Source organism: Pinus tabuliformis, chromosome 1_2 (genome assembly GCF_031772625.1).
Source record: "Pinus tabuliformis cultivar Carrire ecotype Pingquan chromosome 1_2, CPIR1, whole genome shotgun sequence".
NCBI classification, from domain to species: domain Eukaryota; kingdom Viridiplantae; phylum Streptophyta; class Pinopsida; order Pinales; family Pinaceae; genus Pinus; species Pinus tabuliformis.
In genome coordinates, this window is record NC_142298.1 from 624,763,741 (window position 1) to 624,835,829 (window position 72,089).

At 39.0% G+C, this 72,089-nt stretch overlaps 4 protein-coding genes and 1 long non-coding RNA gene across 5 annotated transcripts; 2 read left to right on the forward strand and 3 right to left on the reverse strand.

The window, feature by feature from the left end:
* The first annotated feature begins 6,884 nt into the window (after window positions 1–6,884).
* Window positions 6,885–31,255, forward strand: LOC149207172 (uncharacterized). Its single transcript, XR_016251986.1, has 3 exons — window positions 6,885–7,020; window positions 7,178–7,305; window positions 31,032–31,255. It is a non-coding gene; the product is annotated as an uncharacterized LOC149207172 (long non-coding RNA).
* Window positions 26,654–27,534, reverse strand: LOC149207173 (uncharacterized). The gene has a single exon (XM_089396381.1). It carries the CDS (start codon window positions 27,532–27,534, stop codon window positions 26,962–26,964), a length of 573 nt encoding a protein of 190 aa, XP_089252507.1. The 3' UTR covers window positions 26,654–26,961.
* Window positions 31,256–34,652: 3,397 nt separating the features above from the next.
* On the reverse strand, window positions 34,653–36,651 carry LOC149207174 (phospholipase D alpha 1-like). Its single transcript, XM_089397951.1, has 2 exons — window positions 36,365–36,651; window positions 34,653–35,957 (listed from the first exon to the last, which is right to left on the reverse strand). The coding sequence occupies exons 1-2, from the start codon at window positions 36,455–36,457 to the stop codon at window positions 34,653–34,655; spliced, it is 1,398 nt and encodes a 465-aa protein (XP_089254077.1). The 5' UTR covers window positions 36,458–36,651.
* A 3,958-nt stretch (window positions 36,652–40,609) lies between these two features.
* LOC149207175 (phospholipase D alpha 1-like) lies at window positions 40,610–42,897 on the forward strand. The gene is made up of 4 exons (XM_089397952.1): window positions 40,610–40,628; window positions 40,781–40,880; window positions 41,288–42,574; window positions 42,685–42,897. Coding segments are annotated over exons 1-4 (1,602 nt in total). The 5' UTR covers window positions 40,610–40,626.
* A 157-nt stretch (window positions 42,898–43,054) lies between these two features.
* LOC149207176 (uncharacterized) lies at window positions 43,055–45,808 on the reverse strand. The gene has a single exon (XM_089395667.1). The coding sequence runs from the start codon at window positions 45,767–45,769 to the stop codon at window positions 43,370–43,372; it is 2,400 nt and encodes a 799-aa protein (XP_089251793.1). The 5' UTR covers window positions 45,770–45,808; the 3' UTR covers window positions 43,055–43,369.
* Window positions 45,809–72,089: the final 26,281 nt, after the last annotated feature.

The window sequence follows — 72,089 nt, forward strand, 5'->3', positions numbered from 1 at the left end:
GGAGGAATTAACAAACCCATGTTAGTAAATAATTCTCCATAGGTGTCATCTTTATTAATAAAAATAAAAATTTCTTGCCTTTCTACTGGGTTCCACTTCTGTGATTTTTGGCATATATTTTTAGATTATGTGAGTTTTCTACAAGTTTTCCACTAAAATTGTATGCAGATCTAAAGATAGTTGATGAACATTGCAAGGTTTGGATATTTTCTTTATTTTTACTTTTTTTGTTAGGTTGTCTTGTCACCGAAAATAAAAAGGATACTCTGATACATTCATCTAGAATTTTCCTCCTAACAAATGGTGACTCCAATAGCTCTTTATCGTCAACAAATGGTGACTCCACTATGCTAAAACTTCATATCCCTGGTGACCTTGTTTCCTTTTCTACATTTTTTCTCCTTTTATATTTTCCAGTGGTATTTTGCAAAAAAAAATTGTTTATGTGTTTATGTTTCTATTTCACAGGTTATAGGTACTAGTGACACAGGAGATGGTAGGATCTAATCAAACCCTTAGAGTGGGAGCTCAAGATCCTTAACGTATATTTTTAGGGTTTATATGCAGTGGCCCAACATAGGAAATAGGCCACAACCTACACTGTAATGCAAGAATAGGTCAATTTTCCAATCTCTCCAGAAATTTGTTGTTTTTTTCTGTTTTTTACTTCGTTTTGACTTTAGGTGTCTGATAGGGGGTTTTTGTACTCTTCCCTTCCGTAAGCATTAGGCCTTGATCTCTTCAATTTACACACTTTTAGGATGAAGGAAAAAATCCCTTCTAGGTCTTGAAGTACACCTTTACCAAATAAAGAGGGGTTTTTCTGATTTGGTAATCTACTATTCATAGCTACATACCATAGTTATTCCAACAAATTAAACCTTCTGTTTCAGCCTCTTTTTAGATTCAAAAACTTCAATTGTGCCCCACTTAGGCCCTTTGTTGCATTATCATTCAAAGTTATTCTTAGTTCCATCTTTGTAAGTTGGTTTTTTTACTACTATTTTAGCTAGGATTTCAGTTTTCCTTTGTTGATTTTTTTGCATAAAGTAGGCATCTTGACCATAGATCCCAACCCCTTCGCCTGTAGATTTACTTGTCTCTATTTTGTTTCACTCTTTTTGTCAATTTTGTGTTATTTTTAGCCTCCTTCAGTGGGAAGTAGAGTATTGTTCAAATTTGTTTACCTTTTGTTCATTTTAGTTAAGTTCTGAGTTCAACAATTTAATTTTCAACAACAAATTTTACATTTTATGTAAACCAGTTCCATTACACATATTTGCACACACACTTCACACCTTAAGTGAACATGAGCTTGGTTATCACCTCCAATCCAAGACTATAAAAAATAACCACTTGATCTAACCAACATAGATTTAAGCCCACTTGGGCACCAGGAAAAACAATCTAATAGTTAGGTTAGGGTTGGTGGGGTAGGCATCCCATAACGCCCACCAATCGCTTTACATTTGAGACATAGTGTTTGTCCTCTTAGGGTTGTTGAAATCCTCCATAATCCAACAATCCAAAGTAGGTGTTGAGCAGAAACCCATTAGAGGGCATAAGGCCTAAACCAAGGATAATGGTGGTTCCCCTTGAAGCTCCCTCTTCTTGGTCGGGAATCTGAGTACATGGCTAACACCCAGAATCTGAGATTCACTCACGCCCATTGGATAGAGGTACTAACCATAGTTTCCTTTATTAGGATAAAACACCTTATAGGTGGTGGTTGTGGGAAACAGCCATACCTTTACCTTACCTTTCACTCAACGCTCTACTTACGACCATTAGACCCTGCAAGTAAGAAATTGTTTGGAAGACCATCAAAACATAAATTATGATTTGTTTAAGGTGTAACTATCCTTTAGGTTAGGAGTCATTTTTCTTTTTATATGACGAGTTTTCTTGAATTAGAGTAGTAGTACATTGTAGTTAGCTTACACTTTGCACCACTGCACATAGTGTTTTCTTGCTCTTCTTTGTTCTTTTTCATCTTTTTCCTCTAGACTTCAGTTTTGTCTTTGTCTTAACATCATTACGCCCCCTAGGCATTTGTCATGGAGATTATTCGATCTCCATCCCTAGTTTTTGTTAGGACATCCATTAAGATGTGCTAGACGAATCAAGGTCTCTCTCCCTAGTCCACCTTCAGACTCTAGTACTTTTGATTCATCCAGTTCTTCCTCTGAGTCCAATTCCTTTCAACCCTAAGTCGCTATCATGTTTGGTTTCAACATTGGAATTAATACTGGTCCCAACATGGGAACAACAACGGTGAAAATACTAGTGGAAACACTGGTAATACTCAGGGTCCCCCTCTTGGAGGTAACACTGGAACCTCACAAGGAATGATTATCAATCAACCATTGTTTCCCCATATGGCCAGTTTGAATCTCTCTGATTTGAACCAACTCATTAATGATCCTCTTCAACATGATCCTAATTGGCCACCCATTCAAACCAAGCTCCCATCCGACACTCCCAAAATTCGAAGGGAACACTGGGGAGGATCCCACTAACCACATTTGATCTTTTCACATGTGGTGTTTCTCTAATTCCATAATGAAGGATTCAGTTCACCTGCACCTCATTCAACGCACCCTCACCGGCTCTACCATGAAGTGGTATGTAGACCAACCCCATGCCTACCATAAGGTGTTTGCAATCATTTCCAACACATCTTAATCCTACTTTTAGTTACCTATCTGTTACGATACAGGCACCAAACCTTTGACTTCCTTTCATAAACCTCTCAAACCCACCTTTTTTATCATGTCCAGGAATGGCACAGATGGTGAAGCTTATGTAAAGCTCCAGAATTCGAAGATTGGGTTTTCCTAGATTGGTTCCTGAGATCCCTCCTCACACCAATTGATAAAGATGTTGCATACACTTTTCCTCAAACAAAAGAAGAAGCTATTCAAAAGGCTTGTAATTTGATTTGACCTACGTCCAATCGGGTTATGTCTATATCATTCTCCCCAAGCTCCCTCTACCTAATGTTGCTTCCACACAGGGGGCATCTCATAGCGCAAATAACGTGATCAGATCAATCTCTCACAAGCATCCTTCCCCATATCCGCAAGGACCTATGGGACCTGTCTATCCTAAGGGAATAGGCAATATCACATACACTTGTCCTCTCGTGATCCTTCACATGTTCATTCATACTAAGACGCAAGTACTTTTTACACATTTCCCTTAGTGATTTTATAATTCAAATTAAATTATTTAAATCAAGTTAATTTAATAAAATTATATAAACTTAAATAAATATGTTTAATTTAGATTTTTTAAATATTTACATAAATTAATTTTTAAATTTTTAAGTTTATTTAATATCTATAAATATTTATAAATTAAAAATCAAAATAAATTTAAACTAATTTATATATTTATAAAAAAAATATTTTTGTATTTTTATAATTTAACAATTTAATTAAAATATTGCATAATTCAAAAAAAATTATTTTAATATTTTTCAATAAAATGTTAGTAAATGTTAATTTGTGTTTGAAGTTAGGTTTATAAAAATGAATATTTGAATTGGTACATATTGTTTTTCGTATAACTCTATTATAATTCGCTCATGTTATATCAATAGGTTATAAGTTTTATATTTATAAAATAAATAAATAAATATATATATATATATATATATATATATATATATATATATATATATATATATATATAATATTTTTGTATATTTTATTTAAAATATTTATAATAAAGTGAAATATTTTGATTGTATATTTTAATTAAAATATAAAAACATATTAATTTTTTCTGGAGAAAAAATTTGTAATTTTTATTATGACAATAAGAACTAAAAATTACATGAGGTAAACACATTGAGTGTGTATGTAATTCAAGTAAAACTAGCGAGAAATCAGGAAGAATCATCAAGCTAAAATTGGTCGAGTATGAAACCTTAGAGTCAAAAAGCCCCACACCACAGAGCAGAGAGAATCAAAACAAAATTGGGCATGCAAGCCTAACCAAGTAAAAGTTAGGGCACGCCAACCTGACCAAATAAAAGCTAGGGCACATAGACCTCATAAATCACAAAAGGGAGCAAAAAATAACACAAAAGGACCATTCAACACGTCGTAGAACAAAGGAAGTTCTAAAACTAAGTAAGGAATTGCGCCAGAAAACAGCACAGCATAAACCCAGCAATGGAAAACAAAACACAAAAAATAAACAGGGTACAAGCCATCCTATAAACTCAAAAAGGAGACCTAAACCAGGCCTCAAGAAAAGAGAGTTGCAATGCTCAACAAAAAACACGGCAAAAGCCTTATAATGTACAGAGAAATCAACCACCAGATAAAGCTAAAAGAGGTGAGAAGAGGCTGAGACACAATGCTACCAAATGCAAATGAAAAACCTAAATTGGTGAGGTGACAACGGCGAAATAAACCACTGCATATATGAAGAAAACCACCCATGAACCATAACCTGCCGTTGATAGCCAAATCTAAATGACGATGACAAAAATGTCGGCAAGAACAGGGATGAAGTAAAGAACTAAGCAGTCAGAGTGGTTGCCTAACCCACCACCCCCTCAACTTTTCTTCAAAGGACCAAGTAATGGCACAAAAAAGAACTCCAGACAAAAACCACGACAACCTCTCACCTAGCACATTGCAAAAAAGCTCCACGAACTGGCTACAACACCTGCAAGGAAATGCGAAACATGAGGAAAATGGTAGAAGAGGCATTAACTAGGGCCGAGGCAACTAGGGTTAGCCGCCTCGACCCTGCCACCAATATAAAAGCACATTATATTATTTTATGATTATTTTTTAATTAAAATTAATATATAAAATTATATTATTTATTTTAATTAAATTTGTTAAAATGAATATGTATATAAATAAGTCAAATATATAAATATAATAAATTAAAGTAAGATTATTTTATGTCAATTGGGGTTTTTTTTTGGGTGGTTAGGTAGAATGATTGTTATCTCCCCTATGTTAAATTCCATGTAAGTGACATGATGAGGATAAATATTGAAAGTTGGTATCTCCCCCACACAATTCCTTGAGAGTGACATGATGATGAGAAATATTGATGTAATGGCTATGTACCTATGAATATTGTCATATTGATCATCATTCTCACCCTCGACCCTTGACTAAGAGAGGACGATTTCTCTTGAAAATATATATATATATTACAATATATAATTTTTTTTTCTAAATAACAAAGGTAAAATATGTAAAATTAATATAATAAATAAATACATAAATAAAAAATAAAATTAAAATTGTAATAATGTTAAGTAGATTTATCTTAAACCCTCGATCTATCAAAGATCAAATCTCTTGAAAAAGGTTTACACCTAAATAAATTTGATCCTGGTGTATGTGAACTCTGTTGAATATGGAAAGAATTACATTTTTCCTTATTTTCAATTTCTTTATATAACATATACATAGTTGCCATTGAAATATTTTAGTCAATATGAATTAAAATATTTTATTTACGGTCCACATTGTCCACATTAATTTTCTTTTTGTTATAGATATATCTTTAAATACTCATCGTCTTCCTATGGAGAAGTCTCTCTATATCTAATATTGAAATATTTCACTTAATCATACATATTGAAATATTTATATATGGTCCATATTGAATTTTTTTTTAGTATTAATATTTTAAAATATCACATATATAATAAAAATTGAATGAATTCCACGTGATATTTATATTAAAACATATTAATTAACATGAATATTGAAATATTTTATTTAAGGTTTAATATTTTTAAAAATAAAATAAATACACATCTCCCTCACACTCATGGAAGTGAAAATATAAGATTTCTTTTACTTCAATTATTTTATCTTTATATAAAGTTGATATAGTAACACAACTATATAAAGTAAATGGTTGGTAATCGCCTATAAGCATCAATACATAATAATTATCAAAATACTTACCCCATGATACATCTACATGTTCCAAAAAGGAAAAAAATCATAAAGATTGAATAAATTATAACTTTATTTTAAGTTATTAACCATGTAACCATGCATATATTTTAAAAAACATGTAACAATATTCTTAACCATGGACATTCACCCTCACTTCACATGGAAATTCTTAACTTGTAAATGGTATGTGTTACAATATTATGGCTTAACAATATCGCATGCCCAATATGACTTGTTGATATGTCATTTTCTTTTATTAATCAATTTAAGATAAATCAATTAAAAGAATATAACTCACTTTTAGATTATCAATCATGATAAGTATCAAAATACTTACTTCATATACTTACTCCATAATAAGTATGTTAAAAACTGAATAATTTATTATTGTAATATCAACATCAACGCAAGCTAATAATTTTTTTTATAACTGATTCAACAAACGTGTTTAGTTAATATTTTATTTCTATTTTAAAAAAACATGTGGTGAACGCAAAGAATTATGCAACGTAGCCCAAAAAAATTATTACCTTAATTTTTTAATCTTTTAAACATAGTGATGAGTTGTTTTGTAAAACTATGTTTCTTGTCTAAGCACGCCAATGAAGATAACACAATACTTTTCTTTAAATAATGAAAAATTAATTTAATTGATAAAATCATCATTGAGGTATTGCCATGGCCAGTTGAATAGTGAATTACACACAAGCAAAGCAATAAAAATGTGATTTGTTTTTAGCTGGTTCGAGCTTATGGAAATGGGCTATTGAAAATCTATTTTAAAAGGCAACATGCCTTTTGGTAAATAAGGAATGGAGCTATTGTTTTGTTTTTTTGAAGGAAACCTGGCAGGAGTTGCCTTGCTTACGATAGTTGGAGCTTCTTAGAGATTTACAAATTTAATCGCTTTATGTGGTTGCTAAATGTGTTAGAGATCAGTTTCTCAGCTGTGGAGGAGCTGGAAAGGTAAGGAAGACTAGCCAATGCCCCCTCCAAACTGCCATTGGGCTTTATTTCAGAAGTTAATGGGGGAACAAATGATTCGTCTTTCTCAAGAAGCAGATATTCTGAGGTGAGGGAAGAAACCTTTGGGCACATTTTCTATTCTTTGAAGGAAGCTTATGAAATAATTGTTGAGCACGAAAGTATGACTAGGGAGGATTTGTGGCGAAATTTATGGTCTGGTTGCCACTGGCCTAAAATTACACTCTCCTTTGGCTACTTGTTAGACGGCGTTTGCTTACTTGGGATCGTCTTCGTGGAAAGGGATATGTTGGACCCTCCTTATGTTTCCTTTCTTAGGCAATAGGAAGAAAACTTGGATCATCTCTTCCTCTCTTGCTCGCAAGCTAAAGAGGTATGGTCAATTCTTTTTTCAATATTTGGTAAAGGTTGTTCCTCGTCAGGAGAATGTAACGATTTTAATAGCATATTGGGATTATCGGAAATTCAAGAACCCCATAGTGAATGGGGCCTAGATCATTGCTATTGGCTTCATGCTCTGGAATTTGTGGAAAGAATGAAATAATCGAATCTTCAGAGACAGCCAATGTTGTGTCGTATTAAGGGAGTTGACTCTCTCTAATCCTAGAGAATCCCTTCTTGCCACCTCTTGGCCTGGTGAAGCTTGGCAGTTAGAGGGAGAAGAGGCAGATATTCTACATTAGATAGGTCTGGATCCGAGCATGGCTTCATTCAAAGGTGCAACAAATCTGGAGGCATCCCGCTCTACTCATGATTTGTTTTCTCCGGCTCCCCAAGGTTTCATCGAGTTAAACTTTGATGGTGCCTCTAAGGGGAATCCGGGACTGGTGGGATTTAATCGAGTCTTTCTTCACTGTAATTCTTCTCCGGTAAGAATATATGCTCAGAGTTGCGGCATAGCAAGTATTGACCTTGTTAAATTTATGGCGTTGGAGCAAGGTATCCATATAACTATCAGGGAAGGATTTAGATGGTTGCAGATTGAAGGAGATTCCATGATTGCTATTCAATGTGCCCAAAAAATTATGAATGGACAACCTCTAAGCAAGAAAGTTAAAAGCTGGCAACTAAAGGGATTGTGGAAAATATTAAGGACTTACTTTCTAATTTGGAGTATGTTTATTTTCAACGTACTCGACGTTCAAGGAATCAAGTAGCTGATTTTTTGGCTAATGTAGGATGTCAGTAAGTATTTGGTGGTTGATGATGATTGGCCCCCTTCTGCCTTGAGGGAATGTAGTCACTCTCCAAAATCTGGTGAATTTGGACCAAGCTATCCCCGATGGGGGTGGGGTGTTTGTGGAGATTTAAGATCCGCATTGAGGGATGACCCAAGGTAACATTTGGAGCATTGGCGAGGGCGGGTGGCTTGGTAAAATTTAATTCAGGTATCTTAGTTGGTGTGCTAATATGTGGGGATGTGAGGTTTATTAACTCTTAGTAGGTATGAAGGAAGTTGATGGTCTATTCATTCGGGATGGCGAGGACGACTCCTCATTCTCCTCAGGTGTTTTCGTTATAAGGTGGGTTGGTTTCGATCTTTGATTTCGCTGGTGGATGCAAATTAGTGGTGTATCTCTGTTGGAGAGTGGTTGTGTTGTTTGTTGGTTTTGGTGGTTGTCGGGGAGGAGCTCGGTGTGTTCTTGTTGGGGCGATGGTGCTTTAATAGTGGGGCTCATTCTCTTCTCTTTGGTGGGTTTTCGTCTTGAATGAGTTTCTTGTCATTTTTTTATTCACGTTGGGTCAGGTTTTTAGTTTTGTCATTGTTGTTTTACTTGGGTCTGCATGTAAGGTATTTAATTGGGTTTGTTTATGGTCATAAGACAAATTCTGGGTTTTTGTCTCGCCCTGTGCTTTAGGTCTCGGTATCATTTTTTAATTAGGTACCTCCTTGGGAATGTGTGGTTACTAGTCTTTTAGGGTCAAAAATTTGGTTGCAGTTGATGGCAAATACTTCTTTGGGTTGTTGGGTAGTGCGATATTGGTGAAAAGTGGGTTTTGGAGAGGAGCTTTTGTTGTTCTGGCCCCTCCCCTTGTTTTTTACTCTTTGTGATGTCTTTATATTTGGTACATTGCCTTTATAGTTTATGAGTTTATGGTGTGGGAAATTGGACAATCTATTGAGTGTTGGTCCTTGTGTCTAGTCCTTTGGTGACGATATTCTTGTCTTTCGATCTGATCTAGAAGGTTCTTCGCTTCCTTCCTCTCACAATTTCATTGGGCATGGGTTGTTGAGTCGGTGTCTTATGTGTTCGTTTGCCTCTGTAATCATGCCTCCAAGGTAGCAGATGAGTAGTTGTAGAGGTGGCTTTGATAACTATGGTTAAAAACGAGTTTAGCCTTTTGCTTCTGAATCCTGAATCCGTTGTGGCTGCCTTTGATGTTGTCACTTTGGAAGTTAGGCGCGAGACCCTTGTTCTGGAAAGCAAGGAAGCAGGTGACTACCCTTACTTTTTGGATTCTGAACTAGTATCTGAGGAGGAAAAGTGGTTTCCTGATCCTGGAAGGTTTCGTCTACGGTGGTGGCATTTCTTGAGCTCTCTAGCTATTAATCAACAACTCACAATGTTGCTTCGACATGTCTTTCGTGATACGCACGTCAACAACTGCAATGTCTTTTGGTCTAGAGTACATGAAGCAAATGCTTCAGAACATGCGTTTTTGCCTAGACAATATTGATGTTCGCTTGTCAAAGATCGAAGGCTTTTTTTTAAGTGATTTTGCTTCTAGGGACTTGAAAGACCCTCCAATAGGTGATAGGGCTTTGACTTCTACTGTTCCCTTTCCAGATCATGAAGAGTAAATCTTTGATGGTGTATGGCTCTAGTCTGAGTTTTGAGACTTATGGTTTTGTTTGGGTAAACCAAGTTATCTTAGCACATATCTTGGTTTTGATTATGGTGGACTTCTAATGGTATGAGTTACTACTATGGTGCAGGGCTGGTATGCGTGGCTCCTCTTTTATAGGGGTAAACCAATGTTTGCTCAGTTTGTTTCCTGGCTTCTTGCAAGTTTGGTACATTATCTAGTTCGTGGTACTGCTTTGGTATAGGGAGGGTATACGCAGCTCTTTTTTGGGTGTGCCCTGGTGTATTGGCAGGGCCCTTGTTTCTGCTTGCATGGGATTATTTTCGGCTTGTGTCGCTAACATGGTGCAAGGTAGGTCTGGTTGCTTTTAATGTGGAATGAGGATGCTATGGTTAGCAATATGCCTCCTGGTTTCGATTGTTTTTTAAAGCTCTCTGGTTTGAAGTGTAGACATGTTCAGAACTCATTTGGGCTGCTCTTTTGCTGGATTAGTATGTATGTTTCTTTTGGTGATAATGGTGACTCTTTGTAGCTATTGGGATCCTGTTGGTTATGGCCGTAATCGCTTTTGGCCCGTAGCGCTTAGCTTGAAGTTGAAGATACTATGTATTTTGCAATGTTGCACAACTCGTACTCGTATAAGAATTGATGAGGCATCGACTCGTCTACTCACATAAGACTCGGGAACGACCCTTATAAGACTCGTATAAGACTCATCAAAGTACAAAAAAAAAACTTAAAATGTTGTAAATTTTAAGCACAAAAAAGAAACTAATGACAATTCCAATCCTTATAAGTTATAAAAACCACAATATATGCAATAATTCATAACATCATCTCATATCTATAAAAGTACAACATAACATATTCAATTTTTGTAAGCAAAACATTTAGATACTGAATAAGAAAAGGGCTCATGATTCCATAATTAAAATAAAAAATGTCAACAAGTTCAAAATTCAAATACATATATCATAAATGATAAATGATTGTCTCATAACAATCTTGTGTCTCATCACTCATGGACGACTACACCTACAATAAGCCTTCGCGGAGCTAGTGCTAGCATCAGAACGCTGAAGCAACTATGAGGCAGGTGTATTTGGAGTCTCCATTTGAGATGGCAAACTAAAGAGATCCTCAGTCTCTTCATCAAGCCAACTCAAATCAAGGGCCTCCTCCTCCACAACCCAATTAGACTCTAAATCAATAGTATCCAATAAAATTGGATCTGTATCATTTGGTTGCACTTGTTTTGTGAGCATTCGAAGGTTGTAGTAGATGAAAACCAACTTCTCCAACCTCTCATGCTCCAACATGTTTCTCTTTTTGTTGTGGATGTGCTCAAACACTGACCAATTGCGCTCACAAGAAGAAGCACTGCAGGGTTGACTCAAAACTCTGATGGTGAATTCTTGTAATTGTGGTGCCTCAATGCCACAATCTATCCACCAATGAGCTGTAAAAAAATAACAACAAAGATTATCAGTTTGCAATGCCAAACATATAAAAGAGAACTAGCAAAATTACAAGCTAAGTTCTAACAATTTGCACTTACAAGGCATTTTCTTGTCCTTGAGACATTGGCTTGAGCTAAATCCAAACATGCCAAATGCTTCCTTGTACATATCTCGTTGTAAGTTGATTTTGTCCTGAATATCTACATCCGGGAACATCTTCTCAATGCATATCATGACATCTCTCATCACCTTGGGATCTCTTTGAATGTTAGACCCCTCATTATAGAATAAGCTTGGATTGAGATATGCTCCTGCTGCATGCAATGGTGAATGTAGTTTCCTGTCCCACCTGGAATCAATAATTTTACATATAGGGATATATTTAGATTCATTTCCCTTATAAAAAGTCTTGATTGCCTCTTTGGCCCTGTCCATGCCCTCATAAATATATCCCATTGCAGGTTTCTCTCCATCTATCAATCTCAAGACTTTCACAAGGGGCTCAGTGAAGCTGACAATCTCAGTCACTTTGTCTCACAAACTATCAGCAAAGACAGATGTTTCACAAACATTGCTTCCAGTTTTGTGCTATCTTTCCAGAATACCCATTTCTGGCTACAAAACATTCTTCTCAAATCTTGGTACTCATACAAAAGGCTTTGGAGGGAAAGAAAGTTTGTAGTAAACCGTGTGACAACTGGGCGACTAAGCTCACCCTGTGTGAATTCCGTCATAAGGTTCAACACCCAAGCATGAATATAAATATACTTGGTAATATGCTTGCATTCTTGCATAATCTCTTGCACCCACTCCAACTTCCTAATGTCCTCTAGCATCAAGTCTATGCAATGGGCAGCGCATGGAGTCCAAAAAATGGTGGGATATTTGGCACAAAGCAACCTTCCAGCTGCCACATAATTTGTTGCATTGTCCGTGATTACTTGGACAACATTTGCAACCCCAACTTCCTCCACCACATCAGCCAACAATGAAAAAATCAAATGTGCATCTTCTATATTTGCAGATGCATCAATGGATTTTAAGAACATGGTTCTTTTAGGGCAAGCTACAACAAAATTTATTATTGTTCTACCCCTCTGATTTGTCCACCCATCAGACATAAGTGTACAACCTGTAAATTTCCGTGAGCTTTTAATGCTCTCCAATTGTTCCTTGACACACTCAAGCTCCTCATTTAGCTCTTTCCCCCTAAGCGCATTATAAGTTGGGGCTTTGTATCCAGGGCCAGCACATGCAATGGCATCCACCATGGGCTGATAAAAATAAGACTTTGCATAGTTGAGTGAAAGAATGTTATGGTACCAAAACCTCCTCACTGCCATATTTGCCTCCTTTCTCTTCTTATCATTGAAATTGTCCAAGGTTGGTTGAGATCCTGGAGTTGTACGAGGACGAAAGAAAGAAGAGGTTATACTCTTGTTTGCCATATGATCCAGGTGGATGTTGGTGGCCACCCACCTATCCCATTTGGACCCCCACAACTGTCTCTTTCAGTTTTTCAGTTTCCTTAATTATAGCGCAGTTTACTATTTTTAGCAGTTTTTCGGGTCCTAAACTTCCGGAGCCGTTTTGAGGCCCTAAACGACGTTTTTTGGGAAATCTACCGCCAGTGATTTTTTTGATAAAAATCGTCTTTTCCGTCGTAGTCCTCGGAGAGATCTTTCCAATGGGCTATCATGCGCGTCAAACGAAGATAATACGACCAATTCGCGACCCCGGGAAGTTGGCTGTCCAACTCACCCCAAAACGGGGCCCACAATTTGGCGTTTCATCTTCTAGGGTTAGGTTCTGGAATGTGAAGGGTTTTCCATTATTTCTCAATAATAAATAGGCCTTCGAGCCTCATTGTAAACAGAGTTGGAAACAGTTCAGAGGGATGTAGCCGACACATCTCTTCTCAGAGATAAGCTACCATCGCCCTAGCTGGCTTATTTCTATTTGTAAGCATATTTCAGTGTTCTCCATTAATGAAATGAAGTATTATTTCCACTGCATCTCTGTTTTTATGGTTATCGCATCTCTGTATTTATGGTTATCTCTGTAATCTATTGCGTTCCTGCTTAAATCCGGATCAGTGGTATCAGAGCGGTCTGCTTTTTCTTTGTTTTTCTTTGCATGTCCCCAACGAGGTCGGGATATAAGGAGTTAGGGCTTGAATTGGTCGAACCTTTGCAAGACCAGCCTCGCAAATCTCGACGACCTCCCATGGCGGATGAGAAGAAAGACGAGGGGGCAGGAGATCCTATTAGAATCTTGCTCGAAGAAGCCCTCGAGCGGCAAAGGAACGCGATGATGGATAGCTTTGCGCAGATCCTTCAATGGCTACCCAGAGGCGACGCATCGGCTTCCAACAGCTACTCTGGAAATGCCACATCGTTTAAGGTACAAGTTAATTTTGAAATCCCCATCTTCGAGGGTCAAATAGACGCAGATGTTGTAGACAAATGGTTAAATCTGCTAGATGGGTATTTTTCTGTTCATGAATTTTCAAGTCGGGAAAAGATTGTTTTCGCTCTTCTCAAAGCAGCCCCCCACGTCAAGGACTGGTGGGAAACATACTGCGAGCAGAAGGATGAAAGTACAGGCTCACTATTTTCAGCCGCCCCCACTTGGAATGACTTCCGGGATGCCATCAAGGAGTAGTACTACCCTGTCAAAAGCTATGAGGACAAATACATCAAATGGACCACACTGCGGCAGGGACGAGACCAAGACGTACCAGAGTTCACAAATATTTTTCATACCCTTCGAACACAGTTGGGTATCAAAGATTCTGAGCTGCATCTGGTACTCAAATACCGCGGCTGCCTACACAGATACATCCAGGAAGAGATGGAGTTCTTGAACATCTCCTCACTCGGCACAGCATACCGATACGCTGTCAAAATCGAGCAAAAGTTCAAACAGAAGAAGCGAGACTTTGGATCTGCAAATCCGAAGCCCAAAGGACAAAGCCAAGGTGGGGTGACCCAAGACAACCCCTCTAAGCTGCAAGAAAAGAACAACACCACGAAGCCGAAGAAGGACACAGGAAAGTGGTGTGAGTTCCACAAGAGTCCCACTCATAACACAAGTGAGTGTCGGAGCAAGCAGTCGCTGGTGGCCAAGTTGAAGGCTTCCGAATCAGATGCATGTTCTGACTCTGAGCTGGAACCCGACAAGGGGGATGGCAAAGGGAAGCAAATCATTGATGCAGATCCTAGTGCCACTACCAAGATCCAGAAGAATGGGCCCGAAGAGCCAGAGGAGGGGGAACGTCTTTTCCACTCACAGATGTGGGTGAAGGGCTCGTCGCTGCAATTCATTGTTGATAGTGGTAGCCAAAAGAACCTCGTTTCAGCAGAGGTCATGAAGCGGTTGGGCCTACCAACTATGCCACACCCACAACCGTACAGTATCGGGTGGCTTCACGAAGGACAAGATCTCAAAGTTCACCAACAGTGTCGCCTTCCCTACAGCATCAAGCCCTTCACAGATGAGGTATTGTGTGATGTTACACCTTTGGATGTTTGTGATGTACTATTAGGCCAGCCATACTTGTGGAGGCGACATGCTGTGTATGAGTCAAGGCCTCGTGCTGTCATTATTTCTTTGGATAATTCATTATACAGGATACCAGAGGTAGCTCCACCTACCACCACCTCTTTGATCACTGCTAAGAAAGGCAGCAAGCTCATCTCACAGACTAGGAAATTTATTTTCTGTCCAACTCACCCCAAAACGGGGCCCACAATTTGGTGTTTCATCTTCTAGGGTTAGGTTCTGGAATGTGAAGGGTTTTCCATTGTTTCTCAATAATAAATAGGCCTTCGAGCCTCATTGTAAACAAAGTTGGAAACAGTTCAGAGGCATGTAGCCGACACATCTCTTCTCAGAGATAAGCTACCATCGCCCTAGCTAGCTTATTTCTATTTGTAAGCATATTTCAGTATTCTCCATTAATGAAATGAAGTATTATTTCCGCTGCATCTCTGTTTTTATGGTTATCGCATCTCTGTATTTATGGTTATCTCTGTAATCTATTGCGTTCCTGCTTAAATCCGGATCACCATAGAAGTTGAAGAGGAGTTACCAATACCTGGACTTTGAAACTGTGTTTCACTCTGAGATGAAGATCTACCTATCCCAACAATCTCATCCTTCCTTCTTGTCCTCTTAAAACTTGCTTTTTTAATGGCTTCCAATGCAGCTACCATTTCAGTAGTGACTTCATCAGGGAAACTTTGACAACATCCCACACCATGCCCAGGAATTCTGGCTAGGTGGTATTTAAACCTGTTTATGCCTGCATACATTGTGGCATTGCAATAATTTCACTTGATATTGTGGTCATTACCGGGAATGATTCGTTGACCATTTGCCCATGCCGAATCACGAGATTGTCTGAAACCCTTTGGTGGCATGGTAACAAAATCTAGAAGAAAAAAAAATAAATTTATTTGTTTTTTTTCTTTGGTTTTGAATTTTCTTTTTAATTTGCAAATCTTTTTGGTTGTGGCTGAGAAACTCAACCACACAGGGTTGTGGTGTGGCTGAGTTTCTCACCCACAAGTATTCCCAATCAAAAAAATATTTGCAAACATATATATATATATATGGAAAACATTCAAACTACATTCATGAATCCTACCTGAAGCTTACTCTGATCCGATGAAGTTTCCTTTAGCCTCCTCCAATAGCGCTTTCATGCTCCTTTAGCTTCACTCTCAAGTTTCAACACTCACACAAATTAGCCAAACACTCAAATGACAAGTGAATGAGAAATAGAAAGGAGAGAGGTGCTTATAAAGTTTTTTTTCCCTCCAATTTCCCTTTTCCTGCACCTCATTTCCAAAAAAGAAAAAAAATAAAAATAAAAGAAAAAAATAAATTTTTGGACAGTTTGGGGGTTTTGCTGCTCGAAGGGTCATATAGGGGTCTGATGGGAGTCTTATAGGCTACCCGCGGGTCTAATGAGGGTAAACGGGTCTTGTACAAAACCCGCCAAGTAAGGGTAAAGAACGCGGGTTTAATGAGGGTCACCCATCCTCCCTTCTGACCCGTTCTTACCCACGGGTTTAATAACGGTGGTGCTTCACTGATATTTTGTTGTATTCCCAGTCAGTGTGTGAGATGACACCTTCTGCTTAACTTATGATGTAAAAATGGCGTGGCAAAGAGTCTGTAATGGGTCTGAAATGGATCTGTGTTGGTTCTCAGATTATATGGTAGTTTTTCCCAATTACCTTTGTACAATTTTTCTTCCAAAAAGAAATATAAAGTGTTTATGTTTACCAAAAAAACAAAAATTAATTTAATTAATTAAATCATCCACCAAGGTATTTCCATAGATAGTTGAATGGTGGATTAGACATAGGCAAGGTAGGTTGGGTTATATCTGCTAATCCCATCCTTGACCTGTCAAGGACACAGTGTCTACCAATTTCCGACACTTTAAATATACTGATCTAAACTGGAAAAATATTAACAAAAATAAAAAGAAATTAGAAGTTAATTAATTGAAAACCAATAGGAATTATTTTATTGATTCACTTACTTTTGTCACAGGGCCACCCATCATCATCATTGTTTGATTTAATTTCCCACAAGAGAGTACTTGTTAAAAACATATATCTTCACTTTAACCTTCTGACTGCTTGCTTACATCCAAATTTAACACAAAAGCTTTGTACTCTAAATTCACTATTTGTGGCTAACAAATTGACATGCAGATAAACATTGAAACATGAATATGCAAATTAGAGGGATTATTTGCAAATCTAAGTTTGAACTTGAGCCTCTACAGCCATCCAGTCTTCCAACATTTGTTCAAACATTGATATAACCAATGTTGAGAATATCGGTATCGGCAAAATATCGGCGAGGGTCCAAAAAATATCTTATCGGCGAAAATATTGGCAAAATATCGGCACGCATAAAAAATGCATAATATATTCATTTTTTTCAGAGTTTTAAACATATAAAGCAATAACAACATGAATAAACAAATTGGCACATAAATATGAAGAAAGCACTGATATATGTGATGTCAAATAAAAATGGTACATCAAAGGCGATACCAAATCCTGTTGATCCCTGATAATTTTCCATTCAAGGACTCAAATGTGGAGAACCAATACAAAATAACATCACATATATAAAAGTATCTCATCATCATGAGTTATATGTAGCATAACAAATAAAACTAGCAGCTATCTATCTGAAATCACCGCCATATCCCCCTTTTATGGGAAAACATGATGAGTTGTTTGCCAGGCCTGCCCCGAGTAGTAGAAGGCCCTGACCCTGCCTCTACACCTAATGTCAAATAATGAGTGCTAGGTATGGATTTGTGCACTCCTATATCTATAGCAGATGGTGTTGATGCTAATGCTCCCACAGTGTCCTCCTCCTCCTACGAGTGCTGCTCCTCCTCCGAGTCCTCCTCTTGCTGCCCCTGTTCTAATGGATCATCTGGCTCTAACCATGAAGGTGACTCCTCCAATATGGGCTCCTCAGACTCCACCCACTGAGACAATACATCAATATTGTCTAAGGAAATGGCATCTGGATCCATTGGTGCTTCTATTTGCCTCACTCGAAGTCGGATGTTGTAATGCACATACACTAAATCATTGAGGCGTGCGAACTCCACCCTGTAAGAGTGTCAAAAAAACTAATAAGTCTTGACTCTTGACTCTTGACACTTGAAGGCCATAAATTAAAAATTAAAAATTACAGTAAGTGTAATTGCTCCACTGAAGGCTAGAGCTCAAAGTTATACCTGTTGCGCTTTTTTGCGTGTATTTTTTCAAATACACTCCAATTGTGCTCACACCCTGAAGAGCTACATGTTTGACTCAAGATTCTTATGGCCAATTTCTGCAAATTTGGTGCCCTTGCCCCATACCTTCGCCACCAAAAACCTACAACAAAATAAAGAAATAAAAAATTCAAAATCTTAAAACATAATTAAACTTTCAAATAAAAGTTACATAATTGAATTTAAAATAAAATAAAATTATAAGTAAGGAAATTCTAAATTGAAAATTCTAATTTCTAATGAGTGATGACTTGTCACTTACGTGGCATGAAGAGGGTCCTTTCCCTAATAGCATCATCAAAGCCAAATAGGCCAACACAACCCCGATAACACTGTATCTCACGATTGATTTTGCTACGAAGCTCAAGATCGGGTACCATCTTATGAATACAGGAATGGAGCCCTTCCATCACCTCGCCATCAGAATCAAAGCCGCATTTGTATGAAAATGCAGGGTCGAGGAAGACTGTCGTTGTATGAATGGGTCGATGAAGCATCCTTGTCCACCGACTATCAATCACATCCCATAACATCATATGCCTAACAAGGCCAACAAAAACCTTGTCTGCATAATAAGAACGAATGGCCTCCTTGGCCCTATCCATGGCCTCATACACATAAGCCATTGCAGGCTTCTCTCCATCTACCAATCTAAGAACCTTCACTATAGGTTCACTAACTGAGCATGCTTCTTCTACTCCATGCCAAAACGTCTCAGAGTACACCATTTTTGCAATGGCTTTCTCGTCCTATCTCCTGTTGTATCTACAATTACGCCAGTTATCAGACACAAACATTTGCTTCAACTTGAACTGACATCGAAGCAAAGACTAAAGAGTAATAAAGTTTGTGGCAAAACGTGTGATTGCATGACGCCGCAACTCCTTGTTTCTAGTGACCTTCCTCATGAGGCTAAGAACAAAAGCATGGTTATAAATAAACTTGGGGACACTCCTAGCCATATCAACCGCCTCCTTGATGGAGAGTTTCCCCATATCCTCAAGCAACAAATCGAGACAATGTGCTGCACACAGAGTCCAAAACAATGTGCGATGCCTCTCCATAAGCATCTTGCCAGCAGACACATAATTAGCTGCATTGTCTGTTATGACTTGCACCACATTCTACACACCAATCTCCCGAATGAACCCATCTAACAACTCACATATCGTTGCTGCATCTTTGATATGTTCTGATACATCCACTGATTTAATAAACATGGTACCTTTAGGACAATGTACCAAGAAATTTAGAAGGGTCCTACGCTTCCTATCTGTCCAACCATCAAACATCACTGTGCATCTAGTAACTTCCCATGTTTTTTTCAACTCCGCCAATCTAGAGTTGATGTCCTGCTTTTCTGCTTAAAGAATTGGCCCCCGCAACTCCTCATATGTAGCACTTTTGTACCCTGGGCCCACAACAACAATAGCATCACACATTGGCTGCCAAAATGGATTGGTTTTGGTGATGCTGAGAGGTAAGTCACTCCAGAAAATACACCTCCCCATGACTCTATCTGCTTCTTGCTTCTCCTTTTTTTAACAAGCGATTTTATGCCAGGTTGTGATCCATGTCCTATTCGTGGAACAAAAAATGATGACCTCGCACTAGCAGTAGCAGGTGATGATGTGCCAGCTGTGGAGCCCCTCCCACTACCCTCAACATCAAAATCAGAAGAAGATATCCCGAAAGATCTACCTACATGTTTAGCCTTGTTTCTTTTTGTCTCTTCCTTCTTTCTGTCTTTTTCATCAATTGCCTCAAGAGCTTTTTGTATAAGCTCCGGACTAGACACTGTACAAATCCCAACATCATGTTCAGTGAGTCTAGCCAGATGGTATTTCAGCCATGTAACCCCTCCTGTCATTTTAGTCCCACACAATTTGCATGTAAGATATGCCCGATTTGTCCCACCATCAGGGTCCCCATACTCCCAAAATGGGTCCAAGGCTTTTGGCATATTTGAATTTTGTAGTAAGCCAACTCAAACCTAGGGCACCCAAAAAAAAAATGGAATTAATAAGTAATAACCGCATCATTTTACAAAATAATTTTTTTGCTACATTATTTGCAATGTGAATTCAATGAAAAACCATAAATGACAATAAGAGGGTGTATTTGAAAGTTTAAAAAAAAAATGAAGTTTGCTCTCCAAATATGGAGAAAACCCTTGCATTTGCTCATGGGCATGAAATCATAGCAAATGGAAAAAAAAAAACCAAGCAAAATGATTGTAGGCAAATAAGCAAGCAAGAATAATCCTAAAACTATCAAAAAATTCATTAACATAGGGGTTTATTTGAACGTCCCTGTTAATGGAAGAAATGAAATTGTCTCACTGTGCTTCAAGCTTAGATCAACAAAATCTTTGTTGTTGGTGGCGATAATAGCTATTCAACACTCAAACCCTCCTTGGCAGCGAGCACATAGCTCTCCCCTTCCTTCTCCAACAATCAGAAATGAAAATGATTGAAAAAAAAAACAAAATTTCACTTTTATCACCGTGGCGGCAATTTTCTTTGTCTCTCGGCGATATTTTTGCTCGTCGCGTGATATTTCCCCGAGATATCACCGATATTTTGGAAATATCGCGATATTTTCAGGAAGACAAAATATCACGATATTTTCTCGGCGATATCTCGTCTCCCCAAAAATATTGCGATATTTCCGAATATCGGCAATATTATATACACTGGATATAACCCTTCCTTAACAGGCGAGTAATGGCTTGGGAATAACCAGAGTCAATAGCTACAGGAAAATGAAAAAAATTAAAACAGAAATAAGTGATTTACTGTCTGGAATATCACAAGGCAAACCAGCAGGAACAAAAACATCATAGAAACATGCGGAGTGGGGTTATGACTTATATCAATGTCTTACTATTGCATTCACTAACACACGGAGTGGTGACCTTGTTCAAGTGCTTGTGCCTTGAAAAGACATCCATTCATTTCATGACTGTTTTGAGCTGGTAGTTACAGGCTCGCAGAAAAATGAAGAAACGAACTACAGGAAGGAAGGTGTATGGGGTATTCACGGAGGGCGCTATGTGGGGACTTCAAAATTCAAATTTCAAATGGGCAGGACTGCGCCGTGAGAGGTGATCCACAGCAGGATGCTCCATAAATGCCTATGTGATGGTAATCCAGCAGGACCATGGCAGCAAGATGCTCCTAAGATGCTTATGTTGATGGTCATGCAGCGAAACCATGGCAGTTGGATGCTCCATGTACCATCTAGTCTGCAAAGTCATTTCTGCAGCTGGGTGGATAGCATTCCTAGATCAGCAGAAACTGAAAATAGTTTCCTCTAAATGAGGTAATGATACGAAAGTCTAGTTAGCTTTACGCTTTTAGATTTTAGCTAACCTTTAGATTCATTTTGAGAAAATCCAGATGACATTTCATGCATCAACTGCATACACAGCTTACTTTTTTGTATTCTAATTTTTTTTTTAAATCCCAGAAGAACTCAACAGCTCACCTGACATGTAAATTTATGGGGTCTATGGCATGTCTTCCTCTCTGTAAACTGTGTCATAACTGGGGATTTGAACATTGGATCTCTCAGTTTTCACAGGATTCACATTACTTCGATCACCAATTGAGCTACCTCCCTGGGATTTTTTTGTACTCTATTTTTATTAACATACAACATATGTAAATTTCTGGCTACTACTCAAGTCTGCTGTCTTGCTCTGGATTTCCCGTCATTGGACTTGTCAACATGCAAGAAAAAAAGGGACTCAACTTCTGCAAATACAACCAAAATCAAAGCAGATAAATGCATAATATGAAAAATGGTATAATTGTACTTCTGCATGTCTATTTTTGACTTTCCAAAACTTAACTTGGCAAAGGATTGAAATCAGTATTCAATGACTACCACTCTAGATTCACAATTACAATTCTCATGAAAATGTCTAACATGTCTAGGAAAGACTAGCTTTCAATCAACATGTCTAGGAAAGACTAGCTTTCAGTCAACTCCTAACTTCTAACGTTCAGACATTAAAAATATCCACTATTTGATGTTTATTCCAAATTAGTAGCTTTATAATGCCCACTGCACTTCCAAGTCCCTGATCAACTTCATTTTTAACTGAAGTTATGGTAGCAGTTTCAGAAATAATATGAAAAATGGTATAGTTGTAGTTCTAAATCTCTACCTTTGACTTTCCAAAACTTAGCTTGGGAAAGAGTTGAAATCAGTTTTCAATTATTACGACTCTAGCTTCACAATTACAATTCTCATGAAGATGTCCAGCATGTCTGCGAAAGACCAACTTTCAGTCAACTCCAAACTTCTGCTGTTCAGACATTGAAAATATCAACTATTTGATGTTTATTCCAAATTAGTATCTCTCACTGCACTTCAAGCCCTTGATTAAATTCATTATTAACGAAAGTTATGGCAGGAGTTTCAGAAAGTTTCTATCATCTTCAAGGCATTTGCTCGGTCACAGAATTTTTCAAGAGGTCACTTGGAATGGCATTCAAATGTTGCAACCACACAATGCTGACTCTGATTGGATTGGTTGATCCTAATTGCTGAAAATGTACAAACCTTTGTATATATACTGGCATAGAATATAATCGCCATATATAGGTTCTCAGTTTAGATTCTAGAATCAAGGCTACTAAATCTCCTGGGCCTAATTAGACTATGAACATATATTCACAGTCTGATTTTTAAACTCGAATAAAAGTATACATGATACGTTCAGACTTTAAATATGCATACAAAGGCTTACATAATTGACGTAAATCATTGCTAGGTCAATAATTCTCCAAATAAAGTACAACATTAGAGATGGAGTGGATTTGCAAAGCAGTAAGCATGTATGATTCACACTTGAGTAATGCAAGTTCCACAATATGTGATATTTGTGCCATAGCAATTAATAATTATGCAGGAATCATATTCTACCCATAAGAATCAAGTTCTTGGTACAACGATACGCTGCTATATAAACGTCGTGACAAGAGGAACCCATCTCCACATCCAGCTCAAATCCTTCTCGGGCTTAATACAAAGAAAACCAGATCAATAGCAATATCATCCATGACCATAAACAAAAAACAGAGCATGTATATGCAAAACAATTTGGACCCTGACATTAATGATTTGGTTACTCCATTTTCTTCTAATATTTCGAAATAACATTATAGAAGAGAGATTAAGTACCACGAAATAAAATAGCAAACATTGATAAAGGACCAAACCATTAAGGCACGAGCGAATGATGGGAAATTTGATTAGATCAAATTTTTCAATGGTTAAAATGAAAATATTTCAAACCTGAAACCATTATTACACTCTTATTTAAAATTTATTTAAGCCGTTCCCAAATTCTCAAAGCCAAGGATAAAGGCAAAAATACACCTTTCTGCCAACTCCAGAGATTAGAATAGAAGCTTCCAACGCTTACAATTCTATCTGAATCGATGCACACAATCCTACATTGCCAGTAATTTAAGACAACATATATTTATAAAAAGCCAACCAGATCACATATAACAGAACTGGCTAAGTCATCCAAACTAATTCTGTGAACAGATGCTCTAGGCTGAACAAGTGGGTTTCAATGTACTATCCGATAGAAGATAGGTCAGGACTCAGAAGTGATTTTCAAGTGGATTTGAATTGACAATAGGCATGTGACATAAATTCTTCTTCAACCTCTCCATTTTCATCTACATTATGCTTGTATTTTCTAAGATTTTAGGGGTGAAAATCTGACTCCACTTTGTTTGAGGTTGCAATGCAACAGACAGCTCACGACGTCTGACTTAAAGTTGCAGCTTATGCGGTTGGGGTACATCTGCCATATATCAAAAAGAGTAAGTTGTTCCTCTGAATGTCAAGCCATTTTAGTGACAGGCTAAGTTAAAAAAACTTAAACATGCAATAAAATCCTATTTGCAAATTTTGAAAGCCCATATTAACACCTTAAACATGGCGGATTCTCCACAGTGCGTTCAAATATGAAGAAATCATCTTTCATGGCAAATAAGCACATGACAAAACCAAATAAGAATTATATTAGTTCATATCCAGTGGAAGCATTTCATAAGATCGAAGCATCAGTTTCCATTCATTGTATAGAGGAGGAGGATTTCAGAGATTGTGTATGTGCCAAGGAAGTGGATAGCCCCGGCTACCATATGGAGATCTAATGAACCAAGGCTGGAATTAACAAAGGGGAAAGGTTGTGCAGATATCCATCATATTGTTGCATGCACCACATTTGTAAAAATAATGAAGGGGAATGGCAGTAGAAAAAAAATCCATCCTGCTCCAGATCTATCATGCAATGAGAAGGATCAAATCCTCCAAGGCACCATCTTTCTTCAAGTTTTTTCAATTTAAAAAAAGTTTTCACTTTAAGAGACTTAATCCCTTTTCATCCATAGTTAAGAGGATCTATGTTGGTTCTTAATATATATGTGATGTTCCACTTTAAGAGACTTAATCCCTTTTCATCCATAGTTAAGAGGATCTATGTTGGTTCTTAATATATGTGTGTGTGCCTGCAAGCACATCACATGTCAAATCCATGTTGAGAACAAAAGGAATTACACATCTCTCTCATACTAAACATTTTATTTAAGCTGGACATTGTAATATTTTACTTCTAGTGAACATTGAAATGTTTTTTTGTTATTAATATTTTTTTAAATGTTGTGTGTCAACTCCATGTTGAACACTAGATAACTACACATCTATATAGCCCCCAGGATGAAGTTCAATTGGCGAACACCATGTTATGAAGTAAAATGTAAACTATGAGATCTGAGGTTTAAATCCCCCGATTAATCCATGTCCACGGAAGGGGCATATGTAGACACCTAGAGGTTATAGTGGTAGCAATCAAAATCGACCATGTGTCACGTGAGAACGAACCCTGCCCACTTGCCAATTCCTATATATATATATATATATATATATATATATATATATATATATATATATATATATATATATATATATATATATATAAGCCCTAGAGGTTTAGATAAACTAGTAAGTGAGACCTCTTCTCTCTCCCACAAATTTGGAGAAGTCACAAGTTCAATTGTCTTTAAACCTTCACGGTTAGGCTCCATAGTTAGGACCAATAGATTACCCCATTTACCATCGATGGATCATGGGGAAGTACTATTAGGGTTTTCCACAACGGTTTCTTTGGAGATATATATATATATATATAGTTGATACAAAAATAATATACTTAAGATGGATATCAACATTGAAATATTTTTTTTGTTATTAATTTTTTAAATGCCATGTGTCAACTCTATATTGAACACAAAAAAGAATTGTACATCTTCCTCACAATGAGCTGTAAAAAGTCCCTCTTGACACAATCAAAATATGCATGCATGTGACAAATTAATTCAATACCAACCCGCACTGGGCCACCATAGAATTTAACGTGCTCGGACACTAAGAGTTAAATGAACCGGTGCCTTGGAAAAGCTCTCAGCTTTCTGCCAACGACACTTCATTTATGGCCCCTCAGATAGCTTTAAATATGGCATCAACATGAACAATGTAAAATATTTTGTAATGCACAGACAAGTACATGCAATGACGTGTATACGCAATTATGTCACCTCTTTTGCCGGCAAAACATGCTATATTAATGGTGACCTATAACTTTATCATAACGCTACCTCAATGATCTCAGAATATTAATTTAAAGTTTAAACCAATCATGATGTGCCATACAAGTTCCCCTCTAGGGGGAGCTCGGTTAACCCTCTACATACAGCTCCACAAACTCAACAGTAACTTTATAACGGACAGAAATAAACTAGGTCACCAACAGTTCATGGCACAAGTTTGATTTAGTGTCACCAATAATCGCCCCAAGAACAATCTCCATCTTTAAAATGATGGAACCTATTGGCATCCCTCACAATAATTTCGCGCCTAACAATCTTGGACATGCACTTGGTGGCGGTGTGGAAATCACCACACATGTGAAGATTCTTGATAACCCGTATTGGTGTGCCAAAGGGTACATTGATAATACCAAATGCAATTGCCAGTTTCTCATTGTGATAGAAGACCATGTGTTTCTTTTCCTCCTCGTTAACATCATGCAATACAGCCTCCTCCATATGCTAGCCAAACTCTCGAGCATGCCATAGATTTGCTTTGTTTGACAATGCGATTTGTCTCCCCCGCGGAATGCGTGTACTTTGTTATTTACCTGAATCCAACTACAACCTGGAACTTTTTGAATTCCCCGTTTTTTCATCATTTGTCTCATCTTTACTACATCATCCCACCGTCCAGTCACTGCATAAAGATTTGACATCAGCATGTAGGTTCTTGCATTTTGTGGTTCCAACTCAAAAAGATGTTCTGTTGCGCATTTCTGCTATCTCCAAATTTAGGTAGATTCTACATGCACCAAGCAAGGCTCGCCAAACAACCGCATCAGGTTCAAAATCCTCTGCCTTTTCCAAACTCCCAAAGCGCCGAGAAGATCAACCATGGATGCACAATGCTCAGCTGTCGGTGAGATATGATAATCGTGCCTCATAATATCAGAGAAGCGCCAGCCCTCATTCATAAGGCACATGGCCCGTGTGCCTGCATGCAGACAGGACACCAACAAAAGTGACTTTGTCAGGCTTCATACTTGCCTACTGGATTTGCTGAAATAGTTGCAGAGCTTCCTTACCATGCCCATGTTGGGCAAAGCCAGAAATCATTGCATTTCACAACACTAGATCTCTTTTAGACGCTTTGTTGAACACAGGTTGTGCATTGCCTGTACTCCCAAATTTGACATAAATAGTAATAAGAATGCTTCCCATGTGGACATCTAATTCAAATCCCATTTTAAAAATGTGATCATCAACCTGCTTGCCATGTTCCAGAGCTACTAGGCTTGCAAAAGATGTTAGAACGCTAATTAAAGTGGATTGGTTTGGCTTGACGCCTGCCATCTGCATTTGTGAAAATAGTTTAATCGCATCATTAGTAAATCCATGTTGGATGTACCCTTCAATTGTGCAGTACAGGACTCTGTAGTTTGCTCAGGCATCTTCTTAAACAGTTGCAGCGCCTCTTCCATTCTTCCACTCTGAGCAAATCCTGTGAGCATAGCAGACCGTGAAACAACATTCCTCTTAGATAACCGCTCAAACAATTGGTGTGCATCATCCACTAGCCCATTTTGGGCATAACTTGTAATCATTGCATTACAGGCAATCGGAGATTGCCAAGGCATCATGTCAAACATCCGACGTGCCTCCTCGGTTCTCCCGTTCTGAGCATACCCTGTAATCATAGATGTCCAGGATATATCATTTCGTTTAGGCATTTGATCAAACATTTCTCGAGCATCTTCAATGTGTCCATTTTGAGCATATCCAAAAACCAAGGCAGTCCAAGAGATGACATTTCGTTCGGGCATCATATCAAAAGTTGGCGTGCATCTTCCATTCTTCAATGTTGGGCGTACCCCGCAATCATCGAGGTCCATGTAACAATATCTCGAACAGACATTTCATCAAACAATTGCCACGCTTCTTCAATCCTCTCAGCCTCAACATATCATGTCATCATCGCAGTCCACGATACCACATTCCTCTGCAGCATTTTATCAAACAGCTCACGTGCATTGTCTAATCTTCCGCGTTGAACATACCCTGTAAGCATTGTCGTCCATGAAACCACATTTCATTGAGGCAATCTTTCTAACATCTCACGTGCTTCCTCTATTCTCCCATTCTGCGTATATCTTGTGATCATTCCATTCCATCACATGACATCTCGTTGAAGCATTTTGTCAAACAGTAAACGCACAGCCTCCAGTTTGCCATTCTTAGCATACCCTGTAATCATGGCATTTCAAGAAACCACACTCCGTTGAAGCATTTCATCAAATAGTTTGCATGCGCTATTTAATTTACCATTCCTTGCATACCATCTAAGCATGGAATTGGAGGAAAGCCACATCGTAGCTGCTGCCAGAACCCTTGTAGAACACTCGTTTATGGCGGATCTCTCGTCTCTCCGCAATTGCATTAGAATTGGCGCCACTCTGCTACCCCGAAATCGGTGAGGGGATGGCTGCATTGGCTGCATTTTTCCTCAAATATTGATTCCACCGATTCCAAACACGAAAGACGCATGAATACGAACAAGATAAAATGTACTACCCGATCGTTATAGTGGTGGTTTCTACATTGGAAAATAAGTTCATTTGAAACTATTATTAGTGTCATTCCCCTCATATAACCCTTCCTTAAAAGGTGAGTAATGGCTTGGGAATAACCATATCCAACAGCTACATGAAAATGAAAAAATTAAAACAGAAATAAGTGATTTACTCTCTGGAATATCACAAGGCAAACCAGCAGGAACAAAAAAATCATAGAAACACGCGGAGTGGGGTTATGACTTATATCAATGTCTTACTATTGCATTCACGAACACGCCGAGTCGTGACCTTGTTCAAGTGTTTGTGCCTTGAAAAGACATCCATTCATTTCATGCCTATTTTGAGCTGGTAGTTACAGGCTAGCTCAAAAATGAAGAAACAAACTGCAGGAAGGTCTATGGGGGGTATTCACGGAGGGCGCTATGTGGGGTATTCAAAATTCAAATTTCAAATGGGTGGGACTGCGTCCTGAGAGTTGATCCACGGCAGGATGCTCCATAAATACCTATGTGATGGTCATCCGGCAGGACCATGGCAGCAAGATGCTCCTTGGATGCTTATGTTGATGGTCATGCAGCAAAACCATGGCAGTTGGATGCTCCATATACCATCCGGTCTGTAGAGTCACTTCTGCAGCTGGGTGTATAGCATTCCTAAATCAGCAGAAACTGAAAATAATTTCCTCTAAATCAGGTAATGATGCGAAATTCCAGTTAGCTTTACGCTTTTAGATTTTAGCTAACTTTTAGCTTTATTTTGAGAAAATCCAGATGGCATTTCATGCATCAACTGCATGTTCATCTTCTTACTTTTTTGCACTATAATTTATTTTTTAATCCCAGAGGAACCCAACAAACCGCTTGAGACGTAGTTACTAGTAAATCTTTGGGGTCTATGGCAGATTTAGGGTCTATGACATGTCCTCCTCTCTGTAAACTGTGTCACATCCAGGAAGATTTGAACCTTGGATCTCTCAGTTTTCACAGATTTCACATTACTTCTATCAGCAATTGAGCTGCCCCTGGGACTTTTTTGCACTCTATTTTTATTAACATACATGATATGTAAATTTCTGGATACTCCTCAAGTCTGTTGTCTTGCTCTGGATTTCCCGTCATTGGACTTGTCAACATGCAAGAAAAAAAGGACTCAACTTCTGCAGGTACAACCAAAATGAAAAGAGATAATTTCATGATGTGAAAAATGGTATAATTGTACTTCTGAATGTCTCTATTTTACTTTCCAAAACTTAACTTGGGAAAGAATTGTAATCAGTGTTCAATGACTACCACTCTAGATTCACAATTACAATTCTCATGAAAATGTCCAACATGTCTGGGAAAGACTAGCTTTCAGTCAACTCCAAACTTCTGATGTTCAGACATTAAAAATATCCACTATTTGATGTTTATTCCAAACTAGTAGCTTTATAATGCCCACTACACTTCCAAGTCCTTGATCAACTTCATTTTCAACTGAAGTTATGGTAGCAGTTTCAGAAATAATATGAAAAATGGTATAGTTGTAGTTCTGAATCTCTACCTTTGACTTTCCAAAACTTAGCTTGGGAAAGAGTTGAAATCAGTTTTCAATTATTACGACTCTAACTTCAAAATTACAATTCTCATGAAGGATCAAAGCAGGTTTGGCAGTGTTGGTTGTGCTTTCAAAAGGTTCGCAGCAGTGGATTTCTCTTTCCCCTTCATTTTCCTTATTCTCCCTCGTAACCCCTTAATCTCTGTTTTCCTCCTGAAACCTCTTCATTCCTCGCCTTATCCATATTCCCCTGCTTAATTCATTTTTACCTCACTACCTCTGTTTTATCTTTTTTAAACTCTGCATAGCTCTTTTCCCGGTTCCCGGGTGTTTTTGTTTAAACACTGTAAAGCCCGATAACCCGTTTAAACCCGTGTAAATTCATGTTTATTCAGCCCGGGTGCTTAACACGCGAGACCGCGCCCATATTTACCCTCTGTCGCCTTTGAAACCGCAGCCGTTGATTGCCGCGATCCAATGGTCTATACGCTTTTTCTCGCTCTTTAAACATCGTTTACTTTCCTCACCGCCTAAACATCCATCGCAGATCGGATGGCTGACGCTTTCCTCAATTGCATGACCTGCGCACGCGATAGCCCATGGGAGGGTGGTTTTGGGCGGCCACGTGTCATAATTTGATTGTATCGCGCCCCGCGATACGGAAACTGTCGTCGCGCCGAAAGTGGTGCAGGGAAACCGCTCGCCGCACAAAAGAGAGATTAAGTACCACGAAATAAAATAGCAAACATTTGGATGACTTGGCCAGTTCTGTTATATGTGATCTGGTTGGCTTTTTATAAATATATGTTGTCTTAAATTACTGGCAATGTAGGATTGTGTGCATCGATTCAGATAGAATTGTAAGCGTTGGAAGCTTCTATTCTAATCTCTGGAGTTGGCAGAAAGGTGTATTTTTGCCTTTATCCTTAGCTTTGAGAATTTGGGAACTGCTTAAATAAATTTTTAAATAGCAGTGTAATAATGGTTTCGGTTTTGAAAATTTCTCATTTTAACCAGTGAAAAATTTTGATCTAATTAAATTTCCCATCATTCGCTTGTGCCTTAATGTTTTGGTCCTTTATCAATGTTTGCTATTTTATTTCGTGGTACTTAATCTCTCTTCTATAATGTTCTTTCGAAATATTAGAAGAAAATGGAGTAACATTTTAATCATTAATGTCGGGGTCCAAATTGTTTTGCATATACATGCTCTGTGTTTTGTTTATGGTCATGGATGACATTACTATTGATCTGGTTTGCTTTGTATTAAGCCTGTGCAGGATTTGAGCTGGATGTGGAGATGGGTTCCTTTTGTCACGACGTTTATATAGCAGCGTATCGTTGTACCAAGAACTTGATTCTTATGGGTAAAATATGATTCCTGCATAATTATTAATTCCTATGGCACAAATATCAGGTATTGTGGAACTTGCATTACTGAAGTGCGAATCATACATGCTTACTGCTTTGCAAATCCACTCCATCTCTAATGTTGTGCTTTATTTGGAGAATTATTGACCTAGCAATGATTTACGTCAATTATGTAAGCCTTTGTATGCATATTTAAAGCCTGAACGTATCATCTATGCTTTTATTCGAGTTTAAAAATCAGGCTGTGATTATGTTCATAGAGTCTAATTAGGCCCAGGGGTTTTAGTATTCTTGATTCTAAACTGAGAACCTATATATGGCGATTATATTCTATGCCAGTATATATACAAAGGTTTCTACATTTTCAGCGATTAGGATCAACCGATCCAATCAGAGTCAGCATTGTGTGGTTGCAACATTAGAATGCCATTCCAAGTGACCTCTTGAAAAATTCTGTGAACGAGCAAATGCCTTTAAGATGACGGAAACTTTCTGAAACTGCTGCGATAACTTTAATTAATAATGAAGTTAATCAAGGGCTTGGAAGTGCAGTGAGCGTTATAAACCTACTAATTTGGAATAAATGTCTGAACAGCAGAAGTTTGGAGTTGACTGAAAGTTGGTCTTTCGCAGACATGCTGGACATCTTCATGAGAATTGTAATTTTGAAGTTAGAGTCGTAATAATTGAAAACTGATTTCAACTCTTTCCCACGCTAAGTTTTGGAAAGTCAAAGGTAGAGATTCAGAACTACAACTATACCATTTTTCTTATTATTTCTTAAACTGCTACCATAACTTCAGTTAAAAATGAAGTTGATCAAGGACTTGGAAGTGCAGTGGGCATTATAAAGCTACTAATTTGGAATAAACATCAAATAGTGGATATTTTTAATGTCTGAACATCAGAAGTTTGGAGTTGACTGAAAGCTAGTCTTTCCCAGACATGTTGGACATTTTCATGAGAATTGTAATTGTGAATCTAGAGTGGTAGTCATTGAATACTGATTACAATTCTTTCCCAAGTTAAGTTTTGGAAAGTCAAATATAGACATTCAGAAGTACAATTATACCATTTTTCATATTATGAAATTATCTCTTTTCATTTTGGTTGTACCTGCAGAAGTTGAGTCCTTTTTTTCTTGCATGTTGACAAGTCCAATGACGGGAAATCCAGAGCAAGACAACAGACTTGAGGAGTATCCAGAAATTTACATATCATGTATGTTAATAGAAATAGAGTGCAAAAAAGTCCCAGGGGCAGCTCAATCACTGATCGAAGTAATGTGAAATCTGTGAAAACTGAGAGATCCAAGGTTCAAATCTTCCTGGTTGTGACACAGTTTACAGAGAGGAAAACATGCCATAGACCCTAAATCTGCCATAGACCCCAAAGATTTACTAGTAACTAAGTCTCAAGTGGTTTGTTGGGTTCCTCTGGGATTAAAAAATAAATTATAGTGCAAAAAAGTAAGAAGATGAACATGCAGTTGATGCATGAAATGCCATCTGGATTTTCTCAAAATAAAGCTAAAAGTTAGCTAAAATCTAAAAGCGTAAAGCAACTGGAATTTCGTATCATTACCTCATGTAGAGGAAATTATTTTCGGTTTCTGCTGATTTAGGAATGCTATACACCCAGCTGCAAAATTGACTCTACAGACCGGATGGTATATGGAGCATCCAACTGCCATGGTTTTCCTGCATGACCATCAACATAAGCATCCAAGGAGCATCCTGCTGCCATGGTCCTGCCGGATGACCATCACATAGGCATTTATGGAGCATCCTTCCGTGGATCAACTCTCAGGACGCAGTCCCACCCATTTGAAATTTGAATTTTGAATACCCCACATAGCGCCCTCCGTGAATACCCCCCATAGACCTTCCTGCAGTTTGTTTCTTCATTTTTGAGCTAGCCTGTAACTACCAGCTCAAAACAGGCATGAAATGAATGGATGTCTTTTCAAGGCACAGACACTTGAACAAGGTCACGACTCAGCGTGTTCGTGAATGCAGTAGTAAGACATTGATATAAGTCATAACCCCACTCCGCGTGTTTCTATGATGTTTTTGTTCCTACTGGTTTGCCTTGTGATATTCCAGACAGTAAATCACTTATTTCTGTTTTAATTTTTTCATTTTCATGTAGCTATTGGATATGGTTATTCCCAAGCCATTACTCACCTTTTAAGGAAGGGTTATATAAGCGGAATGACACTGATAATAGTTTCAAATGAACTTATTTTCCAATGTAGAAACCACCACTATAACGATCGGGTAGTACATTTTATCTTGTTCGTATTCATGCGTCTTTCGGGTTTGGAATCGGTGGAATCAATATTTGAGGAAAAATGCAGCCAATGCAGCCATCCCCTCACCGATTTCGGGGTAGCAGAGTGGCGCCAATTCTAATGCAATTGCGGAGAGACGAGAGATCCGCCATAAACGAGCGTTCTACGAGGGTTCTGGCAGCAGCTACGATGTGGCTTCCTCCAATTCCATGCTTAGATGGTATGCAAGGAATGGTATAAGAAGATGAGCATGCAATTGATGCATGAAATGCCATCTGGATTTTCTCAGAATAAAGCTAAAAGTTAGCTAAATCTAAAAGCATAAAGCTAACTGGAATTTCGTATCATTACCTCATTTAGAAGAAATTATTTTCAGTTTCTGCTGATTTAGGAATGCTATACACCCAGCTGCAGTAAGTGGAATTTCGTATCATTACCTCATTTAGAAGAAATTATTTTCAGTTTCTGCTGATTTAGGAATGCTATACACCCAGCTGCAGAAATGACTCTACAGACCGGATGGTACATGGAGCATCCAACTGCCATGGTTTCGCTGCATGACCATCAACATAAGCATCCAAGGAGCATCCTGCTGCCATGGTCCTGCCGGATGACCATCACATAGGCATTATAGTTTGGATGACTTAGCCTCTCTCCCACAAAGTTGGAGAAGTCACAACAATTGTCTTGAAACCCTCAAGGTTAGGCTCCATAGTTAGGACCAACAGATTACCCCATTTACCATTTATGGATCATGGGGAAATACTTTGAGGGTTTTCCACAAGGGTTTCCTTGGATATAATATACTTAAGATGGATATCAACATTGAAATATTTTTTTTGTTATTAATTTTTTTTAAATGCCATGTGTCAACTCCATGTTGAGCACAGAAATAATTGCACATCTTCTTTACACTGAGCTGTAAAATATGGAGTAGTCTACCTAGGCGGTAGAATGGCCCTTTTTCCGGCACCGGCCGGAAAATCGTCCGGCTCCGGCTACCGGAAATCTCTCCCTCTTCCGCCACCATCTCTCAGCGCCACCACCACCTTTCTCCGCCACCCTCCCTGACCGCCCTGACATCCCTGACTGATCGCCTGACATCCCTGATCGATCGGGGAGTAATTCCTGAGGGGAGTAATGAGCTGGAATTCATGCGGGGAGTAATTCCCTCCATTCGAAATGGTCACCCGGGCCCATTCAAGCTCTGATACTTCGAAATTTCAAGCTCTGCGCTTCAGCTGTGCTGGCTTACCCCTCTGCGAACTCCTTCCGCACTGCAGCTCGGAGGCCAGGTACTCCTCGCCGGTAAATCCTCAAGATTTAGGAGCAGTGTGAGATTGGCCTGTTTTGTCCAGCGCTGAGTAAAATTGGTGACCACATCGTAAGCAGCAGGGCCTTGGATCTTAGAATGGGCATCATGCCATGGCTCCCTAGGGCCTCCATGCCGAAGATCTGCTCCCTTGTAATTGATCTGATGAAAATCATCCCTGTAAACAGTATCCAGAGTCCTAAACAATGGATGGATCTCGTTATCATACCTTCCATCGCAGAGATCGATTCCTCCAACGAAGCTCACGACCTCGCGATTCTCAGAGCCATGGACGCGGGCATCCAAGCACACAGTCTTCTGGTGATGGGTAAACTCTGCAAAAATCTCCGCGGTTTGGAATGCACTCATCGAACGATCTGCGTATCTGGGACATTGAAAGCAGTAGATGTTGGTGCCCTTGAAATATTCAGATGTCTCGTCACAGTGGGTTTGCATGAGTCCCTGGTAACTGAGAAGCTCCACGGCCGTTATATCCTCCCAGATAAGGACCAGAACTCTTACTCCCTGATCCGCTTTCTTCTTCAAAAGTTCACCCAATGTCACAGTTTCTGCACCAGGGATCATCCTTTCCTTGTCCCTCACAAGCGTAATCTTGGTATTTACAGACCATCCAGCAATGTATATAAATTGCTCGGCTCCATCAATGTACTGGTACACTTCCTCCCACAGTCTCGGAGGCCTGTATAAGGCGCGCTCCTCGCCATGACCTAGCTCGATCCTGGGACGATAATTTTCTGATAAGTGAGAATTCTGATACAGATTGACTCTGCATCCTTTCCTCTGCTTGAAATACACATGCTGGACTCCTGGGAAGTTTCGATCTCGAATCCCGGAACCCCAGTATGGATCTTCTGAGACTTGTTTGAACTGGAGGCGGGCATGGATCTGAGATTTCTTCAGCTGTTCGGAAAAGTCCTCATTATATAAGTCATACCAGCCCTCGATGACCTTGCCGCTGAGGATTTCTGAGATTGGGATCTTGGCTCTTCCAACCACTTGTGCAGAGATTTCCAATCCCTTCTTAACGCTGATAACCAGAGAAGGCGATGTGTAGGCGCAGAGTATGTGAAAAGTTTCGTTCCAAATTGGGTTTGTAGGTTCACGGGAGAGAACTCTGGTTCTTGCAATTCTAGCAATACCAATATCTATGGTGGCATATAATCCAATGTGCTCATCTAGATGGAGAAGCTCCTTAACTTCCTCCCCCACCTGCTCAACAAAAAATCATTAGTCCTACTTCAAAATTTTTACAAAATGATATGAATTCTTAAACAAAAGACCAAACCTGGGCTTCAGTAAGGTACTCACAATCATTAGTCCTACTTCAAAATTTTTACAAAACGATATGCATTCTTAAACAAAAGACCAAACCTGGGCTTCAGCAAGGTCCTCACAATCATTAGTCCTACTTCAAAATTTTTACAAAATGATATGCATTCTTAAACAAAAGATCAAACCTGGGCTTCAGCAAGGTCCTCACCTTGTAGAGAAACAAGAATCAATAAACCAAAACCAGGATCTTGGAAAATTCTCCACCTTGTTTCTCAACAAGATGTACTACTGTTCAGTAAACATCAAATACAAGATCCATAATCAAAGGTGGTTGACGTCATTACCTTTCTCAGCAACCTGGGTAAGCCTCCATGACTGAGGTGCCTAGCTTCAAATATAGTGGCAGTAAGTGTACCATGAACTACTTGGGATGCCATTGGAGACCTGTATTAGAAATCTGTAAATCACAAAAGTAATGCAATCCACTGACTATGGAGATGTTTCAAGCTACACAAATTTATAAGAGTACAGGGAATTTGAAGACCAGCAGGTTTTTAGACCACTGTTCATTGGAACATGTTTTTCTTGAAAATTACATGGAGGTTACTGCAGCTGTTCACAGACCTAAAGTGAAAACAAGTTTAGGTTCTTACTAATGAAATCCTAAATTCCACATATCACAATCTCTCTCATGATGAAAGAAAGTAAAATTTAGAATTATCTTTACCCCTAGAGACGAAATCCCTAGTAAAATCCCCCAATATTTATCAAGTATTTTTCTAGAGCTATCCAGACAAATTATTTCTATGATTTTCTCACAGTTATGTTATGACCATGACTAGAAGTTGATTAATGTATTCTAGGGTTCCTATCTTATGTTTCTCCCATCAAAAGATCTTCTGCAATATTCCAATTTAATCAGTATCTTTCAAATGCTATAAATTACCAACTGGAAGATTTCGATATGTTTATATATTTTAGATATCAGTCAGCGTTGGTTCACTTGTTCATCTACTTTCAGGAGGAAACGTTTCACAATATTAATATCAGAAAGCAGGATTCAAATGGAGGAGCATTTTCAGTGATTTTCTGGACCTCTCTTCTCAGAAAGTATGCTTGACAATTTACATTTGTAGATTATGTTAATTAGTTCTTCTCTATTGCATATGGAATAATTCATGACCTCAATCCACCTCCTAGAATACTTCGAGAGGTTAGAAGATGGATACAACTGAAGTATAATATAAGGATGGGCGACTGGTATTTGTACAAGGATTTAATTGAAATTAGAGTATATGGGTGCGAGCCAGCTCCTTATATGCTCCCAACTTTCCTTCCTCTCAGAATATTTTCACCAGAGTATATCAGATAGAATTTGAACATTGATCAAATTCACTTTTTACCTAGAAATACCCAGTTCTATTTAAATTGAAAGTTGAAGTGGGCCCTTTTCAGGTAACTGATAGAGTGGCAACATAGGAAGTTGAAAAAATGTTATAGGAAATGAGCTTGTCTCTAAGAGAAGTTTGGAAATAGGAACTCAGGGAAACATTTCCAATCTAAGGGTTGAACAAGCATAATATGCATATCAACATGTAGCAAAAACATTAATTGAAATATATGCTAACAAATATGTTTGGGAAGAGAAAAAATTAATGGATATTATAGGCGAGGGAGGAGATTTCAAATTAGCTGAACCTAGAACCTTGGATACATAACCACCCAAAGAGAAAGAGCTGAAAAGGAGTAGCCAAGATAGTCATAGCGAACTTTAGAATCATAGGTACAATTCAAAATAATGAAAAGGCAGAGCGTGGAAGAACAAGGATAGAGACATGGATAATCAACAATTGAAGCAACTTATAATGAAATTGAAACACTCAGTGAAACAAATACAACAAGCAAGCTTTCTTTCAACATGAAGTCTTTTCCCTTGGCTGTCACCGAGGTCCCTTCATCCTCTGCAACTCTAGCTCCAAAAAATGATTTATTTTCCAAATTCATGGAAATCAAAAGTAAGAATGTAGAGCTTAAAAAGATTTCTTTCAATGAGTTATGAAAACAAGGTCCTTCTACAAGCACTAGATTATTAACAACAATGGATTTTGGAAAGAAGCAACTACAACTGGCAGTTTTAGAGCTGAAGACACAAAATGTTAAAACTCCTTATGACTACAAAGCAAGTAGGCTCACTGTTAACTTGGAACAGATACATCCAATGGACTAGATGGACCTTCCTAGGCAAACAGGTGAAATGTTGTGCCATTCTTATAACAACTCAGTGGCTACTGTGGAAAAATTGGAGAAATCTTTGAAGAAAATCACTAATCAGTTGAGACAGGAGAAGACATCCACTGAAGCTAAGGAAAATAGAAAGCATGATTATTAAATTGGAACCTGACCCAAACAATATCAATGCCATCCAATCCCTCATGGATGTAAGGGATACTGCTATAAATGTCCTTAGGAGAAAATTGAACATGTTCAAACAAAGGAGTTAGATTCTATCACTAAGGAAAAAGAGATATTCTTCTCATTGATGATTGAGCAGAATAAACAATTGTATCAACTAGAAAAACAAGTAGAACAATTGCTGAAAGAAAGAGCTAGTCAAACTATCTCTGATACTCCTATTGAAACACAACAGTTAGAAACTGAAAAGTTGACTAAGGTAATGTAATCACTCAAACCAAATGATCAATACATTGATAATTTGAAGAAAGAATTAAAGGATAAATAAACCTCTCTTATTATTGCATCTAAAGAGAAGAACGCATTTTCAGATCATATTGAATGGTTTAAAAAGCAATTAGTAGGTGCTCCGTCTCTAGTTGATGCAAGAAAAAGTTTATGGGATGACATTATTTCTTATGTTTCAAGGTAATTAGGGAAGAGGAAAAATTATTCCACTTAAATACAATAGTTGCACAACAAATCCATGAAGAATTAAGACACAAGCCAACCTTAGGCAACAAGATTGTAAAATTTTTAAATTCTAGAGGCAAGGAGCAATTAAGGGTAGTAGGCATCAGAGATAGAACTGGTTTAATTATAAAGATTAAGAAAGTCCAAAAAGAAAAATAATTTTCATAAGAATGTATAAGAAAAATGCAGAGAAGTTCAAAGTGATTTGGATCATTTTCACACCAAATTTAACATCTTGAGAGAATTAGGACTACCTACATCCTGGACAACACCAAATAAATTGATTTCCCGGTAGGCCCACTAAAAAATATTGATTGAATGAAAAGGGGATCACAGTAAATTTGTAAATTTGAAAGAGGAGATAGATGGTAAAACACTCATCAGTAAGTTAATGAATGATTTCTACATCCATTGCTAGATCAAATACCTGTTTCCAGTTTCTCTTACTTATAAGAAATGCTCAGATTTGGATGTAGCCTATAGGAAGATGACATCTTTCAGTTATCCAGTTGGTGAAAATTGCGACAAATAGTTGCAATCCTTCCTAAAATTTATTAACTACAACAGAAAATTCCAAATAAAGAAACATAACCGGAGCTTTTGATTTAATTTGTAACAAACTATTTATTTTCTATTGGTTAATTCTATTTTTATAATTTTTCATAACAAATTGTTGTTATGGAAACTTTTAAATTTTAAGAAGCAAATCGAGAGAGGGGTTGGATTTTGTAATCAGAAAATACTTTCATATATATTTTTTGTAGGCCTCAATTTTGAGATTTAATCAAAGGTTTCACATACTGGTTCATGGCAGTGTGTGTTTATCTGTGAGTAGTTTTCTGTCATTCTTTTCTATTCTTCAGTACAAAGCAGGATTGTCTAGAATTATTAGAGAGGAAAGATTGAGGATAAATCTCCCTTATTTCCATGATAGAGTTATGATATTTATGAGTATTTGATTTCTACTATTTGCTAATTTCATTCCTCAAAGTATTTGAATTACTGTCTATGATTCTGGTTATTCATAAATTCGTTTTGTTAAACCTTTTGGGAGTATTGCAATAACGTTTTCTACATGTATTGTATTAGTAAAGTTTATTCAAGTTGAGTAAATTATTTATTCAGTACAGTCTTAGTATCTTATTTCAATTTTCTTAAGCTAAGAGATCTGCCATAATCAAAGGCCTTCCCTTTTGATTAAGCTTAAAAACAAGGTTCCAAATTTTATTGAATCTAAAGGCCACCACCTCCTTTATAAAACAAAATTCCCATATTTTGTTTCCTTGGCATAATTTTTTATCCAAAATCTGTTTGCAATGACTAGAAACAACAGAAGGTACCCAAGCCCTCAATTGATGATATTCACGACACATTGGAGGGAGTGAAACTAATCAAAAGAATCTACTTGAAGTCCATTTATCACTAGATACCTGTTGATCCACAAGATGTGTGGAAGACATCATTCAAAATAATTTTTTTCCTTACCAAAGTAGAGTTAGTTTTCATGTATCAATACCATATGACAGAATGTTCACAGACCTAAAGTGTTCAAGAAAAACATGTTCCAATGAACAGTGGTCTAAAAACCTGTTATTTCTCTATATTGGTATTGCTAGGATTTCATTAGTAAGAACCTAAACTTGTTTTCACTTTAGGTCTGTGAACAGCTGCAGTAACCTCCATGTAATTTTCAAGAAAAACATGTTCCAATGAACAGTGGTCTAAAAACCTGCTGGTCTTCAAATTCCCTGTACTCTTATAAATTTGTGTAGCTTGAAACATCTCCATAGTCAGTGGATTGCATTACTTTTGTGATTTACAGATTTCTAATACAGGTCTCCAATGGCATCCCAAGTAGTTCATGGTACACTTACTGCCACTATATTTGAAGCTAGGCACCTCAGTCATGGAGGCTTACCCAGGTTGCTGAGAAAGGTAATGACGTCAACCACCTTTGATTATGGATCTTGTATTTGATGTTTATTGAACAGTAGTACATCTTGTTGAGAAACAAGGTGGAGAATTTTCCAAGATCCTGGTTTTGGTTTATTGATTCTTGTTTCTCTACAAGGTGAGGACCTTGCTGAAGCCCAGGTTTGATCTTTTGTTTAAGAATGCATATCATTTTGTAAAAATTTTGAAGTAGGACTAATGATTGTGAGGACCTTGCTGAAGCCCAGGTTTGGTCTTTTGTTTAAGAATGCATATCGTTTTGTAAAAATTTTGAAGTAGGACTAATGATTGTGAGGACCTTGCTGAAGCCCAGGTTTGGTCTTTTGTTTAAGAATGCATATCATTTTGTAAAAATTTTGAAGTAGGACTAATGATTTTTTGTTGAGCAGGTGGGGGAGGAAGTTAAGGAGCTTCTCCATCTAGATGAGCACATTGGATTATATGCCACCATAGATATTGGTATTGCTAGAATTGCAAGAACCAGAGTTCTGTCCCGTGAACCTACAAACCCAATTTGGAACGAAACTTTTCACATACTCTGCGCCTACACATCGCCTTCTCTGGTTATCAGCGTTAAGAAGGGATTGGAAATCTCTGCACAAGTGGTTGGAAGAGCCAAGATCCCAATCTCAGAAATCCTCAGCGGCAAGGTCATCGAGGGCTGGTATGACTTATATAATGAAGACTTTTCCGAACAGCTGAAGAAATCTCAGATCCATGCCCGCCTCCAGTTCAAACAAGTCTCAGAAGATCCATACTGGGGTTCCGGGATTCGAGATCGAAACTTCCCAGGAGTCCAGCATGTGTATTTCAAGCAGAGGAAAGGATGCAGAGTCAATCTGTATCAGAATTCTCACTTATCAGAAAATTATCGTCCCAGGATCGAGCTGGGTCATGGCGAGGAGCGCGCCTTATACAGGCCTCCGAGACTATGGGAGGAAGTGTACCAGTACATTGATGGAGCCGAGCAAATTATATACATTGCTGGATGGTCTGTAAATACCAAGATTACGCTTGTGAGGGACAAGGAAAGGATGATCCCTGGTGCAGAAACTGTGACATTGGGTGAACTTTTGAAGAAGAAAGCGGATCAGGGAGTAAGAGTTCTGGTCCTTATCTGGGAGGATATAACGGCCGTGGAGCTTCTCAGTTACCAGGGACTCATGCAAACCCACTGTGACGAGACATCTGAATATTTCAAGGGCACCAACGTCTACTGCTTTCAATGTCCCAGATACGCAGATCGTTCGATGAGTGCATTCCAAACCGCGGAGATTTTTGCAGAGTTTACCCATCACCAGAAGACTGTGTGCTTGGATGCCCGCGTCCATGGCTCTGAGAATCGCGAGGTCGTGAGCTTCGTTGGAGGAATCGATCTCTGCGATGGAAGGTATGATAACGAGATCCATCCATTGTTTAGGACTCTGGATACTGTTTACAGGGATGATTTTCATCAGATCAATTACAAGGGAGCAGATCTTCGGCACGGAGGCCCTAGGGAGCCATGGCATGATGCCCATTCTAAGATCCAAGGCCCTGCTGCTTACGATGTGGTCACCAATTTTACTCAGCGCTGGACAAAACAGGCCGATCCCACACTGCTCCTAAATCTTGAGGATTTACCGGCGAGGAGTACCTGGCCTCCGAGCTGCAGTGCGGAAGGAGTTCGCAGAGGGGTAAGCCAGCACAGCTGAAGCGCAGAGCTTGAAATTTCGAAGTATCAGAGCTTGAATGGGCGCGGGTGACCATTTCGAATGGAGGGAATTACTCCCCGCATGAATTCCAGCTCATTACTCCCCGCAGGAATTACTCCCCGATCGATCAGGGATGTCAGGCGATCGGTCAGGGATGTCAGGGAATGTCAGGGCGGTCAGGGAGGGTGGCGGAGAAAGGTGGTGGTGGAGCTGAGAGATGGTGGCGGAAGAGGGAGAGATTTCCGGTAGCCGGAGCCGGACGATTTTCCGGCCGGCGCCGGAAAAAGGGCCATTCTACCGCCTAGGTAGACTACTCCGTAAAATATCCATGCATGTGCCAAATTAATTCAATACCAACCTTCTCAGACAATAAGAGTTAATGAACCGGTGCCTTGGCAAAGCTCTCAACTTTCTGCCAGCCACACTTCATTTCTGGCCCCTCAGATGGCATAAAATATGGCATCAACATGAACAATGTAAAATATTCTGTAATGCACAGACCAGTACATGCAATGACGTGTAGACCCAATCATCTCACCTCATTTGCCGGCAAAACATGCTATATTAATGGTGACTTATAACTTTATCGTAATGCCACCTCAATGATCTTAGAATATTAATTTAAAGTTTAAACCAATCATGATGTGCCATACAAGTTCCCCTCCAGGCGAAGCTCGGTTAACCCTCTACATACAGCTCCACAAACTCGACGGTAAGTTTATAACAGACAGAAATAATCTAAGTCGCCACCACTTATGGCACAAGTTTGATTTAGTGTCACCAATAATCGCCACAAGAACAATCTCCATCTTTAAAATGATGGAACCTATTGGCATCCCTCACAACAATTTCGCGCCTAACAATCTTGGAGATGAACTTGGTGGCGGTGTGGCAATCACCACACATGCGAAGATTCTTGATAACCCGTATTGGTGTGCCAATGGGTACACTGATAATTCCAAATGCAATAGCCAGTTTCTCACTGTGATAGAAGACCATGTGTTTCTTTTCCTCCTCGTTAACATCATGCAGTACAGAGTTGGTATCTGGCACATACCCTGCCTCCTCCATCTGGCCAGCCAAACTCTCGAGCATGCCATAGATCTGCTCTGTTTGAGAATGCGATCTGTCTCCTCCGAGGAATGCATGTACTTTGTTATTTACCTGAATCCAACTAGAACCTGGAACTTTCTGAATTCCCCGGTTTTTCATCTTTTGTCTCAACTTTGCTACATTATCCCATCGTCCAGTCACTGCATAAAGATTTGACATCAGCACGTAGGTTCCTGCATTTTGTGGTTCCAACTCAAAAAGATGTTCAGCTGCGCGTTCTGCTATCTCCAAATTTAGGTGGATTCTACATGCACCAAGCAAGGCTCCCCAAACAACCGCATCAGGTTCAAAATGCATGCTGTTGATAAAGTCCTCTGCCTCTTCCAAACTCCCAAAGCGCCCGAGAAGGTCAACCATGGATGCACAATGCTCAGCTGTCGGTGAGATATGATAATCGTGCCTCATAATGTCAAAGAAGCGCCAGCCCTCAATCACAAGGCCCGCATGCCTGCATGCAGACAGGACACCAACAAAAGTGACTTTGTCAGGCTTCATACCTGCCTGCTGCATTTGCTGAAAGAGTTTCAGAGCTTCCTTGCCATGCCCATGTTGGGCAAAGCCAGAAATCATTGCATTCCACAACACTAGATCTCTTTTAGACGCTCTGTTGAACACATGCTGTGCATTCCCTATACTCCCACATTTGACATACATAGTAATAAGAATGCTTCCCACGTGGACATCTAATTCAAATCCCATTTTAAGAATGTGATCATGAACCTGCTTGCCATGTTCCAGAGCTACTAGGCTTGCACAAACTGTTAGAACGCTAATTAAAGTGGACTGGTTTGGCTTGACGCCTGCCATCTGCATTTGTGAAAATAATTTAATCGCATCATTATTAAATCCATGCTGGGCATACCCTTTAATTATGGCAGTCCAGGACTCTGTAGTTTGCTCAGGCATCTTCTCAAACAGTTGCAATGCCTCTTCCATTCTTCCACTCTGAGCAAATCCTGTGAGCATAGCAGTCCATGAAACAACATTCCTCTCAGATAACCGCTCAAACAATTGGTGCGCATCATCCACTAGCCCATTTTGGGCATAACCTGTAATCATTGCATTACAGGCAATCAGAGACTGCCGAGGCATCATGTCAAACATCCGACGTGCCTCCTCTATTCTCCCATTCTGAGCATACCCTGTAATCATAGCAGTCCAGGATATATCATTTCGTTCAGGCATTTGATCAAACATTTCTCGAGCATCTTCAATGTGACCATTTTGAGCATATCCAGAAACCAAGGCAGTCCATGAGACGACATTTCGTTCGGGCATCCTATCAAAAAGGTGGCGCGCATCTTCCATTCTCCCATGTTGGGCGTAACCCGCAATCATCGAAGTCCATGTAACAACATCTCGAACAGGCATTTCGTCGAACAACTGCCTCGCCTCTTCAATCCTCCCAGCCTCAACATATCCCGTCATCATCGCAGTCCACGATACCACATTCCTCTGAACCATTTTATCAAACAGCTCGCGTGCATTGTCTAATCTTCCGCGTTGAACATACCCTGTAATCATCGCCGTCCATGAAACCACGTTTCGTTGCGGCATTTTGTCAAACAGCTCGCGTGCTTCCTCTATTCTCCCATTCTGAGTATATCCTGTGATCATTCCGTTCCATGACACGACATCTCGTTGAAGCATTTTGTCAAACAGTAGACGCGCATCGTCCACTTTACCATTCTTAGCATACCCTGAAATCATGGCATTCCAAGAAACCACGCTCCGTTGAGGCATTTCATCAAATAGTTTGCGTGCGCTGTTTAATCTACCATTCCTCGCATACCATGTAAGCATGGCATTGGAGGAAACCACATCGTAGCTGCTGCCAATAGAACCCTGGTAGCACGCTTCTTTATGGCGGTACTCTCGTCTCTCCGCAATTGCATTAGACTTGGCGCCACTCTGATATCCCGAAACCGGTGAGGGGATGGCTGTATTTTTCGTCGAATATTGATTCCACGGCTTCCAAACCCGAAAGACGCATGAATACGAACAAGGTAAAATGTACCGCCCGATCGTTATAGTGGTGGTTGGTACATTGGAAAATAAGTTCATCTGAAACTATTATCAGCGTCATTCACTTGATTTTTCAGTATGGATTCGCTTAAACTTTGACTACGAAGACTCAAAAGGGTTATTCCAATAGTCTCCTAAATTTGCATCCGTAGCGTTGGCATGACGTTCAATGTTTTCCCAAATATTAGTTGGTTTCGGCTGTAATTTTCTGGTTTGGCACCACTACACGAGTTCGGATGCTGAATTCTGAATCTATTTTGTATGATTTTTTACTGAAAATTTTCTAAATTACTTAACAACTACATTCAACGTATATTTAATTTATTTATCAGGCGATACAAAGAAAAAGTCAAAATTTTCCTTAAAACTCTTCTTCCCATCAAGGGAGGGAGACTAAAATAAAGGAGTGCAATAATGATGATAGAAACCAATCCCACAACATGCAATATACCAATAAAATATATTTAAAAAAAATTACTTTTATTGTATTATTAATAAGTGTGTTTTTTTAACGATAATGGGTGAGTCAGTAATTTAGAATCAGTAATTTTAGAGGATTATCATGATTTTAAAATATAGGAGAATATGTTTTTGCAGAATAGAATTTCAGTAATTGGGAAATTAAATCCATGGGCTACCACTAGAGTTATTGTGCTTTGGTATTATTAGTAAGTTTATTATATAAAATAATATGTTTAATATGCATTTTTCAATGAGTTATTCTGATTTGGTATTATTAATAAGTTTATTATATAAAATAATAGGTTTAATATGCATTTTTAAATGTTTAGATATACAATTATTCTAATTTTTTAAAGTTATTCTTAATTTTTAAACCTATAAAATTGTTTTAAATTAGATGATTTAATTTGGACGAAGAAATTTTTCACTCTATTTAATATATATATAGATTGAGAGTTTGATAATGTTAGTAATTAATGGCATTTTAATATACTTTACATCAAGTTTATGAATTGTATAGTATTGATTTTCGCTTGAACATTTAATCAAGTAGTTATGGTAAATTTTACAATGCAATTTGTTCAACAATCTAATGCTAAATGTAGAATCCATATTGCAAAAAAAGACCATAACTTATTAAATTCATCATAATAATGTTATAGGACTATTAAACATGTTAGAAGGTAATAGATGCACAACATTTTGGTAGAGCAATTACATATCATTGGATCATTGGAAAATCAATTTCAAACACAAATTTTACAATGTATTTCTAAAAAAATTGTCATTCATGAAAGCACCATTTATGTACCTCATAGTTCAACATTGTTGATCAAATTGCTCTTAACACTTCCTCACAAAGTATCTATAGAAATTTGCTACTGCTAATGAAATAGAATTGAAATCAAGAGATGAAAATTTCTTCTACTATTTTGTGGAAAGGAAAACACGTGATAGAAACACATGCAATGACATGGAACCTTTGAAGCACAAGAACACAATGATTTATAGGGGAACCCAACTGGGAAAAGCCCCTCTGTTGCTTTACATTAATTCAGATGAGAAAGAGAATCAATTACAATGTCTTGCTTCAACTCTGAAGCACACCCTGCACTGTAGAACTATTCTCCTGCTTCCTGACCTACTCTAACCAACACTTAGCCAATTCAAGCCTCAGCCAACCTGTTATTTCCTTGCACAATCCTAGAGGAAATTAGCTCTTAAATAATAAGAAAATTCCTTATTTCCTTGTGCAAATCCAACCCAAAGAACTCCCTGGGCCATAACTCTCAAAAAGTCTAACAGATAACCTACACCCCAAAGTACTTATTAAAAATGCATGGGAATAACGTCTAGCATGGGACAAGAGAAGACGAGTGGCTTCAATTAAGTCGATAGTCATAGGTTATATTGGAATTAAGGTTCATGAATTTCAATTTTTCATAAATAAAAAATTGGTTAAACCATACATAATATTCTTAGTCTTATGGATTAAATTGAAGGTTTAGGAAATGAAACATCATAACTTTTTGTTTTAAAAGCAAGAATAACCAATTAAATTTAATTATAATTTGTTTCGTCCCATGTGAAGCATAGTTACCAAGTTTGGTTGTATAGTTACCATGTGAAACATAGTTGCCTAGTTTTACACTTTTATATTTAAAAAATTATAGTTACAAAATTTTAGCAAGTTTCTTATTAAAGACTTTCTTTTAAAAAAATAAGAGAGAAGGTTAGGTTTTATATTAAAAAATTGCAAAAGTTAAAATATATTTTTCACATTTTAATGATTCTACATTAGGAGGTTGGATAGTAGCCATTATAGGAATTTTTGTTTATTGCTTGTATGGAATTCAATTAAAAGGGTTTATTTTTTTATCCACCACATATTTATTGTTGAATAAATTTATATCTCAAAGGGATATCGATTGAGATATAAATTTCTTGGTATGTGGAGATCACTAGAAACCTACTTTTAATATCTAGTACCTAATTTTTTACATTACACTTAGTTTTGAGTTTTTTTATTCATATTATTAGATTTTACTTATATGTTTTCCCAATTCTTGATACTAGTAAATTTGATGCATTTTATCTTTCACTATTATGGAACATTTCAAATCCACACAAGATTAATAATGTAAATAATAAAAAGGGTATGCTTGTTCTCTCCAAAAAAATCATTTCAATTTTTTAAAAATTTGAAAAAAAAGATTAATATATTACTCTTTATAATATGTATATTCTCAAATTTTTACCATATTTGGATATGTGCCCTCCCACCCGAGGCTATGTAGGCACCTGCTACCTCATCAACAGTCAACATCACGGTTATGGATCAACTGCACAAAATCCTTGTCATTGAAGTCCATTTTCTAGGTTGCACATTGTTAGTATCACAATTGGTCACAAGCATTATAGGGTATCTCCATCCTCGAATCTTCGTTTTTCATGGTTATGGGTCATCCACAAACCCACACTTCATTGAAGTCCATTTTCTAGGCCGCACACTACTAGTATCACATTTGGTCACAAGCATTACAAGGTATCTCTATCATCGGATCTATGTTTGTCATGGTTATAGTTCATCCACAAACCCACACTTCATCGAAGTCCATTTGTTAGGTCACACACTGTCAGTATTATATTTGGTCAAAAGCATTACAGGGTATCTCTATCCTCGGATCTTTGTTCATCATGGTTATGGGCTAACCACATAAAATGTTTCTCTTCAGCAGCTCTTCATATTTAACAAAGGCTTCTTAGGAGGGAACTTCACCCAATGGGGACCATTGCTTCTTAAGGATGGAGGAATGATCTGAATGGAAAATGGAATCCACCCATGGTATTCATCGACCCATAGTATTCATTCACCCATGGAATTTACCCATGGTATTGTAAGTGGCATCCACCCATGGTATTCATCCTCCCATGGTATTTATCCACTCATGGAATTTACCCATGGTATTGTAAGTGACATCCACCCATGGTATTTACCCACCTATGGAATTTACCTGTGGTATTATGACCAAAAAAGGCTATAAATAACAAGTCACATTTTGTAAAAGGAAAATTGTCCACCACAATGTAGCCTTTACAATTAGTTTTAATAAAAAAGTTTTTTGTGGCTTTGTTTAGTGGGTGTTCTCCACTTTTTCCTAGCATTTCAATTTTTCAGATCTTAGGGCCCTCCCCCAAGATCTGGATCAAACCTCCACTTCCAAGCACAAGTATTATGTTATATTTGTAGATGATTTCTCACGGAAGTGATGGATCTACTTCATTCAGAAGAAAGACAAGACGTTCTCCAAATTTGTTGAATTCAAAGCATTTGTTGAGAAAGAAACTAGCAAGGAAGTGAAGGCTCTCAGGAGGGATGATGGAGGTGAGTACGTGTTGAATGAGTTTAAAAAAATTTGTGCAAAGGAAGACATTCAATAGGACTTGAAAACACCCCATAACCCACAACAGAATGGGGTGGCTAAGAGGAAGAAAAAATTATTGTGGGAGCAACACAGACAATGTTGCGTGACCAAAGCCTACCTCTGCACTTTTGGGTTGAAGCATGTAACACAACGGTCTATTTGCATAACAAGAGTCCTCACAAGATTATTGGCATAAGTACACTAGAAGAATTTTTTTCAGGGAAGAAACTAGACGTGTCACACTTCAGGATCTTTGGATCATCAATTTACTGTCATGTTTCCAAGGAAGCAAGGAAAAAGCTAGAGCCGACAATAGAGTTGGGCATATTTGTGGGGTACACATACACACCTCACAACTATCATGTGTACTTGCCATCTCTCAGGATGACAGTGGTTAGAAGGGATGTGAAATTTTATGAGGAGAAGGCAATGAGGTGTTCTCTTAAGAGGGAGCTTCAGTTGCAGCCTGATCAAGAGATTTTGGCTCCAAAGGAAGAACCTCGGGAAGTTGTGGAGTAGCCACAAGTAGAGGAGCAGAGAGTGGAGACATCCACTCAAGAAGAGACATCTAGAGAAGGAAGGAAGCAAACTAGAGAAGCTGACAGAAAATTGCAGGATGCTAGAGAGAATGTGGGAGCACCCACATCGCAACGCACACAGAGGAGTTCATTGGATCAGTACATTGGCTATATGGCTATGATGAGTGAGCTTATAGAGATTGAGTTATCCTCATTTGAGGAAGGTGTAGAGAAATTGATGCTATGGTAAAGGAATATGATTCCACTGCCAGAAACATTGTTTGGGAAGTGGTCCCAAGACTAGAAGACAAATCAATGGTTGGTTCATTATGGCTTTACAAGGAAAAGCATGCAACTGAAGGAAGCATAGAGAAATACAAGACCATATTTGTGGCCAAGGGGTTATCTCAGGTTGAGGGAATTGACTATGAGGAGACCTTCACTCTAGTAGCAAGGTACTCATCCATTAGGTCAATTTTAGCATTGTCAGCATAGATGGGGTGGGAGATCCACCAAATGGTTGTCAAGACAACATTCCTCAATGGAGCTATTAATGAGGAGGTGTATATTGACCAGCCAAAGGGGTTTGAGACCTTTGATAGAGAGTCACATGTATGCAGACTCAAGCGAGCATTGTATGGACTCAAGCAAGCACCCTGTGCTTGGTATAATAGGATCGATATCTATCTCACCGGTTTGGGCTTCACCAAAAGTGAAGCAGATGCAAACCTTTATCACATTATGGTAGAAGGTAAATTATTGATTATTTTTTTATATGTCAATGACTTGATCCTTACTAGTGATGAGCAGTTGATCATATCTTGCAAGGAGGACCTTGCAAGATAGTTCGAGATGAAGGACATGGGCATCATGCACTACTTCCTTGGATTGGAAGTATGGCAAGGTGATGGGGAACTGTTTATCTCTCAGGGAAAGTATGCGAACGAGATACTTCAAAGGTTCCACATGGACAGGTGAAAACCCATGGAGACTCCTCTAGTAGGAAATTGGAGGAAAGAGGATGCTACTTTTGGTGAAGTAGTGGAGGCTACATTTACAGTAGTAGGGAAAATTTTAAGGATGGAAATTTATCTTAAAGTTTAGAAGCCTTGGCGAATCTTACGAGTCCCTAATATGTAGAGTGTAAAATGTTTGGTAATATTTTTCTAAAGATATCAAACTTACTAATGAATTTATATAGTCTCTATAATTTTTTTGGCAATTTTCAGGGTAAGATGATTTTATACTATAAAATTTGGGCAAATCACTTTTAGAAAAAATGGAAATTGGTGGATCTTTTTTTTGGAAAAACCATGGAAAATTAGCACACTTGTGAATATTAGCCCCTAAAATTTTCCATGTTTACAGGCATCTTGTGGGTTCACTTATGTACTTGGTGAACACACGACCAAATATGTGTTATGCAGTTAACCATCTTAGTCAAGCAATGGTTAATCTAACCAAACTGTATTGGAAGGTAATAAAGCACGTGTTGAAATACCTCAAAGGCACTACTCAGTTTAGTCTTTGGTACAAACATACAGAGGAAGTTAAGCTGTAAGGATTCATAGATGTAGATTGGGTGGGGAGTCCATCAAACATGAAGAGCACTTGAGGAAGAATTTTCAGTGTTGGGTCAACAATGGTTTCTTGGTACAACAAGAAGCAGAGATCCGTGAACAATGTAAAATTTGAAACGGGAACTATAAACTCAAAACAGGAACTCTAGCCAAAAAACCCCGAAAAAACATCAAAAACAGTGCTAAAACGAAAAGTGTGTATATTGGAACGATGGTTTTTTTTTAGGGTCAATTTTGAACATGTTTTAAAAATGGCAGTGAAAACGAAATTTTCATGCAAAAAACACCTCGAAAACCAAAAAGTAATGACACTGGAATGATGATTTTTTTTAGGGTCAATTTTCAACATTTTTAAAAAATGCTAGTAAAACCGAATTTTTATGTGCCAAACAAAGTTGTTTATGAGGAAAAAAGCACACTGATGTTTTTGGTAGAATAACATTTTTCTTTCCTAAGTATAAATTCAACTTGTTCTCAACCATAACATGCTAAATACAAAAGAAATTGAAATTTTTTCAACCATAAAATTAAAAAACCATTACATTATGAACAAATTACATGACTAAATGAATTCAAAAGTCATTATTTGTATATTGAATGAAACATACATTATATCTCTAATTTAATGTTGCATTGTAGATATTCTAAACAATAAAAATTATCATAATTAAGACATATAATCCAACAACATAAAAATGACTCATAAGTTCTCATTTAACACCATATGGAAATCAAAAAATTTATTTCAAGATACGATGCAAACATCAGTTATATAAACTATCTTAAACAATTATTCAAAATTGCTCATATTTTTTTGCACACCATCAGAATTCACATCTTCAGATGAGTGATTGGATGCTGACGAAGATGTTCCATATTCATCTCTTTCATCAACTAGTGCCCCATCTGAGTTCACATGCATGCCCACCATTTCAGGTTTCAAAATTCTTCTAGATCTACCACTGGTTTCAGCAGACTCCCATCTCAACACTGTTCCTTCTGGTAACAACCTTTTCAGAATCTCTATCGCCTTGAAGCGAAGAGTTCCTCTCTTTGCTAAATTTAAGTCATAAACAAGTATGTCAACATCCTCCAATTTTAATATGTTTGTGCGGCGACGATTTATATTTGTACGCTTTCTTTTTCTCTTTCTGCCATTTTTTTTGTCAATTACCATCTCTGGCTTATACACACCATTGAATGGGTGTGTATTTGTGGCATACCAATGTACTTCAACACCTGTAACATCCTCATTTTCTGTAAGGACCTTTATAACTTTAGCAACCCAGAATGGATAGCCATTTGGATCTCCATCTACTAGCACTGCGATCATGCAACTCTCCTTAATATCTTGTACTGAACCCCTGTAAAGGTCTTCCATGGCTTCACGTTGTGCATGAGATCTTCTCGAACCAATATACATCTCTCTTTCCTCTGCCTGTGAAGAATTAATAATACCTTGAGTTTGTTGCTGTTCAACAATGTTTATTTCCTCATGTTCATTCGACACATTTTGTGGCCAAATAAATGGTTTTTTCAAAGGTATATCTTCATTTGCTGTTGTTGAAATGATATCACTTTGATTATTGAAAAATGACTCCCACCAAACTGAATCAACAATGTCAAAGTAGTCATATGTATATCTAATACATTTTTAAATTTCTTCTAGGCAATCAAAATAATTTATATCTCTATTTTGTCTGCATGCATTATGAACTTCACCAACTGATTGTAATAACAATATTTTTGATGCAAATATTGCATGATCTGGAATGAACTTCAAAAATTGCAAACCTGATGACGGTGCCCATTCTGCAGTGGTTGAATACTTCTTTCCCCATATTAGTGTTTTCCCATCAATTTTTTTGATACGAAATTGATGTTGGAAGCTAAGGTCATTAAGTTGTTCAATGCATTTCCCCTCACCATATGATCCCATAATAAACCTTCACATGTCAACAGTTTCTTCTAACACATCAAAAGTAGGCTCTGGCATGTATGATTTCTTAATACATTCAATTAATGATGGCAAGCTCCCAACTTCCTTCCTTCTCAATGTGACTGAAAAACGATTGAACATCTGATCAATATGGTCATGAGTGTGCCCAACAAGAAAGAAACCAACCTTTACCTTCTGAAAAAATCTCAATTCAACAAGCATGTTTAGATATCCAAAAACAACTTTATTTTTGTTTTCACGGCAAGTTTTGTCCAATTGTAGATACAAAACTTTAGGAAGATTACCAGACCAATGAGAAAGCACATCATGAATTATGGTTATGGTTAGATTTGCATCATTATGAATATTTGGAGCTGTGAAGTACACCCTTCGCAACATTTTCCCATTGAAGACCATACAACCGACCAAGTGATACTGAATAAAATTTTCCTCCTGTAAATTTTTGGGCGTGCGAACAAAATGTGGTAAAAGTGTTTTCTTTTGGTCCATACCATCAACTATCAAACCCAAATATTTATTCGGATTATCATAACACTTCTTTCGATGCTTGTACAATTTTTTCCTTTCATTTGTTTGTTGTTCGTGATGCTCCTGAAGTTCTTTGACAATTGAATCTACACAACATAAAAGAAAGCCATTAAGAAATATGTTTTCATAGTTGATGACTATACAATTTTAAAAGTTAAAGTTATGAATGCTTACCTCTTTCTGACCCTTCACATTTGTCCCTTTTTTATTTAAGAGAAGCACATGTACTACAAATCCCCATCCTTGTCTTCTTAGGAATACGGACATTGTTGAATTCTTTCTTCCATACCTTCAAAAAATATTGATATGTAATAAACAGGCCATGTCCCTCAACACCTTTTGCACATTCTTTGTATAAGTTATAGATTTCTCGTCTTGAAAAATTATCTGGAATATGTATTGTCTCTCTATTTGGCATACACTCTCCATGCTTTGAAAAGAAATCTTTCATCCATGACATTGCAGTATTTGATAATGGCCCAAACTGTCTTTTATGACGTAATTCTGAATAAAATGTGGGATCCTTTTCCAAATTTTCTTGAATTCTTGAGAGACGAAAATTCCCAATAAAATGAAACATTTTGAAAGCCTTTCTACAGATAAATAAAGTCCTAATATGATAATCATAACCTGACAATGTAGATTGCCTGCACCCAACTAACTATGAATTTTGCATGCTTTTATTCATTGACAAATATCTCTTCCTGCTCTCTAATGAAAATTTGAAATCCATATGTTTCAAGCAATCTTTTTGGCAACATTCACTTGAAATGAGAGCGCTGATAGAACTTCTTCTCTTCAGATATTCTGCTCTACCCGTTGTATAACTAGAACATCTTGCATTGATACGAAAAGGTCTGCTCCTACTCCTCAATACAATATTTCTTGGCAACATCTCCATCATTGGATCATCATTTGTATAAGGATTTTCATCATCATTAAGAGGAATGTTATCCACACTATGATCAGTTGTGATTTTCAAACACTGACTTGGAGGATATTCTTCATCTTCCCCTTCTTCAGTGCTACTGTCATAGTCCTTAGAATTCGGACTGAATGGAAAATTTGACTCGATGTTTATTGGATATTCTTCCTCATGTGCATTGTCAGTGTTGCTCTCATAGTCCATAGAATTAGGACTACGTCGAAAATGTGACTGTTTACTTACTAAAAATGCTACATCCTGTCCTTTGTCACTGCTACCTTTATACTCATTAGAATTAGGACTAAGTGCATCATCCTGTCCTTCATCACTGTTGCTCTCATAGTCATTAGAATTAGGACTAAGAGAACACCGTGACACTCCATTCTTTTGAAATTCATCATCACGCTCTTCATCACTGTTGCTCTCATAGTCCTTAGAATTAGGACTAAGAGGACACTGTGACACTCCATTCTTTTTAAATTCACCATCACGCTCTTCATCATTGTTGCTCTCATAGTCCTTAGAATTAAGACTAAGTGGACACCGTGACAATCCATTCTTTTGAAATTCATCATCACACTCTTCATCGCTGCTGCTCTCATAGTCCTTAGAATTAGGACTAAGTGGACACAGTGACACTCCATACTTTTGAAATTCATCATCATGCTCTTCATCACTGCTGCTCTCATAGTCATTAGAATTAAGATTAAGTGGACACTTTGACACTCCATTCCTTTGAAATTTGTTATCACACTCTTCATCACTGCTGCTCTCATAGTCTTTTGAATTAGGACTAAGTGGACACTGTGACACTCCATTCTTTTGAACTTCACCATCATGCTCTTCATCACTGATGCTCTCATAGTCCTTAGAATTAGGACTAAGTGGACACCGTGACACTCCATTCTTTTGAAATTTGTCATCATGATCTTCATCACTGCTGCTTTCATAGTCCTTAGAATTAGGACTAAATGGAATCTGTGACTTTTTATTTATTTGAAATTCTCCATCCCCTCTTTCATCAGTGATGTTCTCATAGTCCTTAGGATCAGGACTAAGTGGAAGAATTTACTTTCTATTCATAGTGGAAGAATTCCCGCTATATTCATCAATATGAATAAAGTTGTTATGCGATGAAGATGTTGATGTTGTACAAATCGAAACTTCACTATCAGGACAATCCATTCCTTTCAAATAGAAGATGTTGAATGATACAAATGGAGAGTCTCCTAAAGATATTATATAGCTTAGAGAATGAAATGTTCCCTCCGAAAAGCTTCGGGAAAATATTCCCCTCTAAAAAATTTGTTAGATTTATTTCCCTTCATTATTTTATTCTACAATTTATTGAAAAATGTAAACTGAATTTTTTTATGAAATAAATCATTAAAGTTAAAATTGTAAACTACAACTTTTACCTAAATTATCTTAATAGTTAAAGTATATAATATTTACTAAACAATTGAATGTTTTTTTAATTTTTATAATACATTCTAAAACAAATCCCACATTCACCCCATTGTAAAACAATTCCATAATATTCGCTTTATCACATTTTCCTTCGTCGTCATAAAAAAATTAACACGTTAATTTTTTTTAAAACAAATTAACATTGTTAGATAATCTTCGGCATAATCACATAACCAATCTTTTGTCGACGCGTTTCGAACCAACCAGTGTGGTTCATAACTTGTCCTGACGATGAACCACACTGGTTGGTTCGAAACGCGTTGACAAAAGATTGGTTATGTGATTATGCCGAAGATTATCTAACAATATTATGGATCACAGAAGTCTAAATTCCTTACAAATTAACATGTTAATTTTTTTTAAAACAAATTAACATGTTAATTTTTTTTAAAACAAATTAATCCTACATTAACCGTACGGTAAAACATCTTCGTAATTTCACCTATATAATAAATTCCATTATCACTATTACTCACATCACATCAAGGTTTTTTGAGGTTCGTTGAAAGACTTGGAGCAAATTTGTGGAGAAGCTACATTGTTATCAACAACATATTCAATGGAGAATTCTTGCAATTGAAAGGTTAGTTAAATTTTTTTTCCTTGAAAATTTTAATATTAAATAAGTTTAATGAAGTAGTTTTTTTTTTTTTAGATTAAAACTTTTTGTGAGCCAAATTAACCAATATGTCCGTCGTGAGCATGGTGGGCGCGGTAAATCCCATGACGGCCAAACAGGCCTGTAGATTAGGGGAGATGAGCATGGCTGGCCCGCCCGACTGCGGGGTGGCAGGGCGATTCTCGGGGGGTGGCTGCCACAGCCACCCCCCGTGCCACCCCGGCGGCTCGCCCACCCACATGGTAGTGGATGATTCTCGGAATCGCCCGCCACCCTGCACATAGGTGGGTAGCCCTAGTGGCACAGGGGGGAGGCTAGGGCAGCCCCCCCGTGCCACCCCAGCGGCCTGCTCGCCTGCGGGGTGGCTAACCTGGCGGCACGCCTGCCCGCGGGCTGGCGGGCTGGCGCAAGGTGGGGCTGTGGCAACCCTCCTCGCGCCACCCTGGCGGCCCGCCCACCCTCGGGGTGGCGGGCGATTCCAAGAGCTCCCCCCTGCGCCACCCCGGCGGTCCGCCTGCCCAAGGGGTGGCGAGCAATTCCGAGAGCCCCCCCCTCCCCCACCCCACCCCTGCGGCCCACCCGCCGATGGGGTGGTGAGCTGCTGGGGTGGCAAGCGATTCTCAGAATTGCGCCAGGGTGGTGCAAGGGGGGGTTGTGGCAGCCCGCCCCGCGCCACCCTAGCGGCCTGCCCGCCCCCAGGGTGGCGGGCGATTTCGGGAATTGCTCGCCACCCTGGGGGCGGGCGGGCCACAAGGGTGGTGCGGGGCGAGCTGCCACAGCCCCCCCAGGGTGGTGAGCGATTCCCAAAATCGCCCGCCACCCTGCAGACAGGCGAGCCACCGGGGTGGCCCGGGGGGGCTTCTACCATTTCTCCCCACATTGTTCTCCTTCTCTGTCTTCAATCTACCCCTCAGGGGGGAGGTTGAGGGGTAGATTGAAGACGAAGAAGGAGATCAATGTGGGGAGAAATGGTAGAAGTTATTGTCGTAGCCCCCCTCGCGCCACCCCAGCGGGCGGGTCGCCGGGGTGGCACAGGGGGGAGGCTGTGGCAGCCCCCCCGCACCAGCCCGGCAGCCCACCCGCCAAGGTGGTGCGGGGGGAGGCTGTGGCAACAACTTCTACCATTTCTTGCCACATTGATCTCCTTCTCTGTCTTTAATCTACCCCTCAGCCCCCCCGCGCCACCCTTGCGGCCCACTTGCCTGCGGGGTGGTGGGTGATTCTGAGAATCGCCCACCACCCCGCGGGCAGGCGGGCTGCTGGGGTAGCACGAGGGGGGCTGCGGCAGCACCCCTCCGGCGACCCGCCTGCCCACAGGGTGGTGGGGCGATTCCGAGAATCGCCCTGCCACCCCGTGGGACGACGGGCCGCCGAGGTGGCACGGGGGTGTTGCGGCAGGGCCATATATTAATACTAAGAAAAAAATAATTTTCTTAGTATTAATATTTTTTTAATTTTAACGATCTGATTATACAAATTAAAAATTTATGATATATTTTCATTGTTAATTTAAGTTAATATGTTTTCGTTATTTACTGATTTATGTGTTTCTTTTTTTAGGAAAATGGCATCAAAGAATATTTTTGTGAATCGTTCTGAACCAAAGACTATTAAAGGTGGATCTTCAAAAAAAATTGGTGAATGAATTCCACCTGAACTCATGGCTTGTTATCGGGAAATCTAGTGTCCACTCGGAGCTGCTAGTCCCACTAAGACTGGTAGCTATCTTAGAAACAAACAAACTAAAACTACTTTTGCTTTCCTTTATGAGAAGTAGATAAGAGGGGAACAAAGAACACCAACCTCAATCTTGTGCTTGGTTCCTTGCTTGGTTCCTCTCCCTTCTGATAGATCCTTGCCGCTTTTCTTTCGCCTACCCAGCTTCAAAGAGCACCTGTGGAATCGAAGCAACATAATAGCATCGAAGAACAGAGATCTACAATCATAAACAATAGGGGACCAGATATATATTGACCACACAAATGCATATATCATCAAACATACAAGAATGTGGAGGAAAACTTGAATAGTTTTATTAATATCAAGAATAGCAAAGAGGATTACAACCAATTTTTCTGACCCACTGTCATCCTCCCAGCATGAAAGCCTTTCTTCACCTCATGAAAAGCTTAGATCACCCAACACTATGATATTCCACGAAGAAACCAAAAACAATTCCTTACAAGATACAAAATTCCAGCCCTTGGATCTCTGGGATGAGGGATCCATATATAGATGATTGTAGGGGGGTGAGTCAGCGTCTGGGATTTTGATTAGTGTCTTCTCTTTGATAGCTCTTGATTCCACTTGGAGATTGATGATCTCTTACTCATCCCTGGGCCAATTTAGAGAGGCAAGTGTCACAGGAGAAGTTTCTGGAAGATTCCATGACAATCCACCTTGCAAAATATCTCTGCCATTTGTCTACTCTCGCCCATCACACCCTACAGAAGGGCTTTCCAATATGCATCACACCTTTTTCACTGAGCAGGTGAGATGCATCGCACCCTCCACACTGGGCAATCTGTATGGTCTAGCTTTGACCAGTTCTGAGCAATTTTCTGTGGAGAACTTCTGGGAGATGATGTAATCAGCTGACCTTGTTCCTTTATGGTGTGAAGCAACACTTTTAAGGACTTAGGAGCCCTTGGTTTATGGACATGTATGATTGGGGTTGCAATGCCCAAAAATGTCTATAACAGTTTCCCCCTAAAGCATGAGGTCGTTAATCTTTTGATGTCAGGTGAAATGCTTTATCATGAGGATCCAAAGTTTTTTCAAGATGGAAGGCGACCTGTAATAAGATACAATACAATACATTATCTTCATAATATTTTTCATGCTCTAGCTGAGGCGCGCATTCCCATGCTCAGCTTTATAAATTCATTTTCATGTGCATAAAACAGACAATCGTCTGTGTGGTAGACTGATGATTCTGATAGAGTCATCATCCTTTGATTCGGATGATCATCTGCGCAGCAATGATGTATATTTGATGTCTTTATTTTCCTGAATATATCGCAGCCCGGATGGATGAAATTAGATCCGGGGTCTTCAAACTCGTCCAATCTTCACTCGGAGTACAAGTCGATCCATGTGAACGATGCTCTGGAGTCGAACATGGAAAGACATTACCTGATTACCAGCCAATGATGTAAGTTGTTAACAGGCGCGAGAGGGATCACCAATGATAATGATGACTCTCAAGGTACTATAGTACAATTTGCATGGTGTGAAAAGGGACTTGGCATTGAACACCACGCAAAATCTTTCGGTCGAAGGCCATTGATGTATACCTATCGCCGGAAGTGAGAAACTTGCCATTGAGGCATGCAAGCTTCAAAGTACTGAAAGGGTTGTTCCTAAATCGACTTCTTGGATAATGAGCTGATGTTGACAAGAAGCGACCCGTCGTAGGAGGGCCTTAGTGAATCCCACATCTATGACACGGAACAGAGTAAATGATTTTGGAGGTGAAAACAATCTGATGATACAGGGTTCAGGGTAGCGGTCATGAAAGAATGGACCGTGAATGCATTGCAGCGGGTGAGACACAAGTGAATTCTTTGAGTGACTTCTCTTGAACATACCGGTGACACTGAAATGGATTGGTAGCGTTAACCCCAAATATGGATGGTGCGATGGACCAATGGTGATATGACCGGTGAATGGAATAACCCAACCCGACTCGGATGCGGAGTGAAAGTGTCATGTTCAAGAGCGACTTGCTACCGATAAAGTTTCTTCAAGTTTTCTTCCCAATTTTTCCCTATTCATTGCTGACCAGTACCTCTTTACTTTTTATCAAGCTTGAGGAGGATAACATATGCTTGTTCTATAATTTTCCCTTCGGGAAAACCCGTCTCTATGTTTTAACGAGCCTAGCGACAGTGAAACTCATTCTTGTCTATATGGACAAGTTTGTCGCTATTTGGTTTTAACAAGTTTAATGACAAAGATAACTCGGTCCTTTTCAATTTTAGAGAGTCTGAAAGGGACGTAAAGGAAACTCCAATAATCATTTTTCGTCATATAATCCCTTAAGTCTGAAAAAGTATAAAATAATACGAAAGGGATGAATTTTTGGTAATTTTAACGAGCCGAACAAAACAAGTGCTCGATCTTTTTGTGTAATAATCCCTTAGGTCCAAAAAGATTAAAATCTAGAGGAGGGATAGCACTCCCAATAGCTTTAATGAGCTGGAGAGGCCAACTGCTCGGCAATATTTTCATATTTTACGAGTCAGATGAAAAGAGCTTAAAGGAGACTCGTTTTTTTAGGAACGAGTGATAATTTCAGGTAGCAGCTGATGCCAGGTAAGGTTTGGAATTTTCCAATCACGGCAGTGTCACAAGGATGGCTAATAGGATCACTCTTCGCAGCTGTTCCTCAAAAGGGGTAAACAATCAAATGGAGGTGAATGATCAGCTAAAACAAAGTGGAGGTGATGATGAGAACACGACCAGGGCTCACAAGCTGATGATAATGCATTCAAAATGGTTGTTTACCGGAGATGGGTTCATTTTTTAATGAGCTTAAACTCTGGGGAAACATTTGCTCATTGCGTAGGTTTAATTTTTAATGAGCTTGAACTTCACATAAAAACTGCTCGTGATAATGGTCATTAATTATTTGATTTCACCACTAACCACTTTGTTCCTTCAAAGGTTGTACTGCCTGTTCAATTGCTTCATCAAACCGATTAGAAATGAACAATATATGCTTGAAAAAAGAGTTAAAACACTAATATTTTACTTGAATTACGTGAAAAGTAATTTAAAAGTGGTTTTTACCCCTCATTTTACCATTTCATTTGAACTTTGGTTTGTTGGAGCTCTGGAGGTGCTTTTCGCCCTTGATTTTCACCAACTAATTCCAGGAGATTTTGTGGACGATTCTCGGCGCCATTCGGACCAGGTAGGAGCTAAACCTGAGCTCTTCAATTGCATTCCTTCCTTTTTGAATTCTGAGCATGTTTCCCTGTTTTTCTGAGCCCCTGGGGTTTGAAAAATTCACCCTGGCTCCATCGCACCCTTTCTATATCAAAAGGTGCGATGCATACTGGCTTGGCCATTGGCCAGTCAATATGCATCTCACCCAGTACACTGCTGGGGTGTGATGGGCGCGAGAAGGGAAACTTTTGCACTGCTTCCTCATGGAATTTTTGCCTGTTTTTTGCCAAATCAGGATCCTGACTCTTCTCTTGCTTGTTTTGCAGAGATTCATCGGAGAAAAATGGTTGTTACATGGCGAGAACGTGAGCATGAAGAAGAGGACATGGTTGCTTTACATGATCCAGTTATGGTAACTGCACTATGGAACTGTGGCCTGTTCAAGTTTTTCCGCATCTCTAGCATGAGGCAACAAATCAACTTGTTGCAATATCTTTTTGATGCATGGGATCCTACCAACCAGGTGTTTCAGATCAGAGGGAAATCTATCCCCTTGATTATCGTGGACATCTATTTTTTGAACGACTTATCGAGGCGTGGTGCCCCTCTTTCATTATCAGGTTCTGCCCGTGGGGGCAAATCTGTGAGAGATTATATTCGTTGGTATTGCAGAGAGGGATCTCAGCCGAGTAGGGACGGCAAGATCAACATCCGAGATGTCACTGACCGGTCCTTGAGGACCATTCTGTTCACTTTTGCTAGACTGGCTAGTAGTGCGGCTCTTCACGTGGCTAACAAGTCCTATATGCAGTACGCCTTGGAATGCCTTGAACCAAAGGTGTTCAACTGGTGTGACGTAGTACTCCCTGTGATGAAAGAACAACTGACCAAGGTAAAAAGTGGAAAATCCAAGAACTTCGGCTATGGTTCTATTTTGACTGCTTTCACCTTGGAAAAGATCCCACTGATGCAGCCATAGTACATTTCACTTAGTTTACCTCCACCGACTGAGCCACGGATGTAGAGATGGGTCGACCTCATGGCCTGACATGCTGTTCAGTCCCAGGTTTCCTTCTCTAATACCTTCTTCGAGTGGTTCAACCATCAGGAGATGGTTTTTTCTGAGTGTCCATATGCTGGTATGGATTTCCGGGGTGACCCGGATTTGATGCTGCCGGCTGGTGAGCAGTGGGGTGCTATCGGTAAATTATTTGACCATATCTCTGTTAATCGTTTATTTTTATAATGTTCTTATGCTTTCTTCTATCAAGACTAATCAAAACTCATGTGCTCATGCAGATATTGGACTAGTTCGGCCAGTAGTATGTCTGAGAGCACCAGCTGCCGTTCCAGCGGGAGAGGTTGTGGGGAGGGCTATCCTTCGAGACCTTGATGTGGCCAAGACTCTTTCAGCATTGCAGGATCAGATTGAGGGTCTCACTCTTGGTATTCCGGACATGAGGACCGACGAGCTGCCTCTGAGGTTGTAGCGACATACTACTGGTGTGCCAAGTCGATGGACTAGGCTTTTACACATGATTGCACAAGTGGTGACTTGTTATCACCAGCACCATTAGACTAGGGTGCCCCCTAGCATTTTGAGTTTTGGGTCATTTGACGATTTTGTCTTGGTTACAGAACATTATGTATAAACCATAAACAATTATATGTATATTTTTTATTTTCGGAGCTTTATTTTGGTTAAGTTATGTGATCTTGATGCAAATATTGATGAAATGCTTATTTTATAAATGTTGCAAATGTCTATCTAACACATAGTTTGCCAATGAATCCGTTAATGTGTTTAAGTTTCTAGAAATATGTTGATATTGAATAGAATCAAACTTCCTTTCCAAAATTTTGACCCTTAGGAACATGCGATAGATAGCTGGATTCTGTACGGAGTAGATGCCAGTGAGCTGTAGGATGACGAGTTGTGAGTCTAGCCTGACGACGAGTCGGCTATGCCACGCGTAATGGCATTAGAGAGGAGCTCTATCAATGCGTTGTATTCAACAATATTGTTCGTTGATCGACCAATACATACCCCTCTGAAACTCACTAACTCGCTGCTTGGATCGAAGATAGCCCGGGCTGCAGAAGATAGGTTCCACGAACTACGACTCGCCCCGTCGGCATATCCAACAAATGATTCCAATAGGTCTTACATCTACAACAAATGTGAAAGCGGATCACTTAACCAAAACTATTACCCTTAGCGAAAACAAAAATGTAACAAAAGCATAGGGGTTACTATCTTAAGCATAGTAACATTTAAGGTACAACCCGTTGGGGGGTTGCGCCAGAGGAATCCCATCATAATCCACTAACTCGTAGGCTCCTTTTGCTAATACATGTTTAACAATATAGGGGCCCATCCATAAAGACTTGAACTTACCTGCTCCCAATTTATCGGATTCCTGGTCATAAAGTAAGACTAGGTCACCTTCTGAGAAGACACGGGATTTGACATTCTTGTCAAACTGCGCCTTGACTCGTTTCTTATGGGCTTCGTTAGCCAAAGCGGCATCACGACGGGTTTCATCCAATTGGATTAGTTCCAAGAAACGATCCTCCTCTTCTGAAGTTCTGGGGAGAAGGTCGACCGCGAGTTTGAGGGACGAAATTTCACACTGAACTAGTAAGATCGCTTCCAGGCCATACACTAGTTGAAAAGGTGTAAACCTGGTTGCATTCCTCACCGATGTCCGATATGCCCACAAGGCTGAGTACAAGATCGGGTGCCAACTCCTTTTGTGGACTCCAATCATCCTTTGCAGCATCCGCTTCAGGACCTTGTTGATTGCCTCAACTTGTCCGTTGGATTGCGAATAATACGGAGTAGAGTTGTCATGGGACAGAACTAATTTGGTAGCCAACTCAACCATCATGTGATTGCGAAAATGCGATCCATGATTTGTGACTATGGCTTGTGGAATGCCGAATCTGGAGACCACATGATTGAAAAAGAAGAGGGTAGCCATTTCGCCACTGCTGTTTAATGTAGGCATTTCCTCGGCCCATTTGGTAAAATAGTCTACTGCGACTATGATATACCCATGCCCCCCAGCCGAGGTGGGGTTACATGTCATGAAATCTATGCCCCATTTGGCAAATGGACCAACAACAACTACTGGTTGCAGAGGTGCGGGTGGTATTCTGGTTTTTCGATCGAAGATTTGACATGCATGGCAACTTCTGACTGCGGTTATGCAATCTTTGAACATTGTTGGCCAGAAGTATCCTGCTTGTAAAACATTTTGCGCCGTAGCGTAACCAGATTGATGCCCCCCACACGCGCCTGAATGGCAATAATTCAAGACTTTTTTGGCCTCCTCGTGGGTGAGGCACCTCCTCAGAACTGTATCGACACCACGATGGTAAAGTTTATCACCGACGATCATGTAGTCTTTTGCTTGGTATCGAATGCATCATTGTTCCGAGTGGGAGGTATTAGACCTATATGTTTGGGTTTGGAGATAGTTGATTATGTGTCCATACCACGGATTGCTTGAAGATATCAGAAACAAAGATTCGTCCACGATCGCTTCTTCTGATGTTGCATCGTTGGACGACGATGGGAGATCGCATAGTAACTCCATGAAAACCAGGGATTTCTTCGATTTGGATTTTATAAATTCCAGATCAAAATCTTGTAGAATTGCTATCTATTTTGAATATTTGCCCCCCAGCAACTGTCGCGACAATATATAAGTCATGGGGTTGTAATCTGACAAAATGGTAGTTTTTCGAAAGAGGACATAGTGTCGAAATCTCTGTATCACTTGAACAGCTGTGAGAGCTAGCTTTTCAACGTAGGAGTACTTGCTTTCTGTATCATTTAAGTTTTTACTCAAATAATATATAGGATGTTCAATTCCATTGCGATGGTCGTATCCGCTGCAGCCAGATATAGGTTAAATTCTTTTGATAATCAGGAGCGTACATTAATGATGCTTTTATTAGGGATTCCTTTAAAGCATTTAAGGAAGCTTGCGCGACCTGATCCCAGACGAAGGGTACTTCTTTTTTTAATAGACGAGTATAACCTTTAGCAAGTTTGGTGTAATTTGGAATGAACCTCCTCAGAAAGTTTGCTTTCCCTTGGAGTTTCTGAATCTGAAGCAGACTTGAAGGTGGAGGAAAATCAATGATTGATTGAACCTTACATCAGTCAAGATGAATCCCGTCCTTTGAGACCATAAAGCCAAGTAAACGACCAGAACTGAAACAGAACACACATTTGTGTGGATTGAGTCGTATCTTGTAGTGTTGGCAACGTAGAAATATCACTCTCAAATGCTGTGGATGATCGGTTCGCTTTCGCGAATGAGCCGAAAGATCGTCGAGATATGGTTGAACGATGTTTTTGATGTCATGGAAGGCATAATTCATTTCCCTCTAAAATGTTTCCCCTGCGTTCTTTAAACCAAAGGGTAGTTTGCAATATGCAAATGTGCCCCACGGACAAATAAATGCAGTCTTTGACTAGTCCTGTGGATGGATATTTATTTGATTATACCCAGAAAATCCATCCATAAATGAAAAGATTTCACATCCGGCGCATTCATCAATTATCTGGTCAATGAAGGGTGTATGGTAGTTGTCTTTCGGACAAGCTTGATTTACATCCCTATAATCGATGCACACTCTAATCGTTCCTTGTTTTTTCATTACGGGAACAATATTCGATACCCAATCGGTTAGAGGAATCGGGTAAATAAAACCAGCATGGAGAAGTTTTTCAATTTCTGCCTTGATGGCAGCGGCTTTCTTGGGGTGCACCTGCCATAGCCGTTGTCTTATCGGTTTGACATCTGGATACATCTTAATTTCGTGTTCAACTATGCTCGAGTCAATGCCTGGCATTTCATCATACGACCAAGCAAAGGCATCTCTGAACTCGCGAAAAAGAGCGTGATATATTTCCAGTTCTGAAGGAGAACAAGATTTGCCGACATGAATATTCTCTACAACCTTTTTTTTGGTCGAGATATTTATGGCGATAGTCTCTTCAATATTGGATAAGTTTCACTCGAAATCCACCATGTTTACAATATTTGATAGAAAATAAAAAACTGAGGGATGATGAAGGTCACTAGGAGCATCTTCTTTGTAATTCGGAAGATGGGAACAATGGTGGTAATCTTCCCATGGTGCCCCGTCAATTATCATTGACTGAACAATTCCTTCATCTGTAGAATGTACTTGTGACCAAGGATCTAAAGGGGTACCATATTCCTTAGACCTATCTATCCAAACGCTTGATGAGCGTTGATTTGGGTTTGCCTCCCATGCTGAAAACATTGATTGCTACAAGATTTCTATTGGGCTTGGAGGCAATACTTGCCGATGATCCATGTTAATATCGTTTTCAGAGATCTTTTGAATAGAAGATATTATATTGCAAGTTCCCACCATTGCCACTTCCGCCAGATTGATTGGAGGCGGTAGGGAAAAAGTCCCCATTAATATAGGGTCTTTTAGTAGGCCTACTCCGATATTTTGAAGCAAATGAGGGTTTCCATGGATCATCGAAATGCTTCCCGTAACTTGTGAATTGTTGGGGAGAAATGTTTGTTGGTCGAAAATTGTAATACTTCCTTGGAAGGGAAATGAAATCTTCCTGAAGTAGGTCGACACAACGACAACCATAGCATATATCCAGGGCCTTCCCAGTAGGATTTTGTAATCGAGGTTTCCATCAATTACTTCAACATCTATTTCTATTGTTTTGCCCCCCAGTTCGACTTGCAAGTTACTTAAAATCCCATATGGGGTGTATGTTCGTCCATCAAATGCTTTTAATATCGTCGAATATCGTGACAAGGGTGGAGATCCTAAAGTTTTCCAGCAACTCATCGACATAATACATGTAGATGCCCTCTCATCAATAATTATTCGATGAACAGTTTTGTTGAGGGCTTTCACTTGTATAAGGAAAGCTAGTTGAGCTAGTAACTGAGGGTCATATCCTTTGTGATTAAAGGACACAAGATTGGAATCCGTTGGGTCAATCCCACCTATTGCCGATAATAAAGCCTGCTTTTGGGAGGGGCAGTTTTGTAGTACCTCAAGTGTCGACATAGCGGATGGCGATTGGGCCAGATCCTCCACTATATTATAATGTTGTGCTGCTCTGGCATGAGGATTAAATGTCGATTTGTGTACTACTCCCTTTGGCGGCTTTATCGTTAGTTCAGGAATGATGGGTGGCACAACTTCGGTCAAAGTCATTGTCGAACTACTAGGTTGATCATTAGCCTTGTTGTCCGACAGCTGTGGATTCCCGTAATCTTTATTCTTTGTCGATATCAAAGCATCATTTTGCTGCTTGGAAACCGACAACATTAGCACTTGGGATGGGGAATCATTGTCACTAGCAACCAGATTTGTTCCTGCATTTGGAAACGTATCAGTCAATATCGCCGAGGTTTTTGAATTCTTGAAGAATTTTCTAAGCTCAGCTTTATATGGACATTCTCTTGTCCAATGATCCTCATCACATATAAGGCATGGACGATTTGGTTTCCTATCTCCAGAAGGGTTTGCAGAAGACTTTTCAGGGGATGACTCCTCCTGTTTCTTCTTCTTCCCTTTCTTTTTATTCTTGCCTCCTGGTTGCTTGGCTTCTTTGCCTTTGTCAGTTGATATGGCATTTACTTTCGAGGCGAGAAGTTCTTCATTTGCATTTTGACCTGAAACCGTACGGGCCTTCTTCGACTTAGCCTTTACAGTTTTCGTGCTGGTCGTTCCTATCACGCCGTCCCCGGCATGAGAGTCTTTGTTTGATTTAGGAGAGGGAGGAATGGAAAATTCCAGTCTAGGAGCATCAGAGATTTTATCGTAGAGCATGCCAGACTGAGTATAGATCAAGTCTAGATATTGCACACGAGAAATTACTTTCTCTTCAGTGATGACCCCTCCCTTTGCCACATCTTCCATAATAGAAGGTAATAATGACTTAATAAACCATTCAGCCAACAGCTGATCAGGAACATATGTTTTTACCATTCTACGATGACGTCGCCACTCGTGAATATGATCGGATATGTGAGTGGCCGTCGTTTGCTTGAAATTGGTAAGAAGCTCTGTTCCTGTTTCGTACCTTATGGGTAACTGAAAATGGGTTAAAAAGGTTGTGGCTAGGGTACTGAAGTTATCAAACGAAGCTCTAGGCAATTCGATATACCATTTTGTTGCTGGACCAGTTAACGTTCACTGAAAAAGGCGAAGCCTAATCAAATCATCATTTAGAGTGTTAGATGAAAACCAAAGATGAAAGGTCATCACATGATTCGACGGGTCTTCACCCGGATTTCCATTAAATTTAGGAATATCTTACGAAAGTTTATGAGGAATCGCTGGCCACCAAGGGGCGTAAGCGATTGGATCGTTTGTTAGCCAATTTAGATCTAGTAACTCTAAAGTTGCCACGAAGGGCAACTGTTGATTCAGGTTCCGTAAAGCATACCTAGGATAAGATGGGATTGCTTGAGCAGTGGGTCTTTGCATACCAGCATAGTGCATTTGATGTTGGCAACTTTGGTAAGGTTGATGGGCATAACCATTATGAAATGGTTGATGTTGACCGTTTTGAATATACGGCTGCCCATTACTTGCAAAGACTTGGTGCTCAAATCCTTGGTAAACTTGTTGGAATTGCGGTTGTTGATATTGCACCAGCCATGGTTGTGAGACCATGTGCTGTTGTCCAATACTGGCTGTTTGACCAAGATGAGGGGTAATGGTACCATCACTCCAGTTAAGGAGCCACTAATCGATGATTGTGGTGGCCACTAATCGATGATTGTGGTAGCTATCTTAGAAACAAACAAACTAAAACTATTGTTGCTTTCCTTTATGAGAAGTAGATAAGAGGGGAACAAAGAACACCAACCTCAATCTTGCGCTTGGTTCCTTGCTTGGTTTCTCTCCCTTCTGACAGATCCTTGCCGCTTTTCTTTCATCTACCCAACTTCAAAGGGCACCTGTGGAATCGAAGTAGCATAATACTATCGAAGAACAGAGATCTACAATCATAAACAATATAGGACTAGATATATATTGACCACACAAATGCATATATCATCAAACATACAAGAATGTGGAGGAAAACTTGAATAGTTTTATTAATATAAAGAATAGCAAAGAGGATTACAACCAATTGTTCTGACCCAGCATCATCCTCCCAGCATGAAAGCCCTTCTTCACCTCATGAAAAGCTTAGATCACCCAACACTATGATATTCCACCAAGAAACCAACAACACTTCCTTACAAGATACAAAATTCCAGCCCCTGGATCTCTGGGATGAGGGATCCATATATAGATGATTGCAAGGGGTGAGTCAGCTTTTGGGATTTTGATTAGTGTCTTCTCTATGATAGCTCTTGATTCCACTTAGAGATTGATGATCTCTTACTCATCCCTGGGCGAATTCAGAGAGGCAAGTGTCAGAGGAGAAGTTTCTGGAAGATTCTATGACGATCCACCTTGCAAACTATCTCTGCCATTTTTCTACTTTCGCCCATCGCACCCTACAGAAGGGATTTCTAGTATGAATCACACCCTTTTCACTGAGCAGGTGAGATGCATCACACCCTCTGCACTGGGCAGTCTGTATGGTACAGCTTTGACCAATTCTGAGCAGTTTTATGTGGAGAACTTTTTGGAGATGATGTAATCAGCTGACCTTGTTCCTTTAGGGTGTGAAGCAACACTTTTAGGGACTTAGGAGCCCTTGGTTTATTGACATGTATGATTGGGGTTGCAGTGCCACCATTTTTTAATCGGGAAATCTAGTGTCCACCCGGAGCTGCTAGTCTCACTAAGACTTGTAGCTATCTTAGAAACAAACAAACTAAAACTACTTTCGCTTTCCTTTATGAGAAGTAGATAAGAGGGGAACAAAGAACACCAACCTCAATCTTGCGCTTGGTTCCTTGCTTGGTTCCTCTCCCTTCTGATAGATTCTTGCCGCTTTTCTTTCATCTACCCAACTTCAAAGAGCACCTGTGGAATCAAAGCAGCATAATACTATCGAAGAACAGAGATCTACAATCATAAAAAATATAGGACCAGATATATATTGACCACACAAATGCATATATCATCAAACATACAAGAATGTGGAGGAAAACTTGAATAGTTTTATTAATATCAAGAATAGCAAATAGGATTACAACCAATTGTTCTGACCCAGCGTCATCATCCCAGCATGAAAGCCCTTCTTCACCTCATGAAAATCTTAGATCACCCAACACTATGATATTCCACAAGAAACCAACAACAATTCCTTACAAGATACAAAATTCCAGCCCCTGGATCTCTGGGATGAGGGATCCATATATAGATGATTGCAAGGGAATGAGTCAGCTTCTGGGATTTTGATTAGTGTCTTCTCTCTGATAGCTCTTGATTCCACTTGGAGATTGATGATCTCTTACTCATCCTTAGGCAAATTCAGAGAGGCAAGTGTCACAGTAGAAGTTTCTGGAAGATTCCATGACGATCCACCTTGCAAACTGTCTCTGCCATTTGTCTATTATCGCCCATCGCACCCTACAGAAGGGCTTTCCAGTATGCATCGCACCCTTTTCACTGAGCAGGTGAGATGCATCGCACCCTCTGCACTGGCTAGTCTATATGGTCCAGCTTTGACCAGTTCTGAGCAGTTTTCTGTGGAGAACTTCCGGGAGATGATGTAATCAGCTGACCTTGTTCCTTTATGGTGTGAAGCAACAGTTTTAGGGACTTAGGAGCCCTTGGTTTATGGACATGTATGATTGGGGTTGCAGTGCCCAAAAATGCCTATAACATGGCTACAAATCTTTCAAGTGCCTCAAATGATAAGAAGATGATTTCATATTGGAAGAATTCAAAAGAAGTGAAATTTCCATCAAGAATTTGGTATGTGAAAGAAAAATAAAGCCAAAATGTAAATATATATCTATATATTGATATACCGAATGATAAT

What these genes read in the sequence shown, in the direction of transcription:
- LOC149207173 (XM_089396381.1), bottom strand. Translation starts at nt 27,534, where the DNA reads ATGGACCTCGATGATTGCGGGGTACGCCCAACATTGAAGAATGGAAGA.
- LOC149207174 (XM_089397951.1), bottom strand. Translation starts at nt 36,457, where the DNA reads ATGGCATCCCAAGTAGTTCATGGTACACTTACTGCCACTATATTTGAA. An exon ending in TACCCAGGTTGCTGAGAAAG is followed by an intron (nt 35,958 to 36,364) that starts GTAATGACGTCA and finishes TTTGTTGAGCAG; the next exon opens with GTGGGGGAGGAAGTTAAGGA.
- LOC149207175 (XM_089397952.1), top strand. An exon ending in TACCCAGGTTGCTGAGAAAG is followed by an intron (nt 40,881 to 41,287) that starts GTAATGACGTCA and finishes TTTGTTGAGCAG; the next exon opens with GTGGGGGAGGAAGTTAAGGA. An exon ending in CGGAAGGAGTTCGCAGAGGG is followed by an intron (nt 42,575 to 42,684) that starts GTAAGCCAGCAC and finishes CATGAATTCCAG; the next exon opens with CTCATTACTCCCCGCAGGAA.
- LOC149207176 (XM_089395667.1), bottom strand. Translation starts at nt 45,769, where the DNA reads ATGAACTTATTTTCCAATGTACCAACCACCACTATAACGATCGGGCGG.